Source organism: Zalophus californianus, chromosome X (assembly GCF_009762305.2).
Source record: "Zalophus californianus isolate mZalCal1 chromosome X, mZalCal1.pri.v2, whole genome shotgun sequence".
NCBI lineage: Eukaryota > Metazoa > Chordata > Mammalia > Carnivora > Otariidae > Zalophus > Zalophus californianus.
In genome coordinates, this window is record NC_045612.1 from 71,069,947 (window position 1) to 71,133,377 (window position 63,431).

Genomic DNA, 63,431 nt, shown 5'->3' on the forward strand with positions numbered 1-63,431 from the left:
GGTCATGGTCCTGGGATCGAGTCCCCCCGCCCCCCAAAATCGGGCTCCCTGCTCAGCGGGGAGCCTGCTTCTCCCTCTCCCGCCCATCCCCCTCGTGCGTTTTCCCTCTCCCTCTCAAATAAATAAAATCTTAAAATAAGAATCTAAACTCTGAAGCACCAAAATGCCTACATATAGGAAGGTACTTTCTGAATGGATTGGGAGTTGGATAAAGGGGGCTTATTATTATAACCCTATCTTTACAACAAACTTCAAAGTTTACCTCCACAAGCCCCTTCGATAAAAATGGGGGTTACATAACTGCGTGCCTCAGAGGTTTGGGCAAAGAACCTGGATGTTAGCGGTGGTTAATATTAAGAAACATGGGCTTCAAGTAAAAAGTGGGTTGACTGGAATCAAATCATGTTAACCCAAGCTTAGTCCAGATGCACAAAGCAACTCCTTTAGAGTTTAGGCAGGAGGAGCTCAAGTGGACCGCAAAGGACGGAAGGCAGATTCTTAAAGAGGGTAGGGGTGAGAACCTTTGAATAGGCTCCTGGACACCTTTCTTCCCCCACCACCTTTTAGGAAACAACACCAATCCACATCAGGGCTTTGAGGGGCACAACCCACAGAGCTTGGGAGGTACATTAGCTGAAATTTTATTTTTTTAATGTAAAGCTCTATGCCCAACATGGGGCTTGAACTCACAGCCCCGAGATCAAGTTGCATGCTCTACCTAGACTGAGCCAGCCAGGCACCCCTGGAATTCTATTGAAAATTTTTTTTCTCAATTTATTATCTCTGAGAAAACAGGCAGCTAAACAGCCTGTTCTGATCCCCACTGCACTGATACCCTCCCTCATACCTGTGGCTGAGTTCAACCACCACACAGAACACGAACAGTTCATACGAAGAGGAAGACCACAGCGGTAGATGAAGCCAGAGCAGTCGCAGTCGTAGGCCAAATAAAAACCATCACGAAGAGGTGTGCTGGCAGTCACAGGCTTCAGCCACCTCTTAATGGATCGGATCCCAACCCCACCCCTCTTCCACACCTGGCTGAGAAAACGGAATAGTTCTTAAGATCACACAGCTCCACCAGGGAAATGTGGTCCTCCAGTTGTTTGGAGCTATTCGAACAGAAGTTTCATCATCAGGTGACCCTGTTATTCTGTCCAATGCTCAATTTCACAGAACACAAAATACATCAGCCATATTAAGGGCAAATCATTCATTTATTGTTTAAAGATCGCAAGACAACATCTGGATTTCTGTAGCACAATTTAAATGTTTTACTTTTTTGATAAAGCAGAGTATAATAGAAAAAACAATTAGTTTCCAGTAATATCTATATCTCTATTCAGAATTAAATCTTCCACAGACATGTTACCTGGAAACAAAAGCCTATTACAATAAGCAAAGCTTCAACCAGAGCGGCTACTTTTCGTGCCAGGAAAAAAGTTCATCCCTATAGGAGGAATGATGTGCTATGTAAGGTGGCTGTAGGGTCACAGCCTTGAGGGCACTGGAAGTCTATTCTCCTATTCCACAGTAAGTAGTTTGGTGAATTTCAAACATCAGTTTATCTGCAACCATGCTGGCAACCTTTGACTGGTAGTTCAATCAGGTAAAAAATAAATTAAATCCCTAAACTGATGTTTCTTGATTTACATTGTTAAAAGGTACACAGTTCATTTACATGTAATTCTGGCAAGAATTACATCTGAGACTCCTTGCTCAGATTTTGGTTAACAGTAAGAATCTTTCAGAAATTCAAGTTCTTATTAATAATTTGTCAGCTAGGATACATTCAGGCATCAGCTGCAACTACAGAATAGGTGCACTGCCTCAGCGCTTTGGAAAGACATTATAATCTAGAACACTACTAGCAGACGAAAATTATCTGTTACTGGATAGCGTGAGTACAGTACAGCAAACACAAAACATATATTCATATGTTGGCTTGTTCAAGCCTCAAGCCCTCGATCCTTTGCCAAAATTCAATCATTTTATTCCTATGGGTTTTAATACCAAGAACTCAAGCTCCAGGAGGGCTAAAGTCGAATTTGTACTCCAAACCAAGTAGCAAAGCCGTTTGCTACCACTGAGGCTCATCCGTACAGATTTCAAGACCAAGTCCAGAAGACAGTTATTATATAATACCCGAGAAGGTCTGAAAAATAATTACTCATTTACATAGCTGGTCCTTCAGAGCTTTTTACCTCTAACATGTTTTTTGATGAAAGTTTATTTAACGTATTGAAGATAACTGTGACTTACTGATCAAATACATGAATACTTATACTTACCTGGGATTTCATTTCTGCTGAAAGAAATAGGAAGAACAGGACTCACTTAAAAAAAAAAAAAAAACTTGAGAAAGGAAGGTAAAAATCTCATCACACACTATCACTTTTGGAAGCAGCATAGAGGGGCAGTCAAAGGTAAAACACTGGTGAAATAGGTCAAAACTAGGCCCAAAAAAATCTATATTATTATCATCAATGACAGTACCACAACTATGCCCTGCATAATTAATAATCACTCCTAAGAATTTTCATTTGGCACCAGATGATGTGTTCAAGAGAAACACTCTGGGATATTTAAAATCAGACTTCGTTTTGTTAGCTGAGTTACAGGAGAAATTTTAAAGTAGGGGAAGGGAAGAGAAGGAAATGGGAAATGGACCAGAAAAAAATTTTGAGTCATCATCTAAACCAACAAAGCACTGATATAGCTCCAAACATTAGGTCAGACACTAAAACGACTGATATAGGCTCAAGTGGTTTATAAAACCTATAAAAAGACTACACCAGCAAAGTCCCCATTAATCTGTAGAGTTCAGAAACTAAAACAAGGAGCAACATTTTAGCTTAAAACCTTATCTCAAGAGAATCATATACACTTCACATGAATAAAAATACCTGAAACCAAACATTTTTAAAAGCTCCAATACCCAAAATATAAAGAAAAAAATTAATTCAGAAGACTCAATCAATCCATGGAATCACAAAACGGCTGGACAATCTTTATCTCCCCTCCACACTAAACATCCCATGGAAGACCAAGGGAGATCAGACCTTCCAGACCTATGCACCACCTGGTTGCTGCAAAATTCTGTGGAGATTCCTTGTGGAACAGCAGTTTCCCATCTCTTGTGTCTCTCCCTATCATGCAGGAAGCAAGTCTGGCTGTGCTATTCTATTGTTTGTCACCCATCTGCAACATGATACCGTACAGATAAGTAAAAAGTACGTTATCTAGTTCCCTTTCCCCAGAAGGTTGAGGCTCAGGTATAAGGGCAATCTCCTGTGCATACAGTCTTTATTTAGGCCGACTCAGTGACTTCAACAGGCTTAATCATGTGATCAGGTTTGTTGCCAGCCGCATAGTGCTCCCACATCTGTAGATAGAGCCGCTCTAGTTCCATTGTGTATTGTTTGGTGTTGAACAGAGGGCTAGATATTCTCTGCTTCCAGACTTTGCCACGAATTTTCTTCAGGCTAGGTAACAAAACAAAAAAGAACCAAGTTTACAAATCAGAGCTGAAAAACTCAGAACTAGCCCCTCACAAATTCCCGGTCACCTCTGCGGTAAAATACATGACTGGACTTCACGGGTTTCTCTTCTGACTGGCCACCCTGACCTCAATGCTGAACAAGGGAAGGGTCACAGCTAACGTAATGCTGACACTTATAATCAAGGTCGCCTCCACGTCCTCTGAAAATATTCAGTTCTTTCCTAAAAATATTCAGTTCTTTCCTAAAGAAGTATATCCACGAGATCCCATGCCTTCTCCATTTCAGCTCACTTCTACCTTTAAAAGAAAGAACTGGGGGCACCACCTGGGTGGCTCAGTTGATTGGGCGACTGCCTTTGGCTCGGGTCATGATTCTGCAGTCCCGCATCAGGCTCCCTGCTCAGCAGGGAGTCTGCTTCTCCCTCTGACCTTCCCCCTTCTCATGCTCTATCTCATTCTCTCTCTCAAATAAATAAAATCTTTAAAAAAAAAAAAAAAGGGAAAAGAAAGAAAGAAAAAGAAAGAATTGGCAGGCGCCTGGGTGGCTCAGTCGGTTAAGTGTCTGCCTTCAGCTTAGGTCATGATCCCAGGGTCCTGGGATCGAGTCCCGCATCGGGCTCCCTGCTCGGCGGGGAGTCTGCTTCTCCCTTTTCCTCTGCCTCTGGCTTGTGCTCTCTCTCTCAAATAAATAAATAAAATCTTAATAAATAAATAAGTAAAAGAATTGGCAATCACATGTGTCTATTCCTATGTACCAATTCCTATGTACCAGTTGGAATGTACACTGCTTATCCTTTTCGTAAGCAATTTAGCAATGTGTGTGTTAAGGAACTTAAATGTTCACAACCCTCTGACTGATCAGTAACACTTTTAAATCTATTCAAAAGGAAAGAGAGATGCAGGCAAACCTGGCCATGCACAGATGTTCACTGAGGCATCATTTACAATAGCTAAGGCACGAACGTAAGATGAAGTATTCAGTTTATGAATATTTTAATGAAATAGGAAAAATACCCCAGGGGATAAGAAATGTACTACGTCTACTGCCATAATTTTCCACTTACACATGAATTACTTATTTAGATATTAACAAAAAGTGTTTCCGATATCACCAAGACCATGGTTCTGTTCAAAATAGGGAAAAGAAGCAATTTAATTCTTCTGGGAACAGAGGGGGAAAAACTTCTCAATTCCTCTTCTGAATATATAATTTGTCATGAGGTTCTTCTTCTATGGAGAGAATTACTACTTTAGAGCAAGAAGCTGGAACACTCCTCTGCATTTTTAAAAAGTAATAAAAAAAAGTCCGAAGGTTTGTTGTGACAGAACTAGTAAAATGGCTACACATTATGTGGGCCTCAACCCAACCATGACCAGATTAATGCTACCTTCCAAATAAACGTTACTTCTGTGCTCTATTTTCCCAAGTTCTCTACGTCAACGGGAGAATGGTTGAACTGTGTACATCCATACAATGAAATACTACTCAGCAATAAAAAAAATGAAGTACTGATATATAAGCCAACATCATGGATAAATCTCACATTATACTAAGTGAAAAAAAAACCTTTAGAGTGCATACTGTATGGTTTCATTTGTATAAGGTTCTAGAAAGGCAAAACTAAGTTAGGGGGGAAAAAATTTACAACAGTGATAGTTGTCCTGACGGTTGGTGTGGAGGACCAACTGAGAAGGAACATGAAGGAACTTTCTAGAGTGATGATAATGTTTCTATATACTACTACAGGGTTTGGGTTATAAAGGTAGGTCTCAAAACTCAAATTTAAGATTTGTACCTTCCACTGTATATAAATTGTCTCCAAAATAAATAAATATTAAACTCTAGTTAACGATGTCCATTCTGAAGTACTTAGGAGTACGGATGTCTGCAATTTACTGCAAAATGTATCAAATAAGATGGATTGATAGATGGATAAAGGAATAAATAGATGGACAGATATGTCATAAAGCAAGGACAGTGAAGTGTTAGTGGTAAAATCTAGGCAGTAGGTACAGGAGTGTTATAAGATTGAAAATTTTTATAACAAAATGTTAGGGGGGAAAGTATCACAGAAAATCAACTAAGCTCCAAAATAATTTTTTAAATACACTAAAATATTTACTGTAGTTATCTCTGGAATGATGGACACAAACCTTAATTTTTTTAATGGCTGAGCTCAAAATTTTCACTCATTCTTCTTAGATGTATATGATGTTCAATGGAGAAAATTTTGAAAATAATAAATGCTGAACATCTTCTGAATGCTTACCAAGAACTTTTGTTAAGTGCTTTACATGGAACACCTTTTTCAATTCTCACATCTCTGCAAGGTAGGTACTATCAATCATCCCCATTTTACAGATGGAAAAAGCAAGGCACATAGAGACTAACTTCCCCGAAGTCACAAAGCTTGTAAGTGGGAGAGCGTGGATTCAAACCCCCAGGCAGTCTGACTCTCTGGAATATGCTACTTCTCAGAAAAACACAAAGAAAAAAATCACCCCTAACACCCAAAGAAAAGCCTCATTTAAGAGATAAACACTACTTCATTGTATGGCTAAAGCATTGCTTATCTAAGCACCACCCCTCTAATTCCCACCCACTTAGGGCACTGAAGTTATGCTGGGTTTTTTTTCCCCCTTATGCTCCAGTGAAGATGTAGTACCCTAACAGGGTCAAAGGTCTGGCTGTTTCCTTTAAGGCTCTTAAAACTTTGAGGAAGGGTTGTACCAATTTACTCACTGTCTGAAAGGTATGAAAAGGCCAGTACCTCAGTGCTCCCTCATCACTGGTATCATACTAAAAATATTTTATTTTCTAGGCAAATAATGGCTATACCACAATGTTATTTTATATTTACATTTCTACTACAGAGGTTGAAACTTTTTCTAACCATTTGTATTTCTACTTCAGTGAGTTGTCTGTTCATTTATTTCCATGTTTAGTTTCCTTTTAAGGAATTTAAGATGTGAATATTCTTCGGTCTTTATATAGCCAAGCTGTATCTTTGACATAGAAACAAAGATTTTCTTTCCCTCTTCGCTTGCCTTTTAATTTTCTTGACTCACTTTTATTCAGCCATTTAGTCTTTACACAGTCACACCTATTGGTCATGGCGTTTATGAAAGTTTAGAAAGTTCTCTCACCTAGAGATCATACAACTAAATCACCTATTTCATATTATCCTTACTTATGATTTCATTTTGTAACATCTATATTCTCTCCAATTTTCCTTATCTATCTCCTTTACCATAAAATTTGTTCACAGAAAAGTTTACTTACTATTCTAGGTCAGTTCCCAGTTTCACAGCTATGTCTTCATATTCTTGTCTATTTTTAGCAATAAGCTCAAGACAACCTAAACAAGTGAGCTGGGAAGCTGCAACTCGAGAAGCAAGAGTCTCTCCTGCAATAAAAAAGAGAGAGAACAAACTGGACATCTGAGAATGTAAATAGCACAGTTATTAATGTTATTTATGCTAAGTACCCACACAATGCAGATGAGAAGAATGGAGCAGAGTGCTTAGACTTGAACAAAGCTCATTATCGTATCACCTTGCCCTAAGTGCCGCTTCTAGTACACACAATTTCACCTAAAAAATGTTTCCCCCAAAGGAGGTTTTAAAAAGATCAAGGAAGATTCCAATGATTTATGAGCAACTCACCTGGCATAGTCACCATGGGTGTTCCTGCCCAGAGTACATCCATCCCTGTGGTGTGTCCATTACAGAGGGGAGTGTCCAGGCAGACATCAGCCAGCTGGCCTCTCCTGACATGTTCCTCTTTAGGAGCAACAGGTGAAAATATGATACGGTTCTGGGGAAGGCCCATGTTTTGCGCATACTGTTGAATATTTGGTTCTCCTACTGCTGGAAACCGCAACAGCCACAGCACACTATTGGGAACACGCTTCAGAATCTAAAACCGGGAAAATAAGAGTAATTTTTAATAGCAGCTCTGCCCCTCTCAAGAAAGGCTCCCGTAGAGCTCTAATAATTCTACCAGTCTATTCTTGTCACCCAGAGAGCAGCCTTCGAACTTTGTCTTTCCCTCATAGATGACTCAGATCAACTATGAATTATAGGTGCCTGTTCTGCTTAGCGGTCCCCAGAGTTCAAAGAGAAGACTGACGTAAGACACAAAACAAGTTACTAATTGGCAAAATCTGAGGCAGCCGTGTCCTGTGGGAATCGTTAATGACAGTGGTTTTTGTCGATGAGCGAGAAATTTTCCATTTCAATTTTTAAATCCCCCAGCATGACATAACAAATAAGGTTAGCTCAAACTCGCCTGACTTCATGTGCCTAATCAAGATCAGGTGTCAGCAGACTTTCTGTAAAGGACCAGAGAACAAATATTTTTGGCTTTGTAGCCACATGGACCCTGTCATAACTGCTCGATTCTGCCCCTGTCACTGGAAAACAGCCATAGACAGTATGTAAACAAGTACGCATGACTGTGTGTATAAAATTTACAAAAACAGGCAGCATGCCAGATCTGGTCCATAGGCCGTAGTTTTGCCAAGCCCTGGTTTAGATCTACATCTATTCAATGTTACCACACAAGTTTACCATCCCTTCCCTGAAAGGCATGAGAACAGATGAATTTCAGAATCCCGGATACTTCAGATTTTTAAAAAACAGTACAGTGCATATATATCATATAGCACTCTCAGCAGCAACTCCCTGTAAACACACACATTAGTACCTCTGCTTTGAGATGTAGAATGGAATATATAAAAGACCAAAAGACAGCCTAACATCAGTTCAGGTAGTTTTGCCGCCAAATCAATTTGCCACAAACTTCTGAAAAAAAGCTTTTGATATTTGGGCTTTTTTGAACACTGGGAAGTAAAGGTTAAGGGATAGTAAGCCTGTACATCTCCTTCCTCTTCCACCCATACTTCTTCAAAAAAAAAAAAAAAAAAAAAAAAAAAAAAAAAAACCCAAAAATACAAAAAGAAAAACCCCACCCCAATATCAAAAAGAAAATCAGGGGCGCCTGGGTGGCTCAGTCGGTTAAGCGGCTGCCTTTGGCTCAGGTCATGATCCCAGGGTCCTGGGATCGAGCCCCATGTCCGGCTCCCTGCTCAGCAGAGAGCCTGCTTCTCCCTCTCCCTCTGCCTGCCACTCTGCCTACTTGTGCTATCTCTCTGTCAAATAAATAAATAAAATCTTTAAAAAAAAAAAAAAGAAAAGAAAGAAAATCAACCAAAAATTATCTCTATTTTAGCCCAATGGAGTAAGAGCCAGTTACAGATAGTCAAGTTTAAAACTTTCAGAGGTCCTGCTTATTATGCAAACTGGTCCGATGAACCGAGAGGTAATGGCATAAACCAATTCCTTCATGATTACAACTCTACGGTATTGCAAAACTGTTACACATTGGGTGGATGTGGACATGATGCTTTTGCTATCAGTTTAGGCCAGGAGTTGGCAAATATAACCTGTAAGCCAAATCTGGCATGTTGCCTATTTCAGTAAATAAAACTTTACTGGAACACACATCTATACTCCTAACATTTACATATTGTCTATGGTGTTTGCCTGCTCCAGTAGCAGAGTTAAGCAAATGTGACAGAGTATGGACTGCAAAACCAAAAATATTTACCATCTGGCCCTTGAAGAAAAAGTTTGCTGATCCCTGGTTTTGAATACATAAATTAAAAAGGTTCATAACATGGTATTTCGACACTGGAAGGAGAAATCAAAAATGGCTGAAAAATCTACTACTCTTTTGTAAGAAATGAGCACAACAGCTCCTCAGTGGGGGTGGAGGGCAGCCTCAGCAAGACCGTCTACATAATCTCTATCAGTCTCTAGTCATGAATAATGAATCTACCCATACTCACATTTGCCCACATCTGCAAAGTGGAAGGGTCGATTTTGTATAACTGATTAAAATTACAGTACACAATGGCATCTTCTGGTAACCCATACTGAGAACGTGTGGTTACAATAATGGTACGAGGAACCTCCTCTCCAGTGGCAGCTTTATTGTTGATCTGGAACATGAAAAACAATATGGTGCTTATATTTAAAGTCAGCAGCGTCTGACATTTTTTAACTAATAAAGAATCCTTAGGGTGCCTGGGTGGCTCAGTCGGTTGGGTGTCTGACTCCTGGTTTCAACTCAGGTCGTCATCTAGGGGTTGTGGGATCAAGTCCTGTGTCAGGCTCCACGGCTAGTGGTGAGTCTGCTTGAGGATTTTCTCTCTCTCCCTCCCTCTCCCTCTGCCCCTCCCCCCACTTATTCACACACACACGCGCGCTTTCTCTCAAATAACTAAATCTTAAAAAAAAAAAATCCTTAAGATGCCAAATAGTATAGCCATTAAAACTCATGTCATTTGAACTATGAGAAAATATTCATGACATAAGAAGTTAAAAAACGGAAAAATGTTACAGCATTACCTTAATGGGGGGGGGAGACTCCACCTTGAAACTTACCACTCAAGTCAAAAAGTTCTTTTTAAAACCCTATTAATCCAATATCAAGCTTTGGCTCATTTTTTAATGAATGAAATGGCCTTTTCTAAATCACACCCCACCCTTGAAGGCTAAACTTAAATTCTTCCTCCAAATGATCTCTACTGCATCTCCTCTCACATTGATCACCACTATTTTTAAGTATCTACATACACAATTAATTATAGTCTTACCTTGCAATTCCCATACACCTAGGTACTGCCTTAAATTGTCACATAACCATTCCAGGTATGTACAGACATTTCATACGTTTGGGCATTGTGTTCTACACTCAAAATTCTTTGTCCCTGTGTATTTCAAGAAATATATATATATATATACACACACACACACACAGTTTTTTTTCTTAAGTCAAACATGTCTGTCCTATTTCAAATGACAGTTAATCAGAGATTAAGAAAAAACACACCACCTGTCTTTTTAGCCCAATACACATTGTAAGTGATTACTATTAATTCCTTTACCTTAACAGGAGCTGGCTGAGAGAAAAAGAGTTCATTTTGAGCACCCTTGGTATAAACTTATACAACTAAAACTGTTAACTCCTAAGAGAGAGATCCTTACCTTGTAATCTCAACAGAACTACATATTCACTTACTTCAATATGCAATATATATTTATTGAACACATACTACATTACTGTGGTTAAGACATGGACCCTAAAGTAATTCAATTCAGCAGAGAATACACAAACACAGGGAATTATAATATGCTGTGCTGGATGTAAAATACATCCCAGATATTATAGAAGCAGAAAAGACAGGCACCAATAGAACAGGAAAGGCGAGATTAGTGATAAGGACAGGAATGGATTCCTCGAGGAGCTGTCTGAACTGGAAAGTCTTAAAAGGGAGTAAGATTTAACTAGGGAAAGAATGAGTTATAGAAGTAAGAAACTGTATGAAGTCTACAGATAATTCACAGTTGATAAGAGGAAAGCCACAGACAAGGAATAAGAACATATTGTTAGGGGCGCCTCCGTGGCTCAGTTGTTAAGCGTCTGCCTTCAGCTCAGGTCATGATCCCAGGGTGCTGGGATCGAGCCCTGCAGCAGGGAGCCCGCTTCTCCCTCTCCCACTCCCCCTGCTTGTGTTCCCTCTCTCGCTGTCTCTCTCTCTGTCAAATAAATAAATTCTTTAAAAAAAAAAAAAAAAAAACATACTGTTGACCCAGTAGACCCTCATTAAGTGACCTACTGGCTGAATCCAAGAGACTTTTAAAATAAGACAAATCTATGTAAGATGCCAATTTCCACCGAACTCATTTCCTCAACTATAAAACAGGGATAATGATGCTTACACCTCCTGGAGTTATTATGGAGCACACCACCAGTCCCAGGGTATCCCAGCTAAATGAATACTTGGTGGTATGTATTATGCTCTATTATTCTCTCCTCACCTGGGTAGTTGCTAGTCCATTGCTAATACTGAATCCATTAATTGTTATCTGAATTTGCCCTCTGTTAATCATCTCGATAACTGCTTCTGCAATAGTATTCATAGGAATAACAGGCATATTAAGAGCTGTATTACTGCTGTCCCCATTGTCTCCTCCATCAGGACACTTCATCTTTAAGAAAAAAATGACAAAATGTATCATTAGGGAAAAGATCCCAAATGCAGATAACTTTATTTCAATGACAATATTGATCAGATTCTGACCTTGACAATTTTCACATCTGGCAGACTATCAAGAAATGCTTTGAGGTCGATGCCATTAAGAACAATCCGATTGTCATAGATGTGGCCATTGGACTTAAAATCAATGACTGCTTTTTTCTAATCAAAAAAAAAAAGTTTGAGACAAATCTTTTAGGATGCATAGGGACAATAGCAAGGAAATAAATGACTACAGGTCTTCGCCATGTCCACATAGCACTGTTTTTCTACCTACCTTCAAGTGAGGGAACATATTAGCATGATCACCAATAAAGAAAGTATGGGGCATATAAGCCAGTTTCTCGGAATACTGCTCAGCAACTTCAGCTGGTGAAGTTTCCTGATCTGTGATGATATAATCCATGAAAAGCGCACCACTAGTCCCAGGATATCCCAGCCACATCGCCTAAAAGAAAAAAAAAAAAAATCAGGCCAAAACCTAAAAATTTTCATCCGAAGAGTTCAAAAGTAATTAAACAAACAAACTAGGAGGGTTGACTTCTTTAGCCAAGAGGAATGACGTAGTATTTCAGACTAACCTTTTTAAGTGTTTAACATTTTTCTAATTTACAAGACCAAACAACTGTTTGCACTCAACTATGAATTGCATGTCTCTATACACATGTACCTGTGGGCATTGTGTTTTACACTCAAAATTCTCTGTCCCTGTACTTCAAGAACTATACTTTAAAAAAAGTCAAGCATGTCTGCCCTCTTGTTTCAAATGCCAGGTAACCAGAGGGGGGTGGGGAATCACTGTCTTTTTAGCTCAGTAAACACTGTGAGCAATTACTATTAATTCCTTTACCTGAATAGGAGCAGGCCTGAGAGCAAAGAGTTCATTCCGAGCACCCTTGGTATAACCATTCATGTTTACAAGGATGTGTATACCATCCTGATGGATGCGATCAGCTGCTTTTCCATTGCATGGAATCTATGGAATACAAAAAAAAATATAAGAACTATGTATAATCTCAAACTAATTCAATTAGTTTTAATGGCATCAAATAGAATTCAGTCACAGGTGCATAACATAAGAACACAAATTACATTAATGCAGCATAAAAATATGGTTAAGTGCCATTAAAATGGGCCCAAAACATTACAGAAACAGAATACACAGGAAGGAGAGTTTACTTCTAGATTAGAACGTATGAATAACAAGGCTTCAGGGGCGCCTGGGTGGCTCAGTCATCGAGCGTCTGCCTTCGGCTCAGGTCATGATCCCAGGGTCCTGGGATCGAGCCCCACATCGGGCTCCCTGCTCAGCTGGAAGCCTGCTTCCCCCCCCCCCCACTCCCCCTGCTTGTGTTCCCTCTCTCACTGTGTCTCTGTCAAATAAATAAAATCTTTAAAAAACAAACAAACAAGGCTTCACAGAGGAGTTGGCATTTGAAATGGGCCTTCAAAGATGGAGAAGAGCTTGAGGCAGTTGGACAGAACAGAATCTCGATAGAGAACAGTACGAATAAAGAACCAGAGTAAAGTGCATGGTAGATTTTAAAAACGGTGAATAGATCACTTCTATTTGTTACAAGGTATGTATGAGGGCAAATGGTGGGTGAAAAGTACTGGCAAACAAGACTGTGCTCAGACTTAGACTGTGAAGGCGGGGGCACCTGGGTGGCTCAGTCAGTTAAGCGTCCGACTCGATTTCGGCTCAGGTCACGATCTCAGGGTCATGAGAGCGAGCCCTCTGTCGGGCTCCACACTCAGGGCAGAGTCTGCTTAAGATTCTCTCCCTCTGCCTCTCCCCACCCCCGACACACACACACACTCAAGCCCTCTCTCTCTAAAATAAATATTAAAAATAAAAAAGACTGTGAAGGCCATGCTGAAGAGTTTAGACTCCAGTCAATAAGCAGTGGGTCCCTGAATGTCTCAGAAGTGGAGGGCAGTATGCTTCCTGGTCACAAAGAGTCCAAACCCTATATCAAAAATGGTTAACTATACTCCCAAAGCAACAGCTACATTGCCAAAGATGTTGGTACACACTATTTATTAAATGACAAGGATCTCACAACCCTTCTGCTGGAACGTCAATGATTCATATATCAATTACTAGATACACCACATACATTGCATATCCCTTTTAGTCACCAAAGTGGCCCACAGAATCTATAAAGAAAAACCTCTAGACTCAGCAAATTAATTCCTCCGCAGGTTTCAATCTTAATTTATCATAAAGTTTATGCTCCTAGAAATAGCAACAGAGCAAGTGCAGAAATAAAGATAACCAAAGGCAAAGCCCACAAACACAGATGAACCATGATGAAGAACCCTAGGTTCCTCTATTTTCTTTAAATAACCTATTTATTCCTCTTCCAAGCCAGCACTTCCTAGAAGAGTTTTATGTCCAAGCACAAACAGAGCCCATTTCAATTTCATCTGCAACGTCAGCACAATCCACACTGACTATAAATGTAAATGATCAGGGAAATAAGATCAAAGTAATTGCCCATATGCAATGGCTGATGTTAAATACCTGTCATGAAAAATACAAGCTACACACCCCCAATAGTTTCATTCACTATTTGTTCAAAATTAGAAGCTTGAAGTATAAGAGTTTCACCTACCTGAGAGAGATCGATAAAATGATTGGCTTCTGCCATCACTTTCACTCTGAAGTTTGTGCCATCATCTGGGCTCAGGGCGTAACAGAATACCTGAAAGGCAGCAGATGATATATTTAAAAACCTTGGCTCAACAAGATATGGAAGCAACCTCCTATGTGTCCATCAAGAGATGAACGGATAACAAATACACAGAGGGTGTGTGTGTACACACACATGCACACAGTGGAACCATAAAAAAGAATGAAATCTTGCCATTCACAACAACATGGATGGACCTAGAGAATATTATGCTAAGTGAAATAAGTCAGACAGAAAAAGACAAATACCATATGATTTCATTTATATACGGAATTATAAAAGAAAACAAACGAACAAACAAAAAATACACAGAAACAGACTCCTAAGTACAGAGAACAAACTGGTGGTTGCCAGAAAAAAGGGAGGGGGTGAGGAGAATGGGTAAAACAGGTGAAGGGGATTAAGATGTATAAACTTCCAGTTATAAAATGAGTCACAGGGATGAAAAGTACAGCATAGGGAATATAGTCAAAAATATTTAATAACTTCGTATGGTAACAGACAGTAACTACACTTACTGTGGTGAGCATTTCATAATGAACAGAATTGTGAAATCACTATGTTGTACACCTGAAACTAATGTAGTAATATCATATGTCACCTGTATTTCAATTAAAAAATTAAAATTAAATGTAAAACTAAGTAAAAACCTTGGCTCAGACCTTTCAAAAAGACACTGGGCTTAACACCTATGGTGATGAGAAAGTCAGAAATGTTTGGGGTTTTTTTTGTTTTTTTTTTTTTTAATAAAACAGACAAGTGTCTCTAGGGAAATACTAGTCTTACCTCAAATTTATCAGGATTGTGCATGCCTGGAATAGACTGCATAAGGTGAGAAGTAGGATGATTCCCAAAGTCAGAACTCACATATCCTACACGCAGTCGACCATCACTAAGCTTCAAGTCTTTTGGATGTTCATATGGTGGTTTATGAAGGACATTAATCTACCAATGGAAGCCAATGCTTGTTAGTACAGGTGAATCTATACATAAATCTTCATCTAGGAAAATTAATTAAAAACAAAACAAGCCTGTACTTCCCATCTGTTGGGAATGGTTTGCCCAGAATACATTTAAGTCATACAGCCAATTCAAAGCAATCTTAGCAGTTAATATGCTTCATACTCTGACCTATTCCTGAGGCCTAAGTAGCCTGAGCAAATCTGAAACTTGGAGAAAGCCCCAGGCAGTGTGGACAGAGCACGACAAACCTTGCATTTTAGACAATTCTGTAGGGAAGCGTTTTTAAAACACAGAATTACATCTAGCACTCCAATCCTTTCTATTCTGCTGAGCAAATTCCCACCTCTGATCAAGTAGTCCTCTAATTCTGAGTATAAAATACCAAACTCTTTTATTAAACACTATGGTTTTCAAACACCACCCATCTCTTGTTCGGATTCCAACTTAGGGGAGGAAGGGGTCATGATCAAGACAGACACAATGGAAAGAGCTTCTGAGATGGCTGACAAAGTCTCATTTCTCAACGTGGGTGCTGTTCACCTTATGGTAACTCATTAAACCACATACATATGAACTGCATCATTTTCTGTATCTGTATTTTACTCTGACAGAAAGAGATTAAAACAAAACAACCGCACCTTATCCAAGCAGAGGTTCCCATGCCTCTCAGCAATAGCCTTCCTGAAGCCATGAGAAAGAGGATATAGCATACTATGATGAGGATGCACAGAAGGCAACCTATTCTTCTCTAACTGGTCAGCCACAATACTGACCAACTTCTTCATTCGCTCATCATAGTCTGTCCAATCACAGACAATCTAGAGGAGGCAAAAAGAAGTTATTACCCAGGGGCGCCTGGGTGGCTCAGGCGACTGGGCATCTGCCTTCGGCTTGAATCGTGATCCCAGGGTCCTGGGACTGAGCCCCATGTCGGGCTCCCTGCTCGGTGGGGAGCCTGCTTCTCCTTCTCCCTCTGCCACCCCCACCCTCCCTGCCCCCCCGGCTTATGCTCTCTGGCTCTCTCTGTCAAATAAATAAATAAAGTCTTGGGGAAAAAAGAAAAAAAGTTATTACCCAGAAAACCCTATTCCAAGATTTAACATTCTGTGTGTCTCTGGCCTAATGTAACGTCAGATAACCCTTTAAAAAAACACGTCTCCAGCCAGGCCTGGATTAATGTGGCACGTAACAATTAAAAAGTGATTGCAACACCGAAAGCCAATTACTGGCCTGTTACTCTTTACCTGCAGGCAATGAGCCAAGTTACAATAAGCATCAGGAAAGTCAGGCTTCAGTTTCAGAGCAGTGCGGTAGGAAGCTATTGCTTCTGGAATGTTCCCTGAATCCTGGAAATAAAGCAAGCGGGATGGTTAAAAGTTGTCCCATAATTAAACATTAGGTGCTTAGACGCACATATAATAAACAGTAGTACCTTATGAATGGAAGCCAAATTGCTGTGGGCATCTGCAAATGCAGGGTTAATCTGAATGGCACGAGTGTAACACTGCAAGGCTCCCTGAACATCCTGCATCTCCTTTAGAGTGTTTCCCATGTTTGAGTAGGCATCAGCAAAGGTAGGACTAATTCTAAAAGAGAAAACAAAGATTTTCTTCAACTAGTACAAAAACCTTTAACTCCCTGTAATGTTAAGTCTGTGGTTATTAAAAGTCATCTTAACACAAGCCAAACGTGCCACAGGCCAAACATTTAAAAATGTAAAGGAAAAAAAAAATTATAGACAGTGAGGATCTTACCGAATAGCCTCCTTATAATGCATCAGAGCTTCCTGAAGTTTTCCCTGCTGCTGCAGTACACTTGCTAAATTTGAATGAGCAGCAGCAAACTCTGGGAAGACCTACAGAGTCAAGATGACATCCGAGGTTTAAAAAAAAATTTCTAAACCAGCAGTAGTAACTTACCATGGTAAGAACTTTGCTCAAGTATCTTTATATCCCTACATTTCTGTCTACATTCTCCAAGTCTCCTCATTCTTCCAAGTCAAGTGGCTCACATTCTACCTCTTCCTTTATTTTATTACCCTCGTTTCAAAAGGTGAGGAGGTAAGACCTCTCCTCATCCTAGCTTATGCCAATTACTCCAGCATCTCTCTCTTCTGAAATCTGTCTCTTAAACTCCTACCACACCCACCAACCACCATTACAGCCATCAGGCACTAAAATTACATACTTACTGGTAACCTCTCATGAACTGTAACTCACTGTTCAACTTTTCCGTGCAGATCTTATCTACCCATAAAATAATGAACTCAATGTAGACTTTCTTGAATATCACATACGACTTCGCTCATACCTTAGATACTCAATTACTGGTTCAAAGAATGATTCAACCACTGTTTTTACAAAAGAGGTGGATGACATGGCAAACTTTAACTGCCTATTATCACACAGAAAAAATATCCAGCCACACCACCCTGAACATACTTCCAATGCTTTACGATATAAGCGAACGGCCTCTTCAATGTTTCCCTGTTCTCGTTTGATATTGGCTAGGTTATTCAGAGAGTCTGCATGGGTGGGACACAGCCGGAGAGCTGTGTTATAACAATCTTCTGCTTCGGCAACCTAGAAAACAAAACAAATTATTCCACACTTATATGGAGGAATCACAGAGTCACCACAGATGCTATTCTAACAACTGCTTAGTTAAGCCTAATGGCTGGTAATGTTCTAGAAAACAGGTATCTTTGCTCTTCTCTCAACCAAAACTCGAAAGTAAAACAATTTACCACTTTGATACTTAATAACAATAGGTACAAAAACAACTTTTTTAATCCTACCATGTAACAAAGAAATAGACTGAATAAATGTCCTTACACTGCCCTTCTCTTTGAGTGCATTGGCTAGGTTGCAGTAGGCATCAGGGAAATGTGGTTGCAGTTCAATAGCTCGCCTGTAGGTGTCTATTGCCAGATCTATCAGGCCTTGCTCATAGTATACACAAGCCAGGTTGCCGTGCACCACTGCATGATTTGGACTCAAGCTTAGGGCACGAAGGTAAGCTGCCACAGCTCTGTAAATAAAAAACACACATACACACACACACAATGCAACTAACTTTTAATGGATGCTTTGTTACAATTAATTCAAGCTATACTATGCCAAAGTATATCAATTAAATACTTAATTCGTGCTATACTATACTTAACCTCACATCAAAATTCCACCTTAATAAAATATGTACTTTTACACTGAAAAATTTTCTATTTCCACATAAGAAAATCAGCTCTCCCCTAAGGAAAAAAAAAGGTCAAAAGTCAGGATTTACTCAAGCTTTCTGAATCAGATCAAAGGAATAATTTAGTCTAGAAGATAACCATTTCAACAGCTTTACAATAAAAGAAATTTCAATTAAATTCCCACTGAGAAGGATAATGGCTTGGAGGAAAGTCAACAATGAAGTCAGGCAACAAGGCCTCTAAATAAAAGGTAGCACACAGCAGACATGATAAGGGAAAAGCAACATAATAGAAAAGGAAAATGTATTTCAATGGGCCACTGTCATAATTTTAGTCCAAAGTCTCAAGTGCCAATACAACAAACACTCAAGAAAATGTATCAGAGCATTCTCTCACCTGTCAAATATCCGTGCCTCTTTCAAGACATTTCCTAAGTTGATATAAGCATCCAGAAAATTGGGGTCAAGGGTGACAGCCTAAAAATTACAAGACAGCTACTTAGAGCCAAGTTAGGATTTCAGATTAATTTGCCAAATACAATTTTTTATTCTGAGATAATTTTAGGCCTCCAATTTTACATATTCTAGTATAGTTAAATCTTCTTTCATTTAAAAAAAAAAAAAAAACCAGATAGGGGTGCCTGGCTGGCTCAGTCGGAGAAGCGTGCAACTCTTGATCAGGGGGTTGCGTTGAGCTCCATACTGGGTGTAAAGATTACTAAACAAATAAACTTTAATAACCCGTTATTTTAGTACCCACTCATTATTCACAAACCTCAATGTTATCAAAATAACTTGTGTTATGTGAGAGCAAAATGTGTCCTGAAGGGAAAAATTTTAAACTAGGTCGGCTCCAATTTTACTGAGCTAAAAACTTCTAATGGTTGGCCCTATTTTATTCAAGATTAATAAGCCTAACTCTTCTAGGGATGCCAGGCTGGCTTAGTCTGTGGAACACATATCTCTTGATCTCAGCACTGTGGGTTTGAGCCCCGGTGTTGGGTGTAGAGATTATTTAAAAATAAAATCTTAAAGGGGCACCCGGGTGGCTTAGTCAGTTAAGTGTCCAACTCTTGATTTTGGCTCAGGTCATGATCTCAGGGTTGTGAGATCGAGCCCTGCGTCGGGCTCTGCACTGGGCTTGGAGCCTAAGATTCTCTCCCTCTCCCACCTGCCCCTCCCCACTTCAAAAAAAATTAAATAAAATCTTAAAAAAAAAAACCTAACTCTTCTAAAACATAATGGCAAGAAGCAGCAGCAAGCTCTAACTGAAAAAGGAAATATATCTCATTAATAGGAACTACATACTCAGTAAGACCTTAGTAAGATATGTAATTAGAGCTGTACACTCAGTAAGATACTTAAGGAGATAGATACTAACCATTAAATGGTTTCATCCAAATAAATCTGAAGTTGTCTTAAAATATGGCCAGATGTACCCAGAGCAGGGATTCTCAACCCTGGCCATAACATTAAGAATTCACCTCCTAAAGGGTGCCTGGGCTCTCTCACATACCAGTTAAATTAGACCCTCTGAAGATGGGACCAGGAATTCCTATCTTTTATAAGCCCCTCCCATGCAATCAAGGTAGAGAACCACCGAGCAAGAGAGCCTAGTGTAATAAATGCAAACTTTAACTGAAATACTGAAAAGGTAATGAGTAATTGTGAACATACTGAAGAGTCATAAAGAACACTTTCTCTTCACTTTTCTTTACTTCTATCACAAAGTACATAGTGTCTGGTTGTGTCTTCTTTGCCACTGATAAATGCCTAAATCTATTAATGGTGATACTCTGATTCTATCATTCCTTTTTCATTTACTAGCTGAACACTGCTATAAATAGAAACTTCCCCCTATCAACTACTGGGTTACCCTGACGTCCAGTTCATACAGGAGAAGGAAGACAAATGCTTTGTTCTCCCCACTTTTAACCAGTTTTCAAAATGAATTACTCCTTATCTTCCAAAGGTAACAAATGAGTATCTTCTTAGTATATTTATAAACTCACGGATTTAAACACATTTGACAAGTTTCAATATATCTCAGTTAGTATTCCTGCTAAATGTTCAAGTCCCATCTTTAGCCAGCGTGAGCCTCTTCCAGTTGCCTTTTGAGTCCTTTCGACATTAATATATATCAAAGCTGCCTTACTTTCTGGGCACTCCAGATTAATTCTGTACATTTCCTACCCCAATCTGGAATCAGCCTTTGACCAAGAAACTCTGCCTCTTTAAAGCTGCCCATCTTAAAAAAGGATATTTAATTAAAGTACATTTTCAATGCAAAACTGGAAACTGCCCGGGGGGGGGGGGGGGGCACCTGGCTGGCTCAGTCGATGGAGCCACATGCGACTCTTGATCTCGGGATCATGAGTGAGTTCGAGGCCCATGTTGGGTATAGAGATTGTTTCTTAATCTTTTAAAGTAAACCAACAAAACTGGAAACTGCCCTAACATATGCCATCCAGCAAATGCTATAAACAAGAGATCAAGTGACGGATGAAGTAAAGGCCTATTACTTGGTTCTAAGTAAAAACACCCTGCACACATAAGCATGTCACAAGTACCAATTATTAATTTAATGACTAACCTTTTCAAAGTGATGAATTGCAAGCCAAATCTCTCCTTGTGCATTGAAAACACAGCCAAGATTACTCCAAGCTACTGCAAAGTTCGGTTGCGTCTCAATTGCTTTCAAATAACATGCCTTAGGAGGGGTTAATGAAAGAAGATGGGAGGGGAAGGAGGTAAAGGGAAAAGGGAAAATTTGTAAAGGGGGAAAAAAAAAAAAGATTGGGGGGGGGGAAGAAGGTGATATCATTATTCCTTCTCTGACCAGCCAAAAGTGACCCTGCAGCATAGGCTCGCTTGCGCCAAAACTAATGCGCTGCCACAGCTGGCTGCTCCTGCGCCTGCGCCACCGGAACCCAAGTGCAAACCACCATGTTCAGTTCTGCCAGCCGATAACCAGCCCTTTACATCGGGACTTATCTGGGAAGTCAGCTGCCTCAAGACTCCACGCTGAACGTCTCTATCTGAACACCTAAGGGCTGCTGCGATGTTTTCAAGTCAGAGCTAGAGGGTGCCACTCAAAGCCAAGCTTTCCCACCCCACGCCACCCCCACCAGTTTCCCAAAGCGTGTTGTACAAAATGTTAATAGAGATCACTGGGAAAAAAAGGATTTCATGATCAAATAAATGAGGAAAACAGAAAACAGGTTTCTTTGCTACAGAACTTGCCTAAGCCTCTAACAGTTTATACGGGGTAGGGCGGAGGGGGGGGGGCTCCTCCCTCACCTTAGTTGACCATGGAACTCTTTTTCATTGACCATTTTCTTAGAATACCATGAAACACATTTTGGGAAACGCTGGTCTAAACAATACCGTTCCTCACTAACATCAAAACTGTGCTACTGAGGAGGAGAACGCCCTTCCGCTGTGTCGGGTATGAGAAAGCCAGGCTATCCGTCCTCGCCACGCCCCTGATTCCCAAGGGGGGACCGAAGCTGAAACCTCATATGACAGGATTGCACCTAGGTTGAGGTCCCTGTAATGCGAGCGCAAACATCGCTTGCGCAACCTAACAGCATCGCACTGCGCCATCGCTGCGGACTGCTGCGCTACGTAGAACACCCCCAGACGCAGCAAACGGCCAACCAGATCCATTAATCTACTAGACAGGCCCAGAGAGAATATTTGTTTAATGAGATTAGTTGGACTCGAGGTATGTTAAAACCCAATTTTATCCAAAAAGGCTACACAATAGGACTGAGGGAGCCAGTCAATCAGATTACTCATCTAGTCAACCGTTCACAGGGGCTCATTTGCACGCATTGCGCATTAACGCTGCGCAGCCTTTGCGCTACTGCAGGGTCACAGCGCATCATCAGAAGAGCAGAATGCTGCAATCCAAACAAAGAAGAAAAAAGGAAAAAAATGAACAACAAGAAGAGTTAGAAGCTTTTACTAGTAAATTATCTCTAATAATTTTTTAATATCAATTAACTTTTACTTATCTTTGACAGAATTGTGGCTATAGTATAAAACATTCTCTTACATAACTTGCTCGTAAATAAAATTATTTTAAGCTGTTTCTGAAGCCACAAGACAGAAGATTCAGGCATGGAGGCAAATTGTTTTGCTGTGGCAGTTACAAACCCGTTACCATATTTCTCATCATGTGACTTTTCGGTGCGTTCCTTGCTGGAAGAGGAGGAGGTGTGTGTCTGCCCTAGATCCAGGCCTCGAGCTCCCTTCAGCGAGGCACCTTACGCATGGAATAGGAGGTTTCACCCACCTGAAACCTTCTAAATACAATATCAATGGTGAAAAACCAAAAACAAGAGAGAAAATAAAAACAAGATCATTAGTAAAAGTTCAACAAAGCAATTGAAATTCTTTGGATGTCTATTACATATGGGAATGAGGACAGTCTCAAGTCTGTAACATGGGAAACATGCAGAAGGGAGAGGGTTAATCAGGGCTATTGCATACAGCAGGGATTTTTGCTGGAAGAAAGGCTCTTCGTTTTCTACAAAGACAACTTAATTTTGCTTCCATCTACTAGGAATATGCTGGCTTGAATTTTCAAATGCACTGATTACAAAAGAAATACATTGCATTTCACTCAAGAGTATGTTCTTGTTCACTAAGTTCTCACAAAAACAGAATAAACATTTTTCAAACTAGGTGTCTCCAGAGCTCTGAAATAAAGAAGTCAGCAACCTAAGGCAGGCGCAATGTCTCAGCCTAAACCGATCTCTAAAGCTGCAGTGAAGTGCAATTCATGTTAGCTGTCCGCTTGGTGGGGTGACAATTAATAGGAGCTTATCAAATATTTGTTCTATAAATTACCAATTAGATTTATCAGCTAAGATTGAAATCCATTACAATTCATTAGCTGGAAACCTACATAAAGGTTAATCCAAAGTGTCAGCAGAATTTATGAGCTACGCACTTAAAACTAGTGCCTTTTAACATTAGATGGTGCTGAAAAGCCTTCGCCCTCCCTGGATAAAGCAGTCAAACAGACAGCTACGCTGCGCATACACTCCACGCATTAGCATGCGCGTGGGGCTCAGAGCAACAGGTGGGAGTTTCAGAAGCATTCTGGTTTCTCCCCACTCCTCACCCCTGCAGCGCGGTTGCGTAAGGTGGCTTGTAACAAGACAATTTCATTTGTCAATTTAATTTACAATTATACCAAAAGCTTTAATAACCCAACCTGGTGTTCAAATTCATTATTTGGAAACACAGAATGCTAAAAGCCACCTTTCCACTTTGGCAAGTTTTCTTTCGATCAGTCCATTTCCCAAACAAACCAGCTTCTTTGTCCTTCTTTTTTTTTTTTTTTTTTTTTTTTAAAGGAGGTAGGGCGGGGAGGAATAAAAGAAGGAAGTAAGGAAGAAAAGAAGGTAGACAACTAAGGGTTGGAAAAGAGGAAAAAGGAACTTAGGGGAGGGAGTGGGGACAAGGGGCAGGATGTTCCAATTATGAATTTACAATCATTTTAACAGCCTTTCTTCCACTGTAAAAAGGGTAAGGAAGATGAAGGGAGGAAGGTTAAATAAGAATTTTAAATGCCAGTATTACAGGGTAACATTTGGATGAAATTCTTCTCCACTTACAAGCCACAAAGGACTTAGAAGAGCAGCATTTTCAATGGCACCTGCATCATATAGGAGTCTTGAGCCAAATCACAGGCGCTCTGCTTGTCACCAGCAGGCAAGCCTCAGATTTAAAGGAATGTTACTTATTCCCACATAAGATCATGACGGAGCCCATTGTTATAAAGATGATCTAGCTCAGCAGAAAGGCTCCAAAATGTTCAGGTTCTTGCTTTACCCCCAGATTTAGAACAGATATGCCAAAGCCTGGCCCTGCTCTAGTCTGAGGTGATTCATGCCGTCAGTTTTCCTCAGTTTCATAGGACTGTTTTTTGGAGATAGCTCAATGAAGAGTTGAAGACTTGGCAAAAAGTACAAGTTTTCATAACACTGATGTTTAAATGTGTTCTATCAAACACCTACCTTGGCTTCTTCCAAGCGACCCAGGGCTTTGAGCAGGTTCCCCAGGTCACTGCGAACACAGTACAAATCCTAGAAACCGAGAGATATTCCTTAATTATACTGTCAACCAAAAACACCTTGAAATTACTTTTATGCATCTAGCTCGCTGTCCTTTTATTCTGCCAACTAAAGATACTGCTTGACAAATTAAAGTACAGAACCAGGGGCGCCTGGGTGGCTCAGTTGGTTGAGCGGCTGCCTTCGGCTCAGGTCATGATCCCAGGCTCCTGGGATAGAGCCCCGCGTCAGGCTCCCTGCTCAGCGGGGAGCCTGCTTCTCCCTGTCCCTCTGCCTGCCTCTCTGCCTACTTGTGCTCTCTGTCAAATAAATAAAATCTTTAAAAAGTAAATAAATAAAGGGGCGCCTGGGTGGCTCAGTCGTTCAGCATCTGCCTTCGGCTCAGGTCATGATCCCAGGGGCCTGGGATCGAGCCCTGCATCGGGCTCCCTGCTCAGCAGAAGTCTGCCTCTCCCTCTCCCACTCCCCCTGCTTGTGTTTCCTCTCTCGCTGCGTCTCTGTCAAATAAATAAATAAAATCTTTAATAAATAAAGTAAAAATAAAAATAAAGTACAGAACCACAATCCCACATCCTCAATTCCAAATTCCAAAAAGTTCCAAAAGCTTATCTGATGATTAAACCTGACCAAAACTGGCACAAAGCTATTTACAGAATTTATTGGTCCCACTTAGTGTGAATACTCATACCTTCTGCTACAGAAATATGTGTTTTACTAGAAGGTGCTGCTCCAGACTCACCTGAGTTTTATACATGGTATTACCATCTTTCTAAAATCCTAAAAATTCTGAATTTTGAAATGCATTTGATCCCACCAGTTTCAGATAAAAGACTATGGGCCTTGGAACCAGAGGGTATTATGCTAAGCGAAATAAGTAGATCAGAGAAAGACAATTATCCTATGCTCTCACTCATATGTGGAATTTAAGAAACAAAACAGGATTGTACAGGGAGAGAGGGAAAAATAAAGCAAGACAAAATCAGAGCAGGACACAAACCATAAGAGACTCTTAAACACAGGAAGCAAACTGAGGGTTGCTGGGCGGGGGGGGTGGGGGGGGGAGGATGGAGTAACTGGGTGATGGACATTAAGGAGGGCACATGATGTGATGAGCAGTGGGTGTTATATAAGACTGATGAATCACTGAACTCTACCTCTACCTCTGATACTAATAATACATTATATGTTAATTGAATTTAAATTTTTTAAAATGGGGGAAAAAAAGACTATGGGCCTTACTACAGCTTCTCCTCTAAATGTCAGCTGCCTTAAAAAAAAAAAAAGGCACCAAATATTTGTTCAACTATTTTGTTCAAAGGTTATGATGAATCACTCCAGTATCAAGGGCCAAAAATTCTCCATAGTGAAAAAAAAGTATTTAGCTGTGACTGGCTATCAGCAAACCTACCCTTAGGCTGTCAGGCATATTTAGAAACCTTGACTTCATTTCAGTATTAGACAGAAGGATTACCATCCAACCAAAGCTTCAATCCTGGCACCTGCCACTAGATTACTCATTAGTATTAAGTGCCATTAGAATTGAGTGGGTGAATAATGAAAAGCAGTTGACTCTGCTTTTTATTAGCAGCGCAATTGTGTTGTTAGTCATCTGACTCACCAGTCCGTTCATCAGTATGAAAGACTCGTCAGAACAGTGAGCTTAAATTTTTATTTGTCCTTGTTTGCCTTTGTCATTCAAATCTATCAGTCAACAAGCACAGACAATGGCAATAGGGAGTAAGCTTATCATTCCAAACTGTTCCACGGGGGAGAAGAGCCTTATTAAGTCCCAGTAAGGGAAATTTTGCCAATTGTGCCAAAGTATCATCATATATATTATTCTACGCACAACTGTATTATGGTTTTCAGAATCAGGTGGTTAATTTTACTGATAAACAGCTTTTGTGATTGTATACTATTGTCCATCAGGTGAACCAAAAGTCAGCCAGCAAAGAACAGGCTGCCACAGAATACCCTTATGGTTGACCATATTGGCTCAGTACCATGATCTACCTGATCTGTCCTGTCCTTTGAGCAATGAATGGTGTTTTGGGAGAGAATGACTGTCTCCCCTGACCTCAAGTACAAAAGGCTAATACCAATCCTCAAAAAAAAAAAAAAAAAAAAAAAAAATCGTAGGTATCTTTAATCTTATTACAAATTTATCCTCCTCTAATGAGTCTAAGCACTTGTAACCCTATTTATACTCAGAAGTAATGATTCTATAATCTTGCTATCTACTTTGTATAATTTTTCAACTTTAAGGGTTACCGTTCGGTTTTGGCTAACCATTAACCGAACAATCCAATCTGTTCATACAAGCTCTTCTACTATACCTGATTATTGCAGTTATTTATCTTTGGACTTTTACCAATTCCTATGCCTTTTCTGAGCCATAATAATCAAAATCTTGCAATAATTCAACAGTGACCCTAATGGGCTATGTATTTTAGCCAACTGTTGCATACTTTCTATACCTTCTAATTTCTATAAACTCATGGACAGATGGCATCCAAGTGCTGACAGTGCCTACCTATATTTAGTAATATCATCTTGATCCATTACAGCATACTAAATCAAGTTAACACAATGCCCACAGTTAAAAAGAGATTATCTTCAAGATCACTAGAAGATAATCAACAAGGCAGTTTTAGAAAAAGGTAAAACATTTCCTATTAAATATAATACCGAAATCCCATTCTCCCATTTGGGAATCCAAACGTTTATGCACGAACAGCAGATTTCTAGGAAATTCAAGGATACCACTTTGAACCAAAAGTTCAAAACCGAAGACTGCTTCAAAATAAGTAAGAATTTCCTATATAACCACCCCTCCTAAAACAGCATTTATTTCCTGCCTTTGTTCCTAGAGCCCCCACCCCTACCCACATCTATATAACACATACACATGAAGTAAAATCAGGTTGATAAAAACCTACAGTAGTTCTCAATTGCCTCTCAATTTAAATTTAAACTCCTCAGCCTCTATTCTTTCTAAATCTTCAAACTGACTCTCCTCTACTACACTCACTTCTTGTTACTACTTGACTCACCACTTCAGCCAAGGAAGACTACTTGCTATTTACCTTCCTACAGAATGCTTAGGTTATAAGCACCCACTCAAGAAAATCTTCTGATTAATACTCTCTAACAATAATCATCCAAGGAACTTACGCCCTTTTTTTCTCTTTACGGGTCAGGTCCTATTTCATATTATAATCCTCAACTTTTTCTCCCCAGCACATCACCCCAATTCCTAATAAAGCACTGCACACACAATAAGCACTCAAATATTTAAATGTGACATTTGCGCAGCAAACATAATAAAAAGCAGAGAGAAATAGAAATATATGGTTTTCCACAGCTTAGCTCACAACAGTAACAAATAACGTGACTGTAACATGTGATGGTCAGGATGCCAGTAGCTCTCAGCATTATGCATCCACAATCAAAGCCATAGCAACGTTTCAACCAACAGAGCTCCTTGGAGCAACTAGGGGTTACAGCCATTTTACAAAGGACAATTTTATACATAATTCATAAAAGGGACTGCTGGGTATGAGACAACTCTAGTGAACCATCATGTAGATTACCAGCTGCAATAGCACCTTCAAATACAACGGATTAAAATTTCAGTGAAATTATTAAATCATCCAACATTACAGAAGACAGTTCAGAACATAAAAATATGAAACAGCTCTAGGTCTTAAAATTTCTATAATCGAGGGCGCCTGGGTGGCTCAGTTGGTTAAGCGACTGCCTTCGGCTCAGGTCATGATCCTGGAGTCCCGGGATCGAGTCCCACATCGGGCTCCCTGCTCAGCAGGGAGTCTGCTTCTCCCTCTGACCCTCTTCCCTCTCATGCTCTCTCTCGTTCTCTCTCTCTCAAATAGATAAATAAAATCTTTAAAAAAAAAAAATTTCTATAATTGAGTCACAGAATAACTTGTCATTAACTGGAAAGGATAAACACTGCTGAAAACAGATAACCAAGAATACTACCATAACATTTTGCCTTTTCACTGCTGCAAAACCAAAATAACCTGATTTTAACTATTTTTCATAGAAGGCCAACTACATCTATGATTCAGGACAACAGTGCACTGCTAACAAGAGCACAACTTAGGAACAGACTCAAGACTCTGTGAGTAGTAGTACTGGGGCGCCTGGGTGGCTCAGATAGTTAAGCATCTGCCTTCGGCTCAGGTCATGATCCCGGGGTCCTGGGATCGAGTCCCGCATCGGGCTCCCTGCTCCTTGGGAGCCTGCTTCTCCCTCTGCTTCTCTCTCTCTCTCCCTCCGTCTCTCATGAATAAATAAATAAAATCTTAAAAAAATATATTTTAAAAAAAGAAGACTGTGAGTACTGAACTGACAAAGGTATTTGACAGTAAGTGAAATCTAGTTAAGACTAGATATCCTGAAATAAGTTAAAACATTACTGGTATAGTATATTTAAGGTGAAATCAAAGCAGTTTGCACAGTCCTTTCTACACTCTTACTGGTGAAGGCACAGAAATAAAACAGCACCTTCCACTAGTAGAAACAGAACCACATGGGAATGCATAGCTGGTTCAATGTCTTTAAGGGGGTAGCCCCACAATGTATTTTAGGACCATTTTTACTTCTTTGGTAGGGTACAATGACAAGCTTTCTGTTAACAGGTTAGATACTGAAAAACATGATTCTGTCTCCCACTTCAGTTTTCCCTTCTCCTTGAGTTTTTCTACTCCTACAGTCTGGTATAAGGTCAGCAGCAGTGACTGCCCTGCTACACATGTAAACAATCGAAGACCTAAGCCAAGGGGATCAGAGTTCAAGTTGTGGAGCCATAGCTATATAAGAGGGCACAAGTGAGTTTATACTGAATCAAGAGAAGGGTGGAACCAACCCTGATTAATAAAGGGTAAGGACTTCCTCTGACAACTAGGTGCACAAGTGAACTCTGAGCCCTGGCTCTTAGAACAGGGTCCAAGCCCCAGTGGCAGGCAGTACAAGGGTCCCCCCATAATTTTTGGTGGTAACTAGCTAGATAATACTGCAATAAAAATCGCAAAAAGCCACTCAAATCTACATATTATGTATCCTTTCAGAGATACTCAATGCATATAAGAAATTAGTCTCATCGGCTACCTCCAAGAAGAGTAGCTGGGAGACCTTTTCACTGTATCCATACAAAAAGCAATGAACAAATAATAATAATAAACTCTTAAAATTAACTGGAAAAATAATCATTAACAGATGTCATGATAAAAAGTGATTTCAGATCTTTTGCATAAACTAGCTAAATTAAGCTGCAGCTTCCAAACCTGATTAAGGGATAGTAGGATACGATCGATGGTTTTCAAACTGTACTCAAGAGCTGCCTTGAGGGATGGTGCCTTTTTTAATCTTTTATTTCTTCTCTGTTCTGTGTCTGCTTTCAAGATATTCAAGCTCAAGAGAAAGGAACAAAGGAAAAGAGACGAAAAAAACCAAACTCTTAAAAAATACAGAGAACAAAGCGGTGGTTGCCAGGGGGGAGGTGGGTGGGTGGACCAGGTGAAGGGGATTAAGATACACTTATCCTGATGAGCACTGAGTACTGTATAGAATTGCTGAGTCACTATATTGTACACCTGAAACCAATACAACACTGTATGTTAATTATATTTGCATTAAAAAAAGAAAACAGTTACCAAGAGAAAAAAGTTATATTCAGGCTCAGGTTTTAATATCTTACTTCTCTATTACTGCCTGTGTGATCCCAAGAAAGTTACATGACCCCTGACTTTTTTTTTAATTGGTAAAACTGGCAATAATACCATCTACTTCAAAGGATCATCGTAAGCATTAAGACCAACATCTGAAACAACTGGCACAGTACCTGAGCACATAGCGGATTTTCAATAAATGGTAGCTAACATAATTACTTATTAACCACTTCCAGACTTGTTTCGAAACTAAATGTTGACCACTGAGCTTGGTTATGTATTCTTCATTTTTTCTGGAGACCTACACTCCTTCTATCATTACCTCTTAAGTTTATATCCATCTTCTTTCCCTAACTACATCAAAAGTTCTGAGGGCCAGTCTTACTTCTTTTATGAATCTTTCAGAGACCCTACCACAGTGTGACCTTGACGTCTGCCAGCTAGGCCTCACTTGTTCACCAGAAAACATCTGCAATTCAGACCAAAAAATTGAAAAACTAATCAAAAACCTGGTTTGGATACTATCGCCTCAATTCTACCAGTTTTAATTATGTCGAACGAAAAAAGAATAAGCTACTGAGGAACAAATTTCACAGCCTAGTTTTCATGTCACTGATCCACATAGTGGCATCTTGTTATAACTATTTCCTATTACAGATTAAGGCCCTTTATCCACTACTCCTTGAAAATCAATTAACTGTTACAAATACCTATCAGAACATATCCAAATTTAATCCAAACAACCCAAAGAAACAATGTCATATGTTCTGCACTTTTACAGGCATTATAAAAATAGATGTAGAACTTCTTGCTATAAGGATAATTTTTGTGCTTTTCAAATGTTCCTTGCTAGATAAAACGGATTTTTTAAAACATAATGCAGACCTGGTCCAAGCAATTTCACCATTTTAAGTCAACAAACATTTCTAAATTCTTAACTTTATTCCATGCAAAAACCTATTTAATGCCTGAAGTAACAGGCTGTTTCTTTCTGGGCTTTTGTAAAGGGAAATAATAACCATTAAAATGTTACTCACAGGATTGTACTGAAGAGCAGAGACGTAAGCTTGAACTGCCCCTTCCATGTCACCTGCTGCTACCAATGCGGCTGCCAGGTTAATATAACCATCGATGAAATCTGGTTTGAGACGCAATGCATGCCGGTAATGCTCAATTGCTTCCTGCAACTGCCCTCTTTCCTTGTACACATTCCCCAAATTCGAATAGGCTTCTGCCAGAAGGGGGTTCTGTTTAATTGCCAGAGTGCTAAAGTGAGCAGATCTGGAAAAAGCGGAAAGTGTTGATACATGGGTACGCATGTTACAGAGAGAAGGTATGGCCCATACGCAACTCAGTTTCTGAAGTTCCTGCGCTATTATTGCTAACTACAGGACATTATCTTTTAACCACTGTATGGTAGGAAAAATTTTGGAAATCAAACTTTTCCAAAAGTAGAGGTATCCCAGATTTCAAATTGAAATGCTTTTTTCTTATGAGCTAAAATTCTTGCTAAAGTCTTCTTACCAAACTGCCACATTGTAAGATATGAACACTAAGATCAAGAATGAAAATGCTATGTGCATGACCCTCACTTTCCATTTGTTGATAAAGGGTAATGACACTCATCTTTAAATGTCTAAATAAGCCAGAATGGCAATTTATTAAGAGGATAAGAACACAGATTCTTCCCTTTTGATTAATTCAACTGATTAGCTAACAGTAGCATATCAGAAGGATTTGTGCATTTGCAACTTGAACCACATATGCACCTCCTACCACAGCAATATACACCATCATTTCTGAGCATTTCCATTCCTCAAACTGACACATCTTACAAAGGTGAGACAGGATGCTCAGACGGAATAAATTATTCTTAGTATACCTGAAGAGTTAAGAAGGCAGATGTAGGTGGAAAAATCTAGAAAAGGTCCCTAGTCATACTGATAATACAAACACCACCACAAAAGAAAGGAGAAAAACTGGCAGCTGGGCATGTCCCAAGTGGGCAAAAGAGCAGATGTGCGTTGGTGGCTTAGTTGAAACCCAGTACTGGAAAAATTTCAAATTCAAATATTTAAGTATCATTTTTTTAAGCTCAGCACCCAGAGGCAGCAATCACCAGCAGGTACCCCCACATCTCCTACCTGTCCAGCCTTCGACACTGGAAGTGTATAGATGAAAGTAATAAAAGCACACCAGTATTGTCTGGCTCTTGTCTCCAGAGCTGCATGCAGTGTCTCTCAGCTGCCTCAAAATCTCCTGCCTGATATTCTCGATGTGCCAACTCAGCTAACCCTTGGAAGGAAAGCATACGTTTCGTTGGTTCTGGAGAATCATCAAAACATTTGAGGGAAGGAGGGGGGAAAACAAAAAGTTAGAAATGCAAACAAAAAAATGTAAAAATATGGTATATTAAACTCAAAGATGAAAACGCTTGAAACTATGTAAAGCACTAGAGTGAGTGTTCTGCACGTTATTTATACCTCCAAGTTAACATCAGGTGCAGAATTGGCATTTTTAGAATTCACCATTAACTTTTCTTTCCTAGACCAGATAGAAACATTTACTTCCAAATAAGATTACATTTTGTGAACAAAAATACTTTGTACTTTTAAATCATAAATCAGAGGTAGCATCTAAAGAGTCACCAAACATTATTCCCTATACTTTAGTTAACATACAGAAACAAAACATACAACGTGATTTGCAAGGTCACAAAGATTTAAACATCAGAATAACCTACTGGAAAGTAATACTCTGTCCCATGTTTCAGGTTGGATTGGGGGGGTGGATATTGGTAACAATCTCTCTCTTCATGGAGTGGGAGCACGGGGTGTGTTTTTAACTCTTGAAATGACAATGTTGTGTTTGCAGATTTCTCAACTTAGTTTTTTGTTAAGGGATACACTAGAAACCAGCACAGGAAGGGGAAAACACTAAGTCAAGGTGCTATTTTTAAAACAGCTGATAAACAAGATGAATTAGTCTCTCAGGAGCCAAAATATTTAAAGGGGTCATCAAACGTTCTAAGTAAAGACCCAAGATTATATTGCTCCTCTATTATCCCAAGTTCACAATGGAGACCAAATTAGCTAAATCCCACCCACGCTGGTTCAAGACTAGCATTTTCCAAGAGCTCTGACACTGACTAAAGGATTAAGACATTGCAAACAACCCTATATAAACCAAGCAGTTACCTACAACTGCAATGATTTTGAGGAGGAATGGGGAAATGCTCAAATATAAGACCATTCGATAAAGTGGGACAGAATGAATAACAAGTGAAAGCACTTTGCTCCGCGTGACTTAATTCAGATACATAAAGATACACAGTATAGCTAAAGCCCCGGAGAGGGGGAGAAAAACAACCACAGACTAAGTCTCAACTGTAAACACTTACTTAAACAATGATACATTACTAGGAATTTGATCATAGCACTTGCATTAGGAGGTTGGAATGGGAAACCATGTACAAATTATTTAAATTCTACCAAGGTCACAGTGACAAGCTCCAATTTGAGCCCTGCTCCCCAACCGTTACGTAGCTGGGAAGTGATCTGTATACTCAGGAAAGCAAAGTAAATTTCCTGACAGAACGTAAAGATGACCACTACAGAAGCGCAGAGACTTGCATCCAAATCTGGGTGAGGTGGTATCTCAAGTAGAAACTGGTGAATTAATTACATTTTAGACAAATCTCTGTAATTTCCTAGCTCCTCATTTTAAGACACTATCAACTTTTCAAAGCCCCTTAGCTGCTAATATTAATACTTGAAATGACAACTTCCTCAAACAAAATAACACACAGAAAAGGGCAAGCTAGTACAGAATCTTACATCTTTAAGAATCTGTGGAAGGAAGGGGAACACTAATTATTAAATCCCACTACCCACAATCTCACGGATTAAGATGCAACGGAAGATTCGCCTATTAATTCCTGCACAATGTCCGAAAATAATAAAAGCCTTGAAACATCTCAACTGAGAAACAACAACAAAATAACCTCGTGGGAAACCTTAGAACCGCAGCCCAGTTCCCCCCCCCTTCCGCCCCAAATAGCCTCAATATGGAAAGGCAGCTGAAGGACACTCCTATAATTTGGTTCTCGTATTTTTAGTACTGAATGCTCTCGACTGAATTGTCTAAAAGGGCAACCGCCTTGCACTTGTGCAGCTACACTCCAGTTGCTTTACAAACTCTTCAAGCAAGGATGAAAACTTAAAAAAATACACACCCTATGAATAAAGAGACACTAAGCTAAAGAATGGGGATGGAAGACCCAGAGGCAGCGGCGGAGGAATACAGGGAGAAAGTAACACAAAGCAGGAACTCGGCGGGCAGGGTGGTCAACGCCAAAGCACCAGCACCAGGGTGGTTTCTCCCCAAGGATAGGAAGTGGACCGCAGGGCTGGCAACCTCGCGAAGGAAAGGGTGTGGTTCCCCGCGGGAGGGGAGGGAAGACGGGATGGGAAATCCAGGCTGGGGGCAGCGGGTGGAATTGGGCGATGGCAAAAGGAACCCCTGGAAATTTCCAATCTTCAACCGGGGCCGCTCGACCGAAACAACACCAGAAAGGCGCTGCCCAGCGGGGTGCTGCTCAGTAGCCCCTCTTCTCGAGATTACTTACAGCACACCAAGGAGCTTTTTTGCTCGTCCTCGGGTGATGCAAAGTGAGGACATGATTACATCGGAATGGCACCCCCGCCCTAGACTGACAGAGAAGCACCAAATCTGGCTAAGGGGAAAGGGCTGGAGGGGGGTCGGGAGAGGGGAGAGGAGGGGGCGGTGGGCTGAATTAGGAGAGAAAACGACTGCGAAGGAGAGTGAAAGGGCAGGGATTCCAATGCAGTCCATTCCGAGACATTCTAAGCGCGCACGTGTGGTAGAGGCGTCCCGGGAGAGTCGGAAGCTAGAAAACTGATGGGATTAAAAAAGCAAAAATGGAAGCAAAAAGCAAGCAAGAAAAGAGGAAATGTTCGAGGAGCGGACGACAGCGGAAAACCCGAACAGATACCGGTAGACGACGAAAAGCTCAGCAATGCCACTGATGTAATGGGGATGGCTAGGGGGGAAGGAAGGGAGTGATGAGAGGTAGAGGACGGCGCGAGACCCCGACGGGGCGTCTGCCAAGGTAGAACGGACACCGGTACCTGTGCTGTCGGCCACGTTGCCCACGGAAGACGCCATCTGGAGCTTCTTGAGAGAGAACGAGAGGAGGGTAATTGACCCGCTGCCGCCACTACTGGCAAGAATGTTTCTAGAGGTAGTAGTAAGAGGATGGCAGCCGTAGCAGTGTTTTGGCAGGCTTAAGCGGCGGCAGCAGTTACAGGCTTCGAACCTTAGGAACTCTGGCTGGCCATCTACCTCTCACGGTCTTGAAATGGCGGCGACGGCTCCTCGGCCGAAACAACACGGGCCGGAACTACTTTCTGTTACAATCAAGTACCAGCGCGGAGGTAGCGCGGTAACCAGAGCTACCGACAAAATGACTATAATCAAAGTCGCCAGCTCTTCTGTAACCTTCCGCCCAGGGCTCATTGCGACAAACATGACTGTGATGAGAGCGCATGCGAGCAACCCTGTCAACCCTACTCGCGCTTAGGGCACTGGCTGGGGCAGGAGCGGCGAAGTTTTTCAATAGCGAAGCGGAGGGTTAAAAAGAAAGCCGTCTATACGACGGGTACATTTTTGTCGGAGTTGTACGGTCTATTACCCAGCCGGTAATGGAGATTTTTAGTGCCGATGCCAGAGGCGTCTAAAAAATTCCGTCAACTTTATTCGTGTAGAAATTGATAGTTACAATGTGGTCGATGGATCAATCTGAGCAAGTGAATGTAAATGTTTATATTTCCAAGACCGAGCTGTTGTTCAAAACGATGGCGGAGAAGGTTAGAATTTGAACGAGTCTCAATTCTGATTCCACCCACTGATTTAAGCACTTTGGATGAAAAACACTGATACTTTCACCGGGCCAAATGAACCCGAACATCTCAGATCGTAGCCATATAGTCCGAAATTTCAAAATCGTTCTGGTGTTCAGCATTGTTCTGCCCACGGTCCTAGGGCAAAATGCTTCATGCTGAGAGTTTGCATTCCAAAGGCAACCATAAAAATGTTAAAGATGATTCATCTTCGTCAAAATCCTTGACTCTCTTCTGAGTTGTAACTTCGCTTCCCTCAGATAGCTCTGCAGATCCTAACAATCGATGATTCCATTTAGCTCAAGGCAGTTCAACAATGACAGATGAATTCACTTGCCATCTACCTAAAACCACACATCCAGATTGAGTCTGATTTGCCTCCACTTCCCTGAACAAATCAACTCTTGTGATCGTCCTGTAGTTTGAAGTCCATTGTTCGGATATTTTGTAACACAGGTATTAATTTATATCTCCTTGTAGAAAGGATTTAAGGTAACTTGCCACGTCAGCAAGAAATTTTTATAAGCCCATGGAGGCAACAGGTTGGATCTCTCAGAGCCTTTTTATTTCAAAAAGTCATCCTTGATCTAAGAAAACAGGTCAGTGAATTTCTTCAAAACGTTTCTACTACCTTGCCACTTGACTACATTAAAGAAAAACGAAAACAAAAACCCTAAGCCCTTGAGTTCTGCTTCAATTTCTTCACAGTTCACAAACTGTTAATTACGGGTATGAGCACAGAGAAAATTCCTGTTGATAATTTCTCCCATCACATCTGATGATTAATAGTCACATGCAATGAAAAAGACCAAGTTCACTCCACAGACTCTCTCTGGAAATTGGGTACCAACCTCTTCTCTCAGATTGATTTAACTGGGAAGACCTTTTCGCCCCCTTCTCATTACAGGTGCCCCATCTGTGGCAAATAAACTCAGCTTTTCAGCTTTTAGAACAGACTTCTCAGATTCCACTGGCAGATGTTTAGGCCTCACTGATTAGCCGGTGCTAGCTAATTAAGTAAAACTCTTTTTGTTGTTCAATGTCAGGTCATGTTCCCTGTCAGGCCGGCTATTGGGCATATCCCTACTTGTGGTCTAAGTTTCCTTATCCGGAGAGAGAAGAGTCAGGGGATATTGTGATGCATTTTACTGCTGTGAGAAGCTGGATGGTGAGGCTCACAGTGGTTCAATCAGGAAAAACACCAGCTGAAGGCTCAAGACCCCCTCCAGGTACCCTCCAGGCATAGCACCTGGAAGGTTTAGTGTGAAGGACTTACTCATTGGACAAACACACCTTCTTTGTCCAGTCAGGTAACATTTACTAACACATCCCTTTGTGCAAGGCACGGTGGGGGACACAGAAATCAACAAGATGAGATCTTTGCCCCCAAGGAACTTGAAGCCCAGTTAGGTAGACACAAAAAGCCCCTGGAGCATAAAACAGAAGAGTATTATTTAGGCGATAAAATACATTAAGGTCTATAAATATCTGGGGAGGGAACAGTCACTTCAGGCTGGAGGCCCGACCTGGGCATGGAAGAGGGGGCTTTTGTGTATTCTCTTTCACCCTGACTTCTGTTTTTGTTTTTGTTTTTTTTTTCCACTCCCTTTCATGTGCAGCGATTCTAAATTCAGAATCATCTGAAATAAATCAGCCCCGTCTTCCACCCCCAACCCCAAACTTTGCCTGCGTGCCAACATCACTAGTGGCGTATTAGGTTTTGGTTACCGTGCCGCAAAGAGCCACAAATTTCGCGGCTTACAACGGCACGCATTTCGCAGCCCTGGCGCGGGCTTTGGGTGACGGAGCGGGAGTCACGATCTGGCCGCTGTCGCCGCCCGCCGCTCGCCACCCGCCGCCGCTGGAAAATGGCTCCAAGGGTTAAAGGAAGCTGGAGAAACACACATGGAGAGATGTAGCACCGCAGGCGTCTCCAGATGTTCGGGAATAACATTCCAGAGAGAGATTGAGCCCCTGGGGATTAGAGGACTAGTCATCACGAAGAAAAGTAGTCTTAAAACCTTCCAGAAATCTTTGAACCTGAATCAAAGTAAACGAGACACTGACTTCATGGTAGGACAATAACCATCCCTAGCCAGTGTTTGGAAACCACCATTCCTTATTTGGTAGCTGCTAAGGTAGAGATATGACCGGCTGTGCTATCACCAGTGGAGATGAAAAAGGTGGGGGGAAAAAAGAGATCAGAGTCAAAGCTTAATGGGTACATGAAAAGGGCTGCTTTCTGCAGAACAAAAGCAGAAAGACAAGGGGAGCACACCCTCTGGGAGCTCTGCCAGATGAGGATACCTTTTCCTCTCTTCAGCGCCCATAGTCTTTAAAGATGTGAGAGCTCAAAGACCAACGAGGTCCACTGCCCTTAGCAATCATCACTATAGTCCTACCCTGTGGCCTCTTGACCCACGAACTCTGAGGAGAGGGATATCAAAATGGAGGAGGCGAGAGTCACAGCTTTGGTTCCTTCTTCCAATCCATGTCCAGCACGGAATGATGTTTGAAAAGATTGTCACAGTTTTCAGCCTGGCACCGCATGCCAAGAACAAAATAATTCATAAAGGAGTTCAGAATCCCCGAATGGAGACTTGCAACATCACCTCAATGAAAATGTGTCCGTAGTTAGTGGACACACACCTCAATACTGCATTTGGTATTCTGGATCCTTCCAAAGGTGAAAGGATCATCTAGCTATTGTATGGTTAGTTCTTCTCCCATGGAAGTTTCTGCAGTTCCTGCTCTCTCGCTCTTTTTTATTTTTTTATTTTATTTATTTATTTATTTTTTTCTTTAAGATTCCATCCATTTATTTGACAGATAGAGAGCACAAGTAGGCAGAGTGGCAGGCAGAGGGAGAGGGAGAAGCAGGCTCTCCGCCGAGCAGGGAGCCGGACATGGGGCTCGATCCCAGGACCCCGGGACCATGACCCGAGCCGAAGGCAGCCGCCTAACCGACTGAGCCACCCAGGCGCCCCTCTTTTTTATTTTTTTAAGATTTTATTTATTTATTTGAGAGAGAGAGAGTACAAGCAGGGGGAGAGGCAAAGGGAGAGGGAGAAGCAGACTCCCCGCTTAGCCAGGAGCCCAACATGGGGCTGGATCCCAGGACCTGGAGATCATGACCCGAGCTGAAGGCAGACACTTAACCATCTGAGCCACCCAGGTGCCCCTCTGCAGTTCCTTCTCAAGTGGGGGTGGGGGGGGGGGGGACTCTTTCTCTGAAAATGGAAGTCAGGTAGACCAGAGCCCTACAGTCATTGCCCCAGAGATCTTTGTGGATCAGTCTGTGAATGGCTTGTTGACACCATAGGCATCACATTGCGGAGCCCACGAGCAAGACATGATGATGTCCCCCCAGGCTCACCATTGCTACCTCCAATGCAGAATAATCAAATCCAAAGGAACTTCGGCGGACTCACCGGCACAGATGTCCTTGTGTCTAAAATTATGTGCTATCACAGCGCCTGGGTGGCTCAATCGGTTAAGCATCTGCCTTCAGCTCAGGTCATGATCTCAGGGTCCTGGGTTCAAGCCCTGCGTCAGGCTTCCTGCTCAGCAGGAAGTCTGCTTCTCCCTCTCCCTCTGCCACTCCCCGCACCTGTGCACACACTCTCTCTCTCAAATAAATAAAAAAAATCTTTAATAAAATAAGATTATGTGCTACCATTTGAATTCTGATCCTGACCCTGCTCCTGGGATTGCAAGAGTTTATGACTCAATGAAAAGTAGTGGTCTGATGGTTGTGACAAGCCTTACAGAGTTGCTGGAAAAAAAAAAAAAACTTGTGAAATAAAGATGGTACTGGGAACCAGTCACATGCTGGGAGGCAGAAGGGAATCTAGTAAATGTGCCAGATGGTTCTTTTCTTGTTCTGGATAGTTCTGATGACTGTTACCTTTTAAGCTCGAGCTTTCGCTCCCATGGTAAAAACACTTCACACTAGAATTGAGCACTCAAACAGTAGGTTTCTCTTTGATGAACAACCAGATGTGTGGATGGACAATTCCTGATCTAATTAAACATTCAACCAGGGACTCTGAAACGGAGCTTTGTCTTATTCAGGGCCTTCGTTGCCTGAATCTGCAATTCACCCCGTCAGACTTACCAGTTGAGTATCATGATTCATGCAGGTGCGTTCTTTGTAATACCTGTCTCATTTTGTTATGTTTCTGTATACCAGAATAGATTTAATTCAAAAACTGCCTTTGCCAAACAAAGTGAAGGATTAGTGACAGGAGAAGTATTCATGAAAATGAGGAGAACCCTGCATCTTGCACTTTGAGTTCAAGAAAAAAAAAAATTGAAATCCAGTTTACAAACTTTCATTGCTATTAAAATCTTTTGCTGCTACAACTCTCAGAGTTTGTGTTTTTTTTAAGATTTTTATTTATTTATTTGACAAAGAGAGACACAGCGAGAGAGGGAGCACAAGCAGGGGGAGTGGGAGAGGGAGAAGCAGGCTTCCCGCGGAGCAGGGAGCCCGATGCGGGGCTCGATCCCAGGACCCTGGGATCATGACCTGAGCCGAAGGCAGACCAACGACTGAGCCACCCACGCGCCCCAACTCTCAGAGTTTTTGATGAAAAGAGTAATCCATTTGTTTAGAGGTGGGGAAGTGTCAGTAAGGTGTCCTGAGTTTGCTTTTGGTTCTTTAAAAAGGAAAGTCTTGAGATTTTAGAAGTGTGAATTATCTTCCAACATGGGAAAAAAAAAATTACCATGTGAATTATCAGATTCTCCTTAATCCACCCCCACCATCCTGTGCTGCTATCCGCTGTGATTTCTATGCATTGAGAACACATTGCACGTGTATTCAACCCAAAGTAAAGTTGAATGAAAGTTTTAGGATAAAAATGTTGTCTCCTTAAATGGCTTATTTGCAAAAGATAGTGTTAAAGAGACATGTGACAAAATGCAGAGTTTACATAAACACTGAAAATGATGTTTAATCTCGTGGTGAATTAATAACGCTCTTTTCTCTATTTTTAAGATTGTGCGAATTTTCTGGTTGTGAAAAGTTGAGAATTTTTCCGTTGCCTTCATTTTCATCTAGTTGTTTGTATATTTTTTAATAACCTTACATTTAAAAAAAATCTTAAAGAAATGTATACCACCAATTTAGAAATTGTTGCCTTTTCTGTCATTAAACTGATACAAATTGGCATAACATATAAAGACCCATGGAACTAGAACTATTATTAAAGAAATATTACATGATGTTAGATTCCTATGATAGCAAATTTTTGTTTCACTTTCCTTTGGCAAACATTTTCTCTCAATTTCTTCAGCTTAGTCAACAATTTCTTGGGTGGAACCTGCTTGTACAACTCACTTTCATAAACAGATTTGATTCTTTTACAACATTAAACTTTTTATCAAGTTTTTAATTGATTTTAGATATAAGGAAAAAATAGTTTTGCAGTTGGATTCATATTTTTCATTAATGTAGTCACTAGTAAAATGTGCTAGCTTTGACCCCTGCCCCCACCAAATACTCTAGTTCAAAAAATGTGGAAAATGTGAAGCATTATAAGAAAAATACTAAAACCATATCAGATATATGTAAGTCTTATTGCCTACCATATATAATACCATTTTTAAAAAGTTTTTTGTTGGGCGCCTGGGTGGCTCAGATGGTTAAGCATCTGCCTTCGGCTCAGGTCATGATCCCGGGGTCCTGGGATCAAGTCCCGCATCGGGCTCCCTGCTCCTTGGGAGCCTGCTTCTCCCTCTGCTTCTCTCTCTCTCTCTCCCTCTGTCTCTCATGAATAAATAAATAAAATCTTTAAAAATAAATAAATAAAATTATTTAAAAAATAAAAAAATAAAAAGTTTTTGGTTTGTTTCTTTTTAATTTAGCTAAGTCTTAGTTAATTTGGAATCATTGGTTAATCATTTTACCTCTGATTCAGTAGTGGGGGGGTTATCCCTAATATTTTTTAGTTATTTTGAAATGCAGAATGTGTATTCATTGCACAACCCTATAATACAGTGTTTTGAGATTATCCAGTACAGAACATGTTTCCAGTCACATAGCTTTAAAGGGAAATGTTCTATCTAAGATGAAAGATGTAAGTCAAGATGTTTCTTCCTTTGTTACTTAGTTCTCTCTATACTCATGTGAACACAAGGGTAGAAGTCTTAAGTCAAACCCGTGACTTTGTCATTCAAACATATTTGTATCCCCACTTTTTTCTCTATTTGTGTTCTTAAAGTCAGAATTGAGATATTATCAAGGAAAGGCACAAAGCCATAATATCATGGTACTATGTGTTTGTACTGAAAGGGGGAAAGGTAATTAATTAATTTTGGTGGAGCGCTGATTGTACCTTGTTAAGAAGGCTCCTTTTTCATTTTCTGATATATTTTCACCTAATAAGATTGAACATGGAATATTGTAATAATATAATTTAAGGTTTCACTGTAAACAATTTGGATTAAGAATTATTATGAAGTTGTAAACTTGTCAAATTAATGTAAGACATTTTAAACTACTTTTTCGTGAAGGTACTTATTATTTTTTAAATAAAATAAAATTTTCAACAAGATACTAGCTAATAGGATCCAACAGTACACTGAAAGATTTACTCCCCACGACCAAGTGGGATTTCTTCGTGGGCTGCAGGGGTGGTTCAACATCTGCTAGTCAATCAACGTGATACAGCGGCAATAATAAAAGGAAGGATAAGAACCATACGATCCTCTCAATAGATGCAGAAAAGGCATTTGACAAAATGCAGCACCCTTTCTTGATAAAAACCCTCCACTATGTAGGGATAGAGGGAACATAACTTAATATCATAAAGGCCATATACAGAAGACCCACAGCAAATATCATCCTCAACGGGGAAAAACTGAGAGCTTTTCCCCTAAGGTCAAGAACACGACAAGGATGCCCACCCTCTCCATTGTTGTTCCACATAGCACTTGAAGTCCTAGCCTCAGCCATCAGTCAACAAAAAGAAGTAAAAAGTATCCAAACCGGCAAAGAAGTCAAACTTTGATTCTTCACAGACGACCTGATACTCTATGTAGAAAACCCGAGAGACTCCACCCCAAAATTGCTAGAACTGATGCCGGGATTCAGCAAAATTGCAGGGTGTGAAATCAACATGCAGAAGTCTGTTGCAAAGCTACTTCTTTTTAAACAACTTTTTGAAGTATAGTTGACAGACAATGTTACATTGGTTTCAGATGTAGCACACAGTGATTCAACAGTAGCACACAGTGATTCAACAACAGGATATTCTGCTATGCTCACCACCAGTGTAGCAACCATCCTTCACCCTCCGATGCTCTTCCAATACCCACTGACTGTATTCCCCATGCTATACCTTTCATCCTCATGACTTATTCATTCCCTAGCTGAAAGCCCCGTGCCTCCCATGCCCCTTCACCCATTTTGCGCTTCCCCCCACCCCCTCTGCCTTCTGGCAACCACCAGTTTGTTCTCTGTATTTATGTAAATTTATTTTGTTGGCTTTTTTTTTTTTTTTTAGATTCCACATATAAGTGAAATCCTTTGGTATTTGTCTTTCTCTGCATGACTTATTTCACTTAGCATAATACCCTCTAGGTCTATCCATGTTGTCGCAAATGGCAAGATCTCCTTTTGTGGTTGAGTAATATTCCTTCATATATATGTATATATAATATATATATATAATATGTATGTCACATCTTCTTGATCCATTCATCTATCAATGGACACTTAATATAGAGAACAAACTGATGGTTACCAGATGGGAAGGGGGTAGGGGGATGGGTGAAATAGGTGATGCTGGTTAAGGAGGGCACTTGTGATGAGCACCGGGTGATGTATGGAATTGTTGAATCACTATATTGTACACCTGAAACTAATATAACACTCTATGTTAACTATACTGGGATTAATTTTTTTTATTTTAAAAAATGGACACTTGGGTTGCTTCTATACCTCGGCTAGTGTAAATAATGCTGCAGTAAATTACATAAGGGGTGCATATATCTTTTCAAATCAGTGTTTTTGTTTTCTTTAGGCAAATACCCAGTAATGGAATTACTGGATCATATGGTATTTCTATGTTTTATTTTTAAGGTTTATTTATTCATTTGAGAGAGAGAGAATGCAAGTGGGGGGAGGAGGAGAGGGAGAGAGAGAGAGAAGCAGACTCCCCGCTGTGCAGAGAGCCCGATGTGGGGCTCCATCTCATGACCCAAGATCATGACCTGAGCCGAAATCAAGAGTCAGATGCTTAACCGACTGAGCCACCCAGGTGCCCCTCAATTTTTAATTTTTGAGGAACCTCTACACTGGTTTCCACAGTGGCTGCACCAGTTTGCATTCCCACCGACAGTGCATGAGGGTTCCTATTTCTCCACATCCTCGCCAACACTTGTTATTTCTTATCATTTTGATTTTAGCCCTTCTAACTGGTGGAGGCTGATAACCTTATTGTGGTTTTGATGTGCATTTCCCTGATAATGAGTGATGTTGAACATCTTTTCATGTGTCTGTTCACCATCTGTATGTTTGTACCATCTTCTTTGGAAAAGGACTTATTCAGGTCCTTAAACAACTTAAAATATATCTAGGATGAGGGAAAAGTCTCTGTGCATCTATACTCGATGGCAGGTATTATCAGAGAGCCACTGTATATTAATAACAACTACTGAAATAACTTCTCCATGTTTCTAGAAGCAATGGCATATATTATTTGTGAAACCATGGTACACGAAGGTCTTTGGACTCGCCCTGAACCCCCCATTTCATCATTTGTACATAGCCCATTCCTCGGGTTTTCCTCATGTGATACCATGCACATAAGATCTAGCTATTTAGTGTCAAATTAAAATTATTCTGATTTTCATGTAAATGTTTTATTTTTATCTAAGTGTTTCAAATTTTTTATTTTGTGTTGTTTTGGAGGTGGGGCAAATGTTAATACTGTTCTATTCAAGAAACCAATTTTTTATGTGCCTTTGGATAGCCATAATATAAAATACTGTAAAGAAAGATGCTGTTGGGACATCTAGGTGGCTCAGTCAGTTAAATGTCTGCCTTCTGCTCCAGTCATGATCCCAGGGTCCTGGGATGAGTCCTGCATCGGGCTCCCTGCTCAGCGAGGAACCTGCTTCTCCCTCTTCGCACTCCCCCCCACCCTTTGCTCGTAATCTCTCTCGCTATCTCTCTCTCTCTCAAATAATAATAATAAAAAAAAGAAAGATGCTGTTATTTGCAACGACGTGGATGGAACTAGAGGATGTTATGCTAAGGGAAATAAACCGATCAGAGAAAGACAATTATCCTATGATCTCACTCATATGTGGAATTTTAGAAACAAAACAGAGGATCATAGGGAAAGAGAGGGAAAAATAAAGCAAGACAAAATCAGAGAGGGAGACAAACCATAAGAGATTCTTAAGCATAGGAAACAGACTGAGGGCTGCTGGAGGGGAGAGAGGTTGGGGGATGGGGGGTAGGGGATGGACATTAGGGAGGCACGTGATGTAATGAGCACTGGGTATTATATAAGACGGATGAATCACTGACCTCTACCTCTGAAACCAATAATGCATTATATGTTAATCGAATTTAAATAAAAATTTTAAAAAAAAGAAAGACGCCATTAAAATGCCATCTGAGGGCGCCTGGGTGGCTCAGTTGGTTAAGCGACTGCCTTCGGCTCAGGTCATGATCTTGGAGTGCCGGGATCGAGTCCCACGTCGGGCTCCCTGCTCAGCGGGGAGTCAGCTTCTCCCTCTGACCCTCTTCCCTCTCGTGCTCTCTATCTCTCATTCTCTCTCTCTCTCAAATAAATAAATAAAATATTAAAAAAATAAAAATAAAAAAATAAAAAATAAAATGCCATCTGAAATTGTTAGGTTCTGATAGTGTATTGATAAAAGTGAAAGTATTTGCCAAGAAATTAAGTTTATAAACAGAAAGAAAGGGGTATTGCAGTATTTTCTGCTTTCATATCTAGAGAGAGCCATTTGATGTAGGTAGCACAACATAATGCGAAAGGTTAGCTTTCCATGATATGGAAACAGCCTAGTTAAAAATGGAAGAGAAAAAAGAGAGAAAATTTCATCCTCCGGTTTGGTCTAAGTACATTCGGAATATATTTTTGGATTCTATTGAATGGTAACTTAAATGACATATGTAAAAACCCGTACTCGACTTTTAAATATGTGCTTCTAAAAATCTGAGATCAAGGCAAAAAAAAAAAAAAAAGAAAAGAAAAAAAAACAGAAAAAATGTGTCCCTTCACCATAATAAATGGATCAAATTGTTTTTTGTCAAATATTTCTTCAGAAAACCATGATGAAGGCCCAAGCTATTGTCAGGCCTATCAGAAAACTATTGTGCATTTTTACAAATAATAAGAAAGCTATAGAAAGAATTTAGAAATTTTCTCTCTGTGTGTCTCTGTCTCTGTCTCTCAGTCTAAGAAAAACTATTCTCCTCTTACTTAGTGCAATAATCTGAAATTTAGAAGGTCAGAACATTTGTCACAGAAAATGATCATAGAACTAAAAATAGTTTTTAAGGAAACCAGTGACCATCTTGCTCTTAAATAAAGTCACATGCCAAAGGCTAAATCATTGGCATATATGAAATAAACTATAAAGTATGTATTATAATTTCTGAGTATTATTGTTACTAAAATCTTAAACAGGTTATGCACAATACCTAATGCTACAGGTCTAAATATATTCTTTAAAATACTTTCAGAGGGGTACCTGGGCGGCTCAGTCGGTTGGGCTTCCCACTCTTGGTTTTGCCTCAGGTCGTGATCTCAGGGTCATGAGATCCAGCCCAACATGGGCCTCTGTGCTCAATAGGGAGTCTGCTTAAGAGTTTCTCTCCCTCTTCCTCTGCCCCTCCCCCACCTCTAAAATAAATAAATAAATAAATCTTCAGAAAATACTTTCAGAAATGGTGATTTTAAATATTGTACATTTCACATGATATATGAGTTGCTTTATGAGTGATTCAAAACTATATTTTAGGGGCGCCTGGGTGGCTCAGTCGTTAAGTGTCTGCCTCTGGCTTGGGTCATGATCCCAGGGTCCTGGGATCGAGCCCCATATCAGCCTCTCTGCTCAGCGGGAAGCCTGTTTCTCCCTCTCCCCGGCCTGCTGCTCCCCCTGCTTCTGCTCTCTCTCTCTCAAATAAATAAATAAAATCTTTAATAAAAAAGCTATATTTTATATATATTTAAATTTTAATGGCTTTTAATCAGATGTGAAGTCTTAATTTGAAAATGAAATCATACTATCAGCAATACACAGTTTTGCTGAATAGCCTAATAAGGAAAAATCTCCAGTTTCATAAATAAAATTAGATTTCTAAAATAAAGTGTTAGTACACCAGTATTCACAGATTTAATTCCTTTTAATACTTTTTTAATCTTGTAAAGGTTTTCTTAATGAACATCCTTTTTTTTTTAGTTTTAATTTTAAGTAATCTCCACACCCAATGTGGGGCTCAACCCACAGCCCCGAGATCAAGAGTCACACGCTCCACTGACTGAGCCAGCCAGGTGCCCCTATGAACATCCTTTTTATTAATCAGTCATGACATGGCAAAATGTGTTGTTGCTATTTCTGAAAAGTGTTACAAATTCTACATGTAGAGATGATGAAAAGGTCTTATAGAATTTTGTAATAAATACACATATTGGGTTAAAGAAATTTTAGAGTCATGATGGAGTGTCATGAAAGTAGTATTTTCATTCCAGACTGCTATAGTTTATACTTTTTCTGTATGTCTCAAGTCAGATATGTAACATTTGTACTTAGAACCCCACAGAATGAATTATCCCAAATCCATTGATTGTAATTTGTGGTTTGGTTTGTAAAAAATAATAGTAATTTCTTACACATTTCTGGAAGTAAATGGTGTAAGAATTTATGTATCTGCTTCTAGATACAGTATATAAATGAAAATTTCATTCAACACACACATTTATTTTTTCACAATTTCTTTTTTTTTTAAAGATTTTATTTATTTATTTGTCAGAGAGAGCGAGCACAAGCAGGGGGAACGGCAGGCAGAGGGGGAAGTAGGCTCCCCGCTGAGCAGGGAGCCCGATGCGGGGCTTGATCCCAGGACCCTGGGATCATGACCTGAGTCGAAAGCAGAGGCTTCACCGACTGAGCCACCCAGGCGTCCCTTTTCCAACAATTTTCATGGATCAGAAATCCAGGCACAAGTTGACTGAGTCCTCAGCTCAGGGTCTCACAGGCTGAAATGAAGATGTCAGCCAGGCTGCAAATCCATCTGAGGTGTAGGGTTCTCTTCCAAACTCGTGATTATGGCATGATTTAGTTCCTTATGGTCATAGGACTGAGGTTCCCATATCCCTGATGGCAGTCAGCTGGAGGCCACTCTCAGCTCTTAGAGGCATCCCATGTTCCTTGTCATGTGGCTCCCTCCATCCTCAAAGTCAGTAGTGGGGAGTCTCCCCTGTGTCAAATTCCTCTCATGCTTTGAATCTCAAAGGGCCCACTTCCTCTCACTTCTTAAAAATTGTGATCTAAAAAATACGTAATCTAAAATTTACCATCTTAACCATTTTAAGTGTACAGTTCAGTAGTGTTAAATATATTCACATTGTTGTGCAACAGATCTCCAGAACTTTTTCATCTTGCAACACTGAAGCGCTATATTCATTGAACAACAACTCCCTATCTCCCCCCTCCCCCAGTCCCTGGTCACCACCATTCTACTTTCTGTTTCTGTGAATTTTTTTTTAAGATTTTATTTATTTATGTCAGAGAGAGAGAGAGCACAAGCAGGGGGAGCAGCAGGCAGAGGAGGCAGAAGGAGAAGCAGGCTCCCCGCCGAGCAGGGAGCCTGATGCCGGACTCGATCCCAGGACCCTGGGATCATGACCTGAGCCGAATGAAGGCAAACGCTTAACCGACTGAGCCACCCAGGCGTCCCTGTTTCTATGAATTGGACTGCTTTAGATACCTCATACCAGTGGAATTATACCATATTTGTCTTTCTGTGACTGAAGAGCCCAATCTTTTTTTTTTTTAAGATTTTATTTTTAAGTAATCTCTATACCCAACATGTGGCTCGAACTCACAACCCCAAGATCAAGAGTCGCACGCTCTACCGACTGAGCCAGCCAGGCGCCCCAGCCCATTCTTTTTTAAAGATTCTATTTATTTATTAGAGAGCGAGTGAGAGAGAAACAGCATGAGAGGGGAGAGGGTCAGAGGGAGAAGCAGGCTCCCCGCCGAGCTGGGAGCCTGATGCGGGACTCAATCCCAGGACTCCGGGATCATGACCTGAGCTGAAGGCAGTCGCTTAACCAACTAAGCCACCCAGGCGCCCAGCCCATTCTTTTTTTAAAAAGCTTGCCTGATCAGGTCAGCTTATTTAGGATAATCCCTATATCTTGAAGTTAGCTGATTTGGGATCTTAAATAACAACAGCACAATTCCTTTACAGCAGCACCTAGATTGTTTTGTTTTGTTTTTTAAGATTTTATTTATTTATTTGACAGAGAGAGAGAGAGAGAGAGAGAGGGAGAGAGAACACAAGTACAAGCAGGGGAAGCAGCAGGCAGAGGGAGAGGGAGAAGCAGGCTCCCCTCTGGGCAGGGAGCCCGATGACATGGGGCTGGATCCCAGGACCCGGGGATCATGACCTGAGCGGAAGACAGACACTTAACTGACTGAGCCACCCCGGCGTTCCCCACCCATCCCCAACCGAGATTGGTTTTTGACTAAATAACTGGGAGGAGGTGTGCATTCACCAGGGGGCCAGGACTGGGGGCCATGAAAGAATTCTGCCTACCACGAATGGCAGAGTAACCCTGAGGAAGGAGGGAGTGCTGCCTAGTGCCTGTCAGACATCCTGAGTTCAATTTTCATATACAGCATGAGCCCCTTCAATTTGCCACATGTGTACAGTAGGGCAACAGAGCAGTGAGAAAGAGTCAAACAGCCTAATCCCATAATGTTCAAGATAACAAGTTCTTGTCTCAGATTACTTGAAGGATTTGACGGAGGGAAGCAAAAGCAAGTAAGGAAAAAAGAAATGAGCTGAGGCCAAAAGCCTTTGATAATTGTGTCCCTTGCCCTATACGGTGAAGGAAAACATCCCATTCTCGAAGGTCCTGACAGCTGCCTCTGGGGTGGGGAGCTGGGCCATGAAAGCCAAAATGGAGAGGATAAAGCTACCAGGCTTCCTACTGCACACTGAAAGAACACATGTGTGATATCAAAATAGCTCTGGAATTCATCTTCCACCTCCAATGTCACTGCCACTCCCCTGGTACTGGCCTGGACAACTGCAACAGCCCTTTTACTGCTCTCTAGCCCTACCTGGCCCTAAGTTTCCATGCTTCACCTTAGACAATCGAAAATACAAATCAGAGGGCGCCTGGGTGGCTCAGTTGGTTAAACGACTGCCTTCGGGTCAGGTCATGATCCTGGAGTTCTGGGATCAAGTCCCACATCGGGCTCCTTGCTCGGCGGGGAGTCGGCTTCTCCCTCTGACCCTCCCTCCTCTCATGTGCTCTCTCTTTTTCTCATTCTCTCTCTCAAATAAATAAATAAATAAAATCTTTAAAAAAATACAAATCAGAGGGGCGCCTGGGGGGCTCAGCCAGTGAAGCGTCCAACTCTTGGTTTCGGCTCGGGTCATGATCGCAGGGTGGTGGGATCGAGCCCTGCGTCGGAATCCTTGCCCAGCAGTGAGTCTGCTTAAGACGCTCTCTCCCTCTCCCGCTGCCCCTCCCTCCCCACTCGCGCGCGCGCGCTCTCTCTCTCTCTCCAAAAAAAAAAATCTTTAAAAAAATAAATAAAATAAGGGGCGCCTGGGTGGCTCAGTGGTTGAGCATCTGCCTTGGGCTCAGGTCATGATCCCAGGGTCCTGGGATCGAGCCCCATGTCGGGCTCCCTGCTCAGTGGGGAGCCTGCTTCTCCCTCTTCCTCTGCCCCTTCCCCCCTGCTTGTACTCTCTCCAAAATAAATAAATAAATAAATCTAAATAAATAACTAAATAAAATAAAATACAAATCAGGAATAAGTCAATACCCTGCTGAAAACTCCTCAGGGGCTGTCCATCCTGCGCCAGCTCCTCCTGCTAATCCAGCCTATCTGTTGCCATCTCCCTGCGCTCACATTCCTGCTGGTTTCGGTTACCTGAAAATATCAGGCTGTTCCACATTTCCATCCATGCCTTTTCCCAATCGTTTCCCTCTATTGGGAATGGCCATCCCCTCCAACCCAGTCTGCCTAGACAATTTTTCTTTCCTTTCTTTCTTCCTTTCTTTCTTTTTCTTTCTTTCTTTCTTTCTTTCTTTCTTTCTTTCTTTCTTTCTTTCTTTCTTTCTTTCTTTCTTTTTCTTTCTTTCTTTCTTTCTTTCTTTCTTTCTTTCTTTCTTTCTTTCTTTCTTTCTTTCTTTCTTTCTTTCTTTCTTTCTTTCTTTCTTTCTTTCTTTCTTTCTTTCTTTCTTTCTTTCTTCATTTATTTATTTATTTGACAAAAAGAGAGCGCACAAGCAGGGGGCGTAGCAGGCAGAGGGAGAGGGAGAAACCTGACTCCGGACTCGATCCCGGGACTCCAAGATCATGACCTGAGCTGAAGGCAGTCGCTCAACCAACTGAGCCACCCAGGTGCCCTAAAAAAATAATATTTAATCAGAGAGGGAGACAAACCATGAGAGACTCTGGACTCCGGGAACCAAATTGAGGGTTACAGAAGGGAGGGGGTGGGGGATGGGGTACCCAGGTGATGGGCATTAAGGAGGGCATGTGTTGTGATGAGCACCGGGTGTTATGCACAACTAATGAATCGTTGAACACTACAACAAAAACTTGTACTATATGTTGGCTAACTGAACATAATGAAAAATAAAAAAATTTTTTAAAAACAACAACAAATATATATATGGAAGACAGACAGACATCCTGCTCCCTTCTGAGAGAGAGAGAGAGAGAGAGAAAACTTTGCTCCTCGGAGGTTGGAAATAAAAGATCCTGGTTCTGACACTAACCTTCTGTAATGTTAACGTCTTTCCAAAGGCCAGATAAGCCCTGTTATCTCCAGTTTTTACAGCCTAGAGCTGTCTCTAAGGTCTAGGCGTCATCCCTTTTGAGGTGTTAATACTTAGGGAAATAATGCTCGTCTTCCTGACACCTTGGGAGCTTCGCCAGGGGACTTAATCCTGGCTGTGACCCTTTGAATCTCTTAGGGAGATAAGAGAAGTTTTATTATCCGCTCGGATCAGAGCCGTTAGCTAGACAAATGGCTGGAGATAGCCCCTTGGTATGTGAAAAGTGAAATGCGTCTAGGGGAAGTGAAATCAAATATTTTCGATCTGTATACTGTATACATCCCGGGGCCACTGAGAAACCTGGGCAAGTTTTACTTCCCACACCAGGACTCTCTCTTCTGTCTTCTCATCTCACCATCCCACTCAGTCTTGTTTTAGCTGCTACCTGTGTGCTAAGAACCTCAAATATCTCACTCCCCCCCCCACTAGACATCTATATCTGTGTTTTCCACAGACACCTCACACTCCCCATGTTCACAATGGAACTCGTCCTCTTTTTTTTTTTTTTTTTTAAGATTTTATTTATTTGACAGAGAGAGACACAGTAAGAGGGGGAACACAAGCAGGGGGAGTGGGAGAGGGAGAAGCAGGCTTCCCGCAGAGCCGGGAGCCCGATGCGGGGCTTGATCCCAGGACCCCGGGATCATGACCTGAGCGGAAGGCAGAGACGCTTAACCATCGGAGCCACCCAGGCGCCCCAGCACTCCCAAACTCTTGTACACCCTATGCTAGTTGACAGCAGCGCCATCTGGGTCACACTTTTGGCTGTCCTCATTATTTGAATAGCCTTTCTATATATAGAAGAATTTCCACCTTATGAGGTCTGCCTCCCTCATGTAAGAGTTAGAACACTTCACCAGTCCCCCTTGTGGATAGGACACCACCCGGGAACTTAGGCTCCTCCAATCAGAAACACCTGCGTGAGACTCTGCTTTGGAACTGAGCAACGGGCCACCCAGGCACCCCATAATCACTTTGAATACATTTTCACATTTAATAAATCTAAACATGGTTATACTATATGACTCAGCAGTTCTACCCCTAGAATATTCACTAGAAAAAATATTGCATAAATGTACCCTTCCTCTTTTTTTATTTTAAAGATTTTATTTATTTGAGAGGGAGGGAGAGTACAAGTGGGGGGCGGAGGCGCAGAGGGAGAGGGAGAAGCCGGCCCCCCGCTGAGCCGGGAGCCCCATGCGGGACTCGATCCCAGGACCCTGGGATCATGACCTGAGCCGAAGGCAGCTGCCTCACGAATGAGCCACCCAGGCGCCCCTGAACCTTCCCCTTTATCCCAGTTTTACCACTTCCCTGGTTCAGGCCCCAGTAGTTTTTCTGCCGGACTATTATAGCTCCTAATTAATCTTCCTGCCTCCAGTCTTGTCCCCTTCCAATCCTGGCCTCCGCTCTGTTAAAAGAGGGATTTATAGAAAACATAAGCCGGGCTGTCATTCACTTGCTCTCAACCTCATTACTTGCCACTTCCTATTGTGAAAAATGTTGCTATCACAACATGGAACCAGTTGTATTTATTCCCCATGTACACACACACACACCTTCCATATCTTTGCTCCATGCATTTGTTTGTGCTCTTACCTCTGATTAAAATGACCTTCCTTACCCCCTTGACTTGGCCACTTCCTGCTCTTCTTTCCAACACCCCCAGTCTGTAACGTGTGACTCTTCTTATTTCCACAATATTTTGTGCATACATCTATTATTGCACTTAATGCAAGGCCTATAATTGCCCATTTATGTATCTGCCTCTCCCACCTAGATTGTGAGCTCTCTGATGGGAAAATGAGAACTGAAATTATATATATCCTCAATGTATACCTTAGTGCCTGCCATTTAGTATGCACACAAAATGTTTGATAACTGATTCATAAATTGACTGACTCAAGTCACACATCATTTCTATGAAAAAAAAATTTTTTTTAAAAGGGGTATAGTCTTGGGGCACCTGGGTGCCTCAGTCAGTTAAGCGTCTGCCTTCACCTCAGGTCATGATCCCAGGGTTCTGGGATCGAGCCCCGCATCGGGCTCCCGGCTCAGCGGGAAGCCTGCTTCTCCCTCTCCCACTCCCCCTGCTTGTGTTCCCTCTCTCGCTGTGTCTCTCTCTGTCAAATAAATAAATAAAATCTTTAAAAAAATAAAAAATAAAAAAGGGTATAGTCTTTTTTTAGAAAAAAAATATTTATTTATTTGAGAGAGAGAGCAAGAGAGCATGAGCAGGGGAGAGGGGCAGAGGGAGAGGGAGAAGCAGGCTCCCCACTTAGCAGGGAGCCCAATGTGGGACTCGATCCTAGGACCCTGGGATCATGACCTGAGCCAAAGGCAGACACTTAACCGACTGAGCCACCCAGGAGCTCTTGAAAATTTCTTTAAACCTTACCACCTTCTCATCCTCTGGAACAGTGGCTCCTTCCTCTATACACCTTGTAAAATTCCTTTTTTTCTTTACTTGAGGTAAAATTTACATAACATAAAATGAACCAATTCAGTAGTCTATAGTATATTCACAATGTTGTGTAACCATCACTTCTGTCTAGTTCCCAAATAGTTTCATCCCCCCAATGGGAAACCCCATACCCTTTAAGCAGTCACTTCCCATTCTTCCTTCCCCCCAGGTCCTGGTGACAACTAATTTGCTTTCTCTCTTTATGGATCTATCCTGGATATTTCATAAAAATGGAATCATACAATATGTGATCTTTTGTGTCTGTCTTTTTCCATATAGCATAATGTTTTGGAGATTTATCCATGTCATACTATGTGCCAGTACTTAATTCCTTTTATGGCTGAGTAAAAATTTATTATATTAATATACTGTATCTTATTCCACTCATCTGTTGATGGACATTTGGGTTGTTTCCACTTTGAGCTATTGTGAATAGCGCTGCTATGAACATGTGTGTACAAGTTTTGGTTTGAATTCCTGTTTTCAATTCTTTTGGGTATATACCTAGGAGTGGAATTGCTGGATCATATAGTAATTTTATTTTTTTTAACTTTTTGAGGAACCATCAAGCTGTTTTCTACAATGCCTGCACCATTTTACATCCACCAGCAACATGCAGGAGTTCTGATTTCCCCACATCCCCGCCAACACTTGTTATTTTTCTTAAAAAAAAAAAAATTATAGCCACTGTAGTGGGTGTAAGTTTGTATCTCATTGTGGGCTTGATTTGCATTTCCCTAATGACTAGTGATGTTGAACATCTTTCATGTATTTGTTGACCATTTGTATATCTTCTTTGGAGAAATGTCTACTCAAGACCTTTATCCATTTATTTCAATTTTTTTAAAGATTTTATTTATTTATTTGACAGAGAGAGACACAGCGAGAGGGGGAACACAAGCAGAGGGAGTGGGAGAGGGAGAAGCAGGCTTCCTGCAGAGCAGGGAGCCCGATGAGGGGCTCAATCCCAGGACCCTGGGATCATGACCTGAGCCAAAGGCAGACGCTTAACGACTGAGCCACCCAGGTGCCCCTATTTCAATTTTTTAAAAATATTTTATTTATTTATTTGAGAGAGAGAGAGCGAGCACAAGGAGAGGGTCAGAGGCAGAGGGAGAAGCAGACTCCTGCTGAGTGGGAAGACAGACATGAGGCTTGCTCCCGGGACCCCGAGATCATGACCTGAGCCAAAGTCAGACATTTAACCGACAGAGCCACCCAGGTGCCTCTTATTTTAAATTTTTTAAGACTTAATTTATTTATTTTAGAGAGAGAGGGAGCATGTGAGCGAGGGGAGGGGCAGATGGAGAGGGGGAGAGAGAGAGAGAGAAGCAGACTCCCCACTGAGTGCAGAACCTATCACAGGGCTTGATCTCATGACCCTGAGATCATGACCTGAGCCGAAATCAAGAGTCAGACGCTCAACCTACTCAGCCACCCAGGCGTCCCCATCCATTTATTTTAGTAGACTTAATTCTTTTAATGCAGTTTTACATTTACAGAATAATTGAGCAGATACTACATAAAGTGCCATGTACCCAACTTACTCTCTCCACCTCTACCCATGCCCAATCACACACACGTGCATGTTTTCCCAATTAGGAACATCTTGCAACAGTGTGGTACATTTGTTACCATTTATGAACCAAAACTGATATTGCTATAGTCTAATAATCTATAGTTTACGTTAGGGTTCACTGTAGTGCACCTTCTATGGGCCTTGACAAATGTATAATGACATTTATCCACCATTACCCTATCATACAGTATAGTTTCATTGCCCTAAAAATCCCTTGTGCTCTACCTACTCAACCTTTCCTTCCGCTCCCTGAACCTCTGGAAACTCCTTTTTATTACCTCCATAGATAAACTTAATTTTTTCAAAAAGTTTTATATTTGTAGAAAAACTGAGAAGACAGTACAGAGTTCCCGTACACCCAACATCCAGCTTCCTCTATTATTAACATCTTCCATTACTGTGGTATATTTGTTATTGTTAATGAACCAATATTGATACATCATTATTAGCCAAAGTCCACACTTTATTCAGACTTCCTTAGTTTTTACCTAATGTTCTTTTTTGGTTCCAGAATCTCATCTAAGACACCACATTACACTTAGTCATCACATCTTCTTGGCTGTAATGGTTTCTCAGAATTTCCTTGTTTTTGGTGACCTTAATAATTCTTTTTTAAAAATATTTTATTTATTTATTTGAGAGAGAGCATGAGCAGGGGCAGGGGCAGAGGGAGAAGCAGACTCCCCACTGAGCAAGGAGCCCGATGCGAGGTTCGATCCCAGGACCCTGAGATCATGACTTGAGTCAAAGGCAGAGGCTTAACCGACTGAGCCACCCAGGGGCACCCTGACCTTAATAACTCTAAGGAGTGCTGGTCAGGTGTTTTGTAGAATGTCCCTCAATTTGGATTCTTCTGATGTTTTTCTCATGATGAGACTGGGATTATGAGTTTTCAGAAGGAAGACCACAGATGTAAAGTGCCATTGTCATTGTATCATAGTTACATGGTTACATAGTTACATAGAACATGAGTTTTCACTACTGATGTTGACCACCTACCTGACTGAGGTAGTGTTTGTCAAATTTCTCCCCTATAGAGTTACTCTTTCCCCACCTTCCCATACTGTACTCATTGGAAGGAAGTCACTGCACAAACCCAAGCATAACAAATAGAAAGTAATGCGCTACCCCTTTGAAGGCAGAGTAACTACATAGATTATTCGGAATTCTTCTGCATGGGACATTTGTCTCTTCTATTTCTTTATCTATTTATTCAATCACTTATTTATATCAGTATGGACTCACGGGTCTTTATACTTTACCCCACTCTCATTTTTATGCTCAATCATTTTTACTTTCTTTTTTATGCAGTTAACAGCATTCTGGCATCAACCAACCAGTAATAAGGTGGTTCGCTTGACACCCCTAGCACATTGTTCCTGGCACTGGGAAACATTTCCTGGGACACGCAGAATGTTTTCCTTCCCATGAGAAGCAATGATGGCTTTCTGTATTTACTGAAGTTGATCTTCCCCCTTGAGGTACAGATAAAAGGGAGTGCCTTTGGGGAGTGCCTCCGTATGTTTATCAATGAAATGAGGACTTCCCAGGCTGGATGGAGAAAACACTTTAAAAGGCGTATTAGTCAGAGTTCAACCAGAGAAACAGAACCAGTAGAAGACATATATTAAGAAATTTATTGGGCGCCTGGGTGGCTCAGTCGGCTAAGCTTTAGGCTCAGGTCATGATCCCGGGGTCCTGGGATGGAGTCCCATGTCGGGCTCCCTGCTCAGCGGGGAGTCTGCTTCTCCCTCTCCCTCTGCCCCTGCTTGTGCTTGCTCGCTCTCTCAAATAAATAAGTAAAATCTAAAAAAAGAAAAGAAAAGAAATTGCAAGAAATAGGCTTACATACTTGTGGGGGCTGGAGGCAAGTCCAAAATCCATAGGGCAGGCCATCAAGAAGGGCAGGCTAGAACACCTGGGCACAGGCTGAAGCTGCTGTTCACAACGAAGAATTTCTTCTTCATCAGGGAAGCCTCAGCTCTGCTCTTAAAGCCCTTCAACTCAGGCCCACCCCGATTATCTAGCACAATCTCCCTTTTTTGGGGATACTCTCGTTTATTAAAGACAACTGGTTATGGATTTTATTTTTTTAAGATTTTATTTATTTATTTGACAGAGAGAAAGAGATATCACAAGTAGGCAGACAGGCAAGGCAGAAGGAGAGGGAGAAGCAGGCTCCCCGCCGAGCAGGGAGCCGGATGCGGGGCTCCATCCCAGGGCCCCAGGATCATGACCCGAGCCGAAGGCAGCCGCTTAACCGACTGAGCCACCCAGGCGCCCCTGGTTACAGATTTTAATCACATCTGCAAAATACCTTTGCAGCAACACGGAGATTAGTTTGACTCAGTAACTGGGGACCAGAGCCTAACCAAGCTGACACATCAAAAAAAAAAAAAAATCACAAAGGAGAAGGAGGAAGAGGGGAGAGGAGGAGTAGAAAAGGAGAAGGGAAAGGAGACTAAGAAGGAAAAGAAGGCAAGGGAGAAGAAAGAGGTATAGGACAAAGAGAAAAAGGAGAAGGAAGATGCCAGGAGGTCAGCAGAGGGTTTCCATAACCAAAGTTATAATGATAAGTCGGAGAATATGAAAAGAAAACCAGATTGAACCAGCTACATTCATTACACCCCAGATATGAAGCATTCCCCATGAGGGATTTGTACATACTCACTAGACAAGATGTTTTATCACATACTCCACAAAAGAAGAGGGAGGATTCTGTAAGTGGAAACAAAAAGAAGTGGAAACAGTTGCCCTTGGCAGGAGTAGCAAAGACTTTGTGGAAGTGGGTGGCTTGTTGCCACAGTGTTCAAGGATCGCTGGATAGAGCGTCTTTGTAGCCAATCAAAAAGGATAGTGCCGGGCGCCTGGGGGGCTCAGATGGTTGAGCATCTGCCTTCGGCTCAGGTCATAATCCGAGTCCTGGGATCGAGTCCCGCATCGGGCTCCCTGCTCCTTGGGAGCCTGCTTCTCCCTCTGCCTCTCTCTCTCTCTCTCCCTCCCCCCATCTCTCATGAATAAATAAATAAAATTAAAAAAAAGAAAAGGGGGCGCCTGAGTGGCTCAGGTCATGATCCTGGAATCCTGGGATCGAGTCCCGCATCGGGCTCCCTGTTCAGCGAGGAGTCTGCTTCTCCCTCTGACCCTCCCCCCCTCATGTTCTCTCTCTCTATCTCATTCTCTCTCTCAAATAAATAAATCTTTAAAAAAAATAAATAAATTTAAAAAATTTAAAAAAAAGGATAGTTCCATAGTCTTTGATCTAGAAATTCCACTTTGATTGATGTTTTCTCTATTTACTTATTCTATATATAGTGTACATATTTGTTCTATCTATAGTCTACAAATAGATGTTTGAAATGACACATGTACAAAAATAGTCACTGAAACATTGTTTGCAAGAGCAAAAAGGTGGAAGTAACCTAAAGGTTCACCAGGAGGGAACTGGTTCAATAAACTATGGTACAGTTAGCATGTAATATTATGCAATTACAGAAACAATGAGTGACTCTATGTGGACTGACTTGGAGAGAACTCCAGGATGTGCTAGTAAGTGAAAAAAAGCAAGGTGCAAAATTGTGGACACCTAATGCTACGATTTGTGGGGATTTTTTTAATGTATAGATATATGTTGATAAATGTATAGAATATTTGGAAGAATATACAAGAAACTGATAACTGTTGTTGCCTCTAGGGAGGGTAAGTGAGTTGGGGGAAAGAAAAGGAAGGGAAACTTACCCTTTCCACATAACTTTTTGTAGATTTTTAGGTTTTGTACTATACATTATGTATATAAAAAATTAAATACTGTATATAAAGCAACGCTCAAAGGGGATGAGGTGCTGTTTGCCCAAACTGTGAATCTGGAGTATGTCATAGAATCTCTATCAAACTTTCTGACCTCTATCTGCTCTTGGTGCTTCCCAGAGGGTTGAATAGCACTTCTACAACTACTTTGCAAAGCACTTGTATGGAATGGTGCCTGGCCAAAAGCTGAAGCCCTTGAGAGCATAAGGGAGCATTTCCATTCCTTCATCCAACTGAAGGAAGGGTTTTTGGAAGAGCAAGGAGGATATGAGCAGAGGCAAATGCATAGCTATTTGATAGCATTAGAAAAATCAGTTTGGGGGGTGCTGGGTGGCTCAGTCGGTTGAGCATCTGCCTTCAGCTCAGGTCATGATCCCGGGGTCCTGGGATCAAGTCCCGCACTGGGCTCCCTGCTCAGTGGGGAGCCTGCTTCTCCCTCTCCCTCTGCCGCTCCCCCTGCCTGTGCTCTCTTGCTCTGTCAAATAAATAAATAAAATCTTTAAAAAAAGAAAAATAAAGGAAAAATCAATTTGGCCTTTTGGACCAGATTTAAGATATTGAAATGACAGGGTTTTAGCTAGAGAATGAGGACATTTCATAAGGGTTAGAGAGAGTATTTACTTGGAGACAAGCCAATCTGATTTTATGAATTTTAAACAGAAAGGAAAGTAAGAGAAATATGTTCAAGTGAAACTAAAATTGGTTGCAATGAAGCACATTAAGAATGGCATTAAGAGGGGCGCCTGGGTGCCTCAGTTGCTTCAGCATCCGACTCTTGATTTTGGCTCAGGTCATGGTCTCAGGGTTGTGAGATTGAACCCCACATGGGGCTCTAGGCTGGGTGTGGAGCCTTCTTAAGATTCTCTCTCTCCCTCTCCCTCTGCCCTCCTCCCCCTCCCTCTCTCTAAAAAAAAAAAAAGAATGGCATTAAAGAAAAAAATGACAGTAAAGTAGGTGTTGCCACTTCCACAAGATTTGGAAAGAGCTAATATTTTATATGAGAGCCCCAGATGCTCTGTTGACTCCACATACACCCCCAAACTATTTTCCTCGTGTTTGCTTTTCTCAGAGCCTTTTCCACTATGCCCTCTGGAGCCTCTGTTTCATGAGAAATTACACTACACCCTGGTTTTCTTAACTTCACGTTCCCTTCCATCCCTTGCCTTCACTGAACTGAGGATCTTTCCTGGAGTCTTCTCCAGGAGGAGATTGCTTCTTCTCCCATACTCTGAATACCAAAGATGGGGAGGGGAGGATGAGGGAAGCTTTCTGCTTGCATCCCATTGTGAAGTTCACCAGTTATGAAAAAACAATTTCTGTTCCTTTAAGGGTCATGGCATCTGGCTTTATAATTCTCTACACAACCTTAAACTATCATTCCAGGAGCAAGGACAGGAAGATGGCAGCACAGTGAGAGGAACCTAGGCTTGCCTCGTCCCAGGAATAGAAGTAGAAAGCTATCAAATCATCCCAAATACCTCAGAAATTGACCTGAAGGCTGGCAGAACAAACTTCACAACTAAAGGTAGAGAAGAGGCCACATTGAAGAAGGTAGGAAGTGCAGAGACAGAGCTTGGGAAAGAAACAGATTGTAGCCATTGCAGTGGAAAAGGAACAGGGTCACAGAAAAGGGCAACAGACAGACTAGCAAACAGGGGAGTACAGGGGGAAATGAATCCCCATTGCAACTGGCTCGAAAAGTGAGAGGCACCAAATTTCATGACTTCTGCAACCAGTGGGGCTTAAAACCTGGTGTTTTAAAGGTCAGTGTGCTTGGGTGGGATAGAGCCCAAAAGGCACTGTGCTGCTTTTGGAGAGAAGGCAGGCAAACAATCTTGGACACACAGCATGGAAATGGTGGTCTGAAGAGCACCTGGAGCACAAAGTGGGGAGGTTATTCACTCATCTCAGAGCAGAGTGTATCCCAGAGAGCATTCACAGAGAGACCCCTCCAGGAACAAAGGAACCGGCAGGCGCCATTTCCCTCCCCCACCCATCAGCATAAACACAGGGCCACTAGTGGGAACCAGCGCAGTGCCCACACTTGCTACCTAACTTGCATACACCAACCCCCACCCGCACTCTGGTGAAACTACCCTTCCCAGTCACCCTTGAATCAGTACCAACTCGGTGGATACCCTCCCCCAGAAGACCACCCAAATCCCTGCCCACACCATGTCTCCAGACCCAGAATTTTGGGGGAGCCTTGGTTCTGGTGGAGGTGGTGACAGATCTCATTTCACAAATAGACCACAGCACACCTAGTTAAAACTCACTACATTCAGGCTAGGGACCAAACACTGCCCACAACAAAGACAGCCTCTGCAGACAACTGGCTTGAAGGATGAAGTGGCCAGGACACAAGAGCAGAGCACATGCAGCACACACCAGAGACACTCCCAGAAGCACCAGGTCCTGGAAAACAGGGGACACTATACTGCAGGGCACCAGAGGAACTTTTCTTCCTAAAGCCATCACACTCAATAGCAGGAGATGTAGCTGACTTTCCTAACACAGGGACTTACATAAAATGAGAAAACAGAGGAATTTGTCCCAAACGAAAGAACAGGACAAAGCTACAGCCAGAGATCTAAGCAAAACAGATATAAGTAACATGCTTGACAAAGAATTTAAATTTAAAGCAATGATCATAAGGATACTCCCTGGACTTGAGAAAAGAGTGGAGCATATCAGCAAGACCCTTAACACAGAGATAAGGAATAACATAGCAGAGATAGAGTTCAATAAATGAAATGAGAAACACGCCTGATGGAATGAACAACAGGCTGGAAGAAACAGAGGAAGGAATTCATGACCTAGAAGACAGAGTAATGGAAAGTAATCAATCTGAACAAAAGAGAGAAAACAGAATTATGCAAAACAAGAATAGACTTAGGGAACTCAGTGACTCCAACAAAAGTAATAACATTCGGATTATAGGAGTCCCAGAAGAAGAAGAGAGAAAAGGGGGCCAAGTATTTGTTTGAAAAAATAAGCTGAAACCTTCCCTAATCTGGGGAAAGAAACAGAGAGGCACAGAGATCCAGGAGGCACAGAGAACTCCCATCAAAATCAACAAAAGCAGATCCACACCAAGACATATTATAATTAAAATGGCAAAATAGGGATGCCTTGTGGCTCAGTCAGTTAAGCATCTGCATTCGGCTCAGATCATGATCCCAGGGTCCTGGGATGGAGTCCTGCGTTGGGCTCCCTGCTCAGCGGGGGGCCTGCTTCTCCCTCTGCCTACATAAAACGGTAAATAACAAACATAAAGGAACTAACTGATAAAAGTACAATAGTAGTAGGGAACATTAACACCCCAGTTACATCAATGGACA

General features: G+C 41.3%; 1 protein-coding gene and 1 pseudogene across 3 annotated transcripts; one reads left to right on the forward strand and one right to left on the reverse strand.

Annotated features, from left to right (window-relative positions):
* Positions 1 to 1,198: 1,198 nt before the first annotated feature.
* OGT (O-linked N-acetylglucosamine (GlcNAc) transferase) lies at positions 1,199 to 35,646 on the reverse strand. Of its 3 annotated transcripts, none has more exons than XM_027607488.1 (22): positions 35,394 to 35,639; positions 32,388 to 32,568; positions 31,281 to 31,524; positions 24,494 to 24,562; positions 21,055 to 21,171; positions 18,859 to 18,938; positions 18,101 to 18,296; positions 17,708 to 17,848; positions 17,021 to 17,121; positions 16,699 to 16,852; positions 16,511 to 16,612; positions 15,905 to 16,084; positions 15,090 to 15,248; positions 14,226 to 14,315; positions 12,458 to 12,583; positions 11,885 to 12,055; positions 11,653 to 11,769; positions 11,390 to 11,560; positions 9,355 to 9,507; positions 7,169 to 7,421; positions 6,786 to 6,909; positions 1,199 to 3,485 (listed from the first exon to the last, which is right to left on the reverse strand). In XM_027607488.1, the coding sequence occupies exons 1-22, from the start codon at positions 35,428 to 35,430 to the stop codon at positions 3,311 to 3,313; spliced, it is 3,141 nt and encodes a 1,046-aa protein (XP_027463289.1). In that variant the 5' UTR covers positions 35,431 to 35,639; the 3' UTR covers positions 1,199 to 3,310. The 3 variants fall into 3 exon arrangements, with proteins under 3 accessions (XP_027463289.1, XP_027463290.1, XP_027463291.1); XM_027607489.1 differs by having other exon boundaries at positions 3,282 to 3,485; positions 32,388 to 32,538; positions 35,394 to 35,646; XM_027607490.2 differs by lacking the exons at positions 31,281 to 31,524; positions 32,388 to 32,568 and having other exon boundaries at positions 3,282 to 3,485; positions 21,055 to 24,562.
* Positions 35,647 to 38,069: 2,423 nt separating this feature from the next.
* On the forward strand, positions 38,070 to 40,426 carry LOC113930405 (annotated as a pseudogene).
* Positions 40,427 to 63,431: the final 23,005 nt, after the last annotated feature.

Excerpts from the sequence above, each read along its gene's own strand:
- OGT (XM_027607488.1), bottom strand. The coding sequence starts at position 35,430 with ATGGCGTCTTCCGTGGGCAACGTGGCCGACAGCACAG. Across the intron at positions 31,525-32,387 it reads CAGTGTCGAAGGCTGGACAG|ATCTGCTCACTTTAGCACTC; the intron begins GTAGGAGATGTG and ends CGCTTTTTCCAG. Across the intron at positions 7,422-9,354 it reads CTTTGCAGATGTGGGCAAAT|ATTCTGAAGCGTGTTCCCAA; the intron begins GTGAGTATGGGT and ends TCCCGGTTTTAG.